The 50,814-nt window shown below is 41.5% G+C and overlaps 5 protein-coding genes across 18 annotated transcripts; 2 read left to right on the top strand and 3 right to left on the bottom strand.

The window, feature by feature from the left end:
- Positions 1–3,220: 3,220 nt before the first annotated feature.
- On the bottom strand, positions 3,221–11,301 carry LOC101173259 (toll-like receptor 2). Its single transcript, XM_004079553.4, has 12 exons — positions 11,010–11,301; positions 9,825–10,087; positions 8,179–8,335; positions 7,955–8,101; positions 7,592–7,798; positions 7,388–7,510; positions 6,036–6,186; positions 4,854–5,018; positions 4,600–4,779; positions 4,397–4,537; positions 3,819–4,327; positions 3,221–3,741 (listed from the first exon to the last, which is right to left on the bottom strand). Exons 1-12 carry the CDS (start codon positions 11,036–11,038, stop codon positions 3,366–3,368), a joined length of 2,448 nt encoding a protein of 815 aa, XP_004079601.3. The 5' UTR covers positions 11,039–11,301; the 3' UTR covers positions 3,221–3,365.
- Positions 11,302–16,800: 5,499 nt separating this feature from the next.
- On the top strand, positions 16,801–29,159 carry LOC101173015 (lisH domain-containing protein C1711.05-like). Of its 14 annotated transcripts, XM_023948915.1 has the most exons (22): positions 16,801–17,111; positions 19,348–19,614; positions 20,376–20,642; positions 21,147–21,185; positions 22,300–22,341; positions 22,979–23,020; positions 23,128–23,163; positions 23,549–23,590; positions 23,672–23,728; positions 24,312–24,353; positions 24,684–24,740; positions 25,342–25,383; positions 25,721–25,762; positions 25,845–25,901; positions 26,442–26,483; positions 26,605–26,643; positions 26,740–26,781; positions 26,896–26,931; positions 27,261–27,352; positions 27,442–27,576; positions 27,952–28,057; positions 28,876–29,159. In XM_023948915.1, the coding sequence occupies exons 1-22, from the start codon at positions 16,805–16,807 to the stop codon at positions 28,959–28,961; spliced, it is 1,917 nt and encodes a 638-aa protein (XP_023804683.1). In that variant the 5' UTR covers positions 16,801–16,804; the 3' UTR covers positions 28,962–29,159. The 14 variants fall into 14 exon arrangements, with proteins under 14 accessions (XP_023804683.1, XP_023804694.1, XP_023804685.1 ...); XM_023948926.1 differs by lacking the exon at positions 20,376–20,642; XM_023948917.1 differs by lacking the exon at positions 22,979–23,020.
- Positions 29,160–31,078: 1,919 nt separating this feature from the next.
- Positions 31,079–35,908, top strand: fgb (fibrinogen beta chain). The gene is made up of 13 exons (XM_004079551.4): positions 31,079–31,213; positions 31,725–31,757; positions 31,841–31,944; positions 33,014–33,116; positions 33,262–33,330; positions 33,421–33,535; positions 33,613–33,719; positions 33,820–33,934; positions 34,023–34,142; positions 34,218–34,340; positions 34,435–34,529; positions 34,724–34,914; positions 35,374–35,908. The coding sequence occupies exons 1-13, from the start codon at positions 31,124–31,126 to the stop codon at positions 35,603–35,605; spliced, it is 1,497 nt and encodes a 498-aa protein (XP_004079599.1). The 5' UTR covers positions 31,079–31,123; the 3' UTR covers positions 35,606–35,908.
- Positions 35,909–35,988: 80 nt separating this feature from the next.
- On the bottom strand, positions 35,989–39,899 carry LOC101172532 (fibrinogen alpha chain). The gene is made up of 4 exons (XM_004079550.4): positions 39,695–39,899; positions 38,214–38,397; positions 38,000–38,145; positions 35,989–37,384 (listed from the first exon to the last, which is right to left on the bottom strand). The coding sequence occupies exons 2-4, from the start codon at positions 38,269–38,271 to the stop codon at positions 37,058–37,060; spliced, it is 531 nt and encodes a 176-aa protein (XP_004079598.1). The 5' UTR covers positions 38,272–38,397; positions 39,695–39,899; the 3' UTR covers positions 35,989–37,057.
- A 539-nt stretch (positions 39,900–40,438) lies between these two features.
- Positions 40,439–46,537, bottom strand: fga (fibrinogen alpha chain). The gene is made up of 9 exons (XM_011487182.2): positions 46,502–46,537; positions 46,245–46,422; positions 45,988–46,092; positions 44,762–44,945; positions 44,534–44,679; positions 44,352–44,450; positions 44,123–44,275; positions 42,007–42,619; positions 40,439–41,401 (listed from the first exon to the last, which is right to left on the bottom strand). The coding sequence occupies exons 1-9, from the start codon at positions 46,510–46,512 to the stop codon at positions 40,692–40,694; spliced, it is 2,199 nt and encodes a 732-aa protein (XP_011485484.2). The 5' UTR covers positions 46,513–46,537; the 3' UTR covers positions 40,439–40,691.
- Positions 46,538–50,814: the final 4,277 nt, after the last annotated feature.

Raw genomic sequence — 50,814 nt, 5'->3', positions numbered from 1 at the left:
TTATCCTTTTTTTTTTCATTAGACCAGTCCTTCTCGGGCGCGATGCGATCCCAGAGGCGCGCAGTAGTAGCGGTGCTTGGAGAGAAAAATCTGCGCCAGCACTCTCAGTTTACTATTATTTATTATTTCACAGGGTTTGTACCATCTGGAAACCTGTGAACTGCCGTGCCTAAAACTGCGCGCTCCCGTCTCTGAGAAAGAGCGCGCAGTTGCGGAGACGGGATGTGTGAGGAAGAAAGCAGAGGGTGGGGGGGGGGGGGTTGTGGGGACCGGCAGCAGGTGAATCGCGCAGGGATTGTAAAAACGTAAAACCTGCTGCCTGTCACTCCTGCAGCGTGTGAGTGTGTGTTTGGCTCCGCGTCTGCATGTGATCAATCTGTCTCACATTTACAGAACATTCAGACCTACGATGACGTTTAAAGTCTCAACGCCTGCATGAAGCAGAAACTCACCACGTATCAACCAGACTAGACCATCAGCAAAACAACTACAAGAAATACTCATCATTTATTAGCAACAGCATAACAATGTCATTAAAAAGAATCCACAGACTTATTGTACTTTAAAAGTGTTGAAATTACATCAAATGCACACATTCACTTGTATATTTAGTTTTAAACATATTGTCGCGGACTGAGTTTAACTTGGCTGTTGGGCCGCGTTAAAAGTTCTGGAGTTCATGGAACGCATCGATCAAGCAGAGATCTGATTGGCCCTCAGATCTGTCGCTCAGCCTGTTGTTAGGGTGTTTGGACCAATGGGGTTCAGCTATGGGCCGAATAAGGGAAATGGGAGGGCTGGAGCGGGAAAAATAAAGTTGGGAGACGCGCTCTCGTCTCGGCGGGAGAGACTTAGGAGTTGCTGAGTTAATTGTACGGCGTTTGTTAGGGGTCTGCAGTAACCAGAATAAAGAACCTTAAAATAGGTTAAGTCTCCGTGTCTCAGTGTGGTAAAGGGACACTACATTAATGTATGGCTCTTTCGAAATTACATTTAAAAATATGTGGCGTTTATGGCTCTCTTGGCCAAAAAGGTTCCCGACCCCTGCACTAGACAGTGCTCTGAACCTTTTTTCTTCAATGATTTGTGATCTTCACTGGTGTCCATGGATGACATGAAATCTTTCCACCTTTATCCACCCCACCCCCCTTTATCCAGGGGGGTGGGGTCATCTAAGCACACGGGTTAAAGATCACATTGACAATTAAAAAAGCAAATCAAATATTAAAGAAACAACAGTACATTGTAGAAAGCAAAACAAAATCCCAGAAACCAAAACGTAAAAAAACAAAACGACTAAAAGATTTCAGAAAACTAAAATAATTTCCAGAAAACAAAATTTAATGTTAGAAAAACCAAACAGTAAAAGGTAGTTACTATAGGATTTTGCTGATTAAATGATGTTATCTAGTATCTCTTCATGTCAAACAACATTGAGGTCAAATGATGGACAGATGCCATCGTCCTATAACCCTTGTGCTATCTTAGATGACCCCCCCTTCCATTGAGGTGTTCTCCCTACCATGACAAAGGTGGATAAAGGTGGAAAGATTTCATGTAATCCATGGACACCAGTGAAGATCACAAATCATTGAAGAAAAAAGGTTCAGAGCTCTGTCTAGTGGGTCTAGATGACCCAACTCCCAACGTTAACGTACCTAGGATAGAACAAGGGATACGCTATGTTTCATGGTCCTTACCTTTTCTGGTTTTCTGGGAAAAACACATTTAGGAACATGGAAATGATGATGACGTTTCTCCATCATTATAACTTACAGTTATTTGACATTAAGCGATACTGGATATTGTCATCCAATCAGCGATGTGCCGTAGTACCTACCTTTTCTGGTTTTTCATGATTTGTTTTGCTTTTTTAATGTAACCTGGCCAGACCTCACCTCTGGCCCGTCCCCCAAATCCATCTGGATGAAGATCATCTGCTGGACTATTTAAACATGTAGTTGTAGAGTTAGAGAAGTTCATTCTCTCTATGAGTTCTGGGACATCGCCTGTCTGTCTGTCCTAGTTCTCCTCACAGAGAAGGAGGGTCTAAGGCAAGGTTGACCCGTTTAGTATAGTCTGTTTAGTTTATCAATCAGCCATTGTCATTTATAACTGATTTTATGTTTTGAACATTTAGAGAAGCCTGTTGAGATGACTGCATTTTAATATTGGGCTAAATAAATAAAACTGAACTGAACTCTGGGAAGTTGATAGTAAACATATCAGACTGAACATTAAAGCTTAATCTCACTATGGAGATAATTGGGACATAGACGGATAATAACCTTTAATTAGCAGAAAACAATCAATGAATTGACATTTTCACAAAGACTTAGTTGATCTTTTAAAAGTTTAAAAAACATAAAGTGTTAATAGAAGCCCACGTAGGATTTGTGGGTTCCTTTGATGAATTTGGTCAGTAGAGGGTGATGATGACACAGTGACCTGGATGAGGAAGATCTGGAGAGAACTGAAAACAGAGAACTGCTGTCAAAAAGCTATTATGAAATGTATTAGTTAGCAGTTAACTAATATTTATTATTTCACACTTTTAATGCTTTACATATATTAACTTATATGTTGTTGATATGTTACCTGCAAACTAATAAATTATATAATACCATCAGTAATCCAAAGTGATATGAGTGTCTGCTTGATTATCTATTTACTGATGTTATTAGTAAATTGTATTTTAAAGTCATGACAAATACCTTGATTTACAGTTTTCATTGCTGAGGCTGATGCAGGAAAAGATGTTCTCCATCAGCATTCATTATTTAACAGGAAGCAGCAATAACAACCTGTTATCATGTTATCATTATACAAAAATGGCCTTTAAATTTAAGATTACATCCTGAAGTGTTTCTTTAATTCAATGTGTTTACTTTACTTAAACTGGAGAAAAAAATGTGTTTTCTGTGTTTTACATACATGACCCCCCCCCCTCATGTCTTAGTGTAATTTACTGTTGTGTGTTTTTACATTGTCCTCAGTTGATCAACAGTGAAAAAGCTACTTTTTAGTTCTATCAGTTTAAGTTTAGGTTGGGTTTGTCTTTTTCAAACCCTCATTTTGTGTAAATGTATTGATTTATTTTATACTTTTTTAAAAAGAGGGTCTTAGTTTTACTAAATGTTGTTTTGTCACTACTAAGTTTGTTTGGTAAAAAATGTATGACAATTTTGATGTATGTGAGAAGCAGATTGTTTTGAAAACGTACATTTCCAAATCATTGGTTTTTGTTTTTATTAAAAAAAAAAGAGTAAAGGTAGACAGTCATAAAAAGCAGGACAGGGCCCCAAGATGGTGCCGTGAGGACCCAAAAAGGTCTTCAAATGCTAGGCCATAGATCAGCCTCTCTGTCAATCGTCTCCTCTCAAAGCGCAGCGAAGACTCCTCCAGAACTCCTCCCTCCTCTCCTCCTCCTCAGGCCACTTCAGATAGGTGTTGGAGCTCATCAGCCTGCGAAGTTTGTAGAAGCGTTTGGGAATGTCGTCCCTGGATAACGGCTCCAGCAAGATCAGGATGGCAGCGTCTCCTTTGGCGTCAAACAGCCAGAAGTGGGAGAAGTCCAGTTCATATCGGCACCAGTCAGACTGGACGAAGTTTTCAGACAGGACAAACACGGTCCGCCGACTGCGCTCAATGGAGTTCATGATGTTGTCCATGATCCACTGTCCAGGAAGGAAATCCCGCTTGTGAAGGCAAAGACTTAGAGGCTGCTGGGACCTGGAATCACTGCAGAGATACAACAAAAAACATAAGATTACATTCTTACAGTTAAATAGTAGCCTTAAAAAACAAAGGATGCGTACTTTGTCTCCTCCAGCTCCGGTACCAGGAAGTTCTCCACCCAGCTGGCATCTCTTTCGCTGTAGGAAACGAAGGCGTCAAAGGAAATCAGAGCTTCAGATTCTTCATCGTTTCTGCGTCTCTGTCGCTGCTGGGAGCTACGCTTGGCCTTGAGCCACGCCCAGATCATCTTCAGGTACCAGAAGACGTGAAGCCGCCACAACAGGACGCACAACAAACTGCCGAGGAGCAACGCCACGCCACAACTCACAGACACAAACAAAAGCTGATGACACTCCAGGATGGAGAGGTGGACTGTGCTCACAGACTCCCCCTGCAGGTAGAGAGGGGAGTCGCAGCGGTAGCTGTCCTCTTTATCGGTCAACGTGGCGTCTCCGCCTCCTTTGAGGAGCGTCTGGAGGAAGCTGACAAAGTCACAGGAGCAGATGAACTTGTTCTGGCCTGCCTGCAGTTTCTCCAGCCGTCTGTATGACTGGAGGTCCGAACGACCAAACAAGTTCAGGGTGTTGGACTGGAAGGAAAACGCTGTGTTTAACCGGGGACCACAGGGGATTTACAGAGGGATAGGACATGATTGTACCTGTATAGCAAGTGTTTGCAGATTGGGAAAGAGGTTTCCATCCGGAAACCTCAGGAACTTGTTCCCAGACAGGTAGAGCTCCCTTAGCAAAGGCAAGGTCACTCTAAAGTCTTTCAAATTGTTGTTGCTCAGATCCAAAACCTGCAAATTAAAAAAAGTTAGATGTTTTTTCTATGATCTGGACTCTGTGGTCCTGTTTTTACCTCCAGGGTTTTGGGAAAGCAGCACGTCACAGTTGTCAGCTTGGCTCTGGAAATGTTTAGGTATCTCAAAGTGAAGGGCCACGAGCAGAGGGAGGGCATAGAGCTGAAGCCACTTCTGCTGATGTCCAGATGAGTCAGTTTGGTGAGTTTGGTTACCTGTCGACTAATTGTGGACAGAGACTGGACAGAAATGGACAAAGCCTCAAACATGAAGCTCAGAACACTGATTACCAGTGAGGGTCCATGGAAAATACCTTCAGAGGGTTTCCGCTGACGTTTAAGACTCTAAGTTCCCTCAGCGTTGGTTTTTGGTCGCACAGGCTTTCAGTGAGAGTCAGGTCACTCAGCAGGTTGTCAGAGAGATCGAGGTACTGCAGGCTCACGAGTAGCTGGGACGTCAGACAGGGCATGACGAACACCTGAGAAAAAAATCTGTTTCTATGGGTTTCCGTTGCTCATGTAATTGAAGCTTTGACCTTCACTTGAGAACCAATATAAAAAAAAAACACCAACAAAACATTCTTTGTGGTTTGATTTAACAACTTGGGATGTAACACCTTGCTTTAACCCTTTAACACCTGAGCTTTATCTTTAGTGTTGAAGTTCTTTGAATTACTGTAACTCATCAATCGTTTCTGCAACTAATGAAATTCCAATGGATTCTGAAGCGCAAAAAAGCAGCTCTGCATTGATACGCAAGACTTAGCTTTGGCTAAGAGTCCGTCAGAATTACGTAAATTGCGGAAAGAATCGAGTCCCGGCCATTAGACAGCTCCAGTATTGAAAGATTAAAGAACATGTCATAACCGTGATACCAGTTATCCAAAAGTACAAGGTCATGACATGAAAGCAAACCAGCTCAGCATGGTACCATAACATGCTTCACCAGGTAGGTAGGGATGGTAAACAGATGAAAACAGAAGATACTCCCACCTTCTGTTTGGGTTGTGTGAAACCGTATCATCCATGCTCTTACAGACATGGTTACAGACCATGTAGAAGTTAAGCAAACCAAACATTGAACCCTAGAAGGCGTACAGGTCCCCAATCATCAGGTTATGGACTGGCACCCATCCATGGTTCAATTGGGATGGGGCCGGACAGAAAGACTCTGCCATCAGTGTGTGAATATGTGTGTTGCTATCATCTACTGAAGGATGCTAGTCGTTAGCATAGAATTTAGACTTTGGTTGGGTTTATGTTGGGTTTATTTGTCTCCTGCACACATAAAGTACATCTTGTATTAAAAACTTTAAAAGTTATTATTTTTTGCTTCACGGTTGATAAATTACTTTCATAGTCTGTAGGCGGTGCTAAGGTTTAAAGGCCTTGGATATGATTTTGTAAGACTTTTGAAATGAAGTTTTAGCCACAAATTGCAGATAAACAACAAACAAACCAAAGTTCTCTTCCCAAAAACTTGTTTTCTTCTTTACCTGGGAATTTATGACAGACACCTTCCTGGGATAAGTCAATAAAAACTTGAGCTGCAGAAATGACGTGAAGTGGAAGACGTCCAGGACCACGGCGTTCCGGATTAAGAACTCATCGATGCTCCTGTGATCCGTCCAGCTGGCTTTTTCCCACCTTCCAGCAACCAGAAGAATATAAGTCATTTTATTTGAAAAACCAAATTGCTAAAAATTCTAAAGAATTTTGAGAAAGAATGCCTTTTATCATCAGCATTGACATGTAGGGTCACAGAATTCCTTTAGTTTCATGTCCAAAACATGTGAAATGCAGGTTTAAAAGCTGGCTATGTATTAGACATAAAATGAGTGTAAATGCATGAATAAGCTGCTGTTGGTGCAAAAGTAATATATTATCTTAAGGTCGATATGAGTGTTAATGCCATCAGCCAATGACAAACGATTCCACGGGCTTATAAATGATACTAAATTAGAATCACATACAAAGTGTGATTCCCGCATTTAAAACCGAGGAGAAGGTTTAATGAAAGCTTTGCGTACTGCCCCCTATTGGTCCAAACAGAGTACTGACACTTTGATTGGCTATTATGGCTAGTTGGCAACTATATAGGTTTGGCTCAATTGTGCAGAGAAATTGTTGGAATTTTCACACCTTTGATTAGTTTAGTTTGGACAGGATAGAACCAAAGACTGAAGTTAACTTAACCATACAAAAAAACAATCACACTGTTTCAACAACTGGTCATTTATGGGCGATATTTTTGAACTGAGCTCTTATTTGGACAGCTCTTGTGTCTGCTCACTGAAACCTGTTTACCTGTTTACTTCTGATTTACTGATGCATGCGGCTTAAGTCATTTCTTAAGCCTTAGTTAGTCACGTGCTCCATTACGAGGGATTGACCCGTGTGGGTGCTGCAGGTTCTTGGATTGTCTGTGGACGGTCATAGAGAGTATTGGCTGCATCTTAAGGGAGGCACAGGTGTGTCTTGCAGTTCCCTTGAGGCTCTGCGACCACCTCAAGGGATGTCAAGAAAGCATTAGTTAAATTAGGTTGAACTTTGACCAATCAGGGACTCTGATTTGGTAGTGGTGTGGTATGGGTGGTGTCCTACTCAAAACACAGAAGTACCAACCATTTGAAAAGTGATCATGAAGGTATGTAGTCCCTCCCTGCTTGTCCAGAGTGAACACGCGTTCAGGAAGCCGCATTCAGACTATCAGAAGAAACACTTTGACGCAGACTAAACAAGGACCCCCTGGATGAGTGGATGTGACGGAGGGATAAACATGGAGCACCATGTCCTTACAGAACACAGGAGCAGCTCATGATGAAGGGCAAAGGTGTTTGTTCCTCACCTGCCTTCGCCTGTTAGAGTGACCTCCTCCAGATTAAGGACCGTGATCGGGACTCCGTTTATGACCTCCAACATGTCAACAACGGACTCATCAGACGTAGAAAAGTTTCGGAAGGTTATCTTTCTGGGGAGTTCCACCACAGACAAAGAAGCATAAGTTCTCTATTTTTGTACGCACTAAAAGAAAAGCAGAACACGAGTCCACCTGATCCGTTTCCGTGCAGAGCCTCTAAAAGCCTGAGCTGACTGGTTCCCGATCAGATGAAAGTCTTCTAGAGTTAGATGAGTTTCAGGGTAGGACACATCAGTGAGGACAGCTGAGGCCAAAGCCGTGTTGGTGAGGAAGGGTCCACGGAGGCTGAGCGTGACCTGACCCAGAGGCCAAATGTACGATAAAGCCCCAGACTCATATCTGCCAGGAAACAAGGTCAGCACATTAAAAAACACATTTTAGAACTAAAAAGATGTTACTCTTTGTTGAACTTAAATAGGAAGCAGTTTGCTTCTGTGTCTCAATGTCTACGTAGCTAAAGACTCCAAAACCACAGCAAAACTAAACACCCAGAACCTGATCAGGTTGTTGGCGCGCACGGTAAGTCGGTCCAGCTGAGTGACCCCTTTCAGGTCTCCTGTCTTCAGTTCTTCCAGAACCGGACCTCCAAACTCCAGGATCCTCAGTCTGACGAGTCCCTCAAACAGAGGAGAACCCAGACGACTGCAGGAGAACAAGGAGAGGATGAAGGATCTCCTCGGGACCTCCGAGCTTCATCGTGGAGCTCTTCATCTCCTCACCTGTACGGGTTGTTGAGCAGGTTGAGCTGCTGCAGAGCTCCCAGCTCGCTGAACCACCGGGGGTCAAGGACGGTCAGCCGGTTGTCGGACAGATCCAGCTCCTCCAGGCTCCACAGGGAGTCAAACGCTGATGGATGGATGGAGGACAGTCTGTTCCCTGGAGGGCGGTCAAATGTCTGTCAAAACACCTTTTTCTACACATTCTCCTTCTACTTTCCCTATTGAAAACTGATAGATTAAACAACTGAAAAGAACACCATTCTTTTCTATGGTAAAGTTCAGTTTTGGTTTTTAAATGTGTGGGTTTTTTAATATTCAAAATAAACTTGTTTCCATTTCATTCCAAACAGCAAATTCACAAGTTTAAATGTCAGTGTTTTTGTGTTCAAACTTTAGAGTCAACACTTGTCGAGTCAAACTGAATGACTTCCTATAATGAGTTGGTCTTAATCCATACAGGTTGATTCAGGCAACTCGATTCAGTGTTGACTTTAGAACTGTCATAGCAGCAGATGCACGACTTCCTTAACGTCCCACTTATTACATTTATTGTAAAAGCGCAGCAGGAGTTCATCAGTAAGCCTGCCTTCATTTCCCATCATCCCTTTGTTTATATTCTCTACCACTAGCTTAGAGCCCCTCACAACCCTCACCCTAACATTAGCGGTGCAACAAACATGGCAGCCACATCACATCCATCCATCCGTCCAGCTTAGATCCAGATTCCTGCTCCGACCAGGAAAACAAAGCAGTTCATGGATCTGTTTGTCGGCAGGTGGATGATCAGAATGGAGCAGAGCAGGAAGCTTATGTCCCCCCTGGATTGTAGTCTTTGTCCAACGGCATTTTTTCATCTGATCGTGTTTCAAGAAATCATCAGAAATGCACTTTTAAGCACTATTTTCATGGGCGTAAGTCTTTAAAGAAGCATTCAACAAATAAAACAGTTGGAGATACTGTCATGGTATGCCTGCTTTATATTTTTCTCAGTCTTTTCTCGTTTCTGTGCAGGATGGCTGTGACTCCGCCCGTTCTCCTGTGGGTCCTGGGAAGTAGTCACAGCTGCCTGCACTTTGCATTATTAGCCACAGTTGATTTAAAGAACTCTTCCTGCGTCTTCTGTGTCGCCTCGTCATGTTTGCTGAGCCTGTGTTTGTTTGTAAATGATGTGTTTGGTAAAGACGGTTCGTCTTTGCTGGTGGTTTTCCCTCCATCTAGGTTCTCACCTGCTTGCCTGATACATACTTTGAAATCCTTTTATTGTCATTGCCTTTTTGGTGCTTATTTTTTTAACCCTTGTGCTATCCTAGGCCCTTTAACATTGGGAGTTGGGTCATCTAGACCCACTAGACAGTGCTCTGAACCTTTTTTCTTCAGTGATTTGTGATCTTCACTGGTGTCCATGGATTACATGAAATCTTTCCACCTTTATCCACCTTTGCCATGGTAGGGAGAACACGTCATTGGAAGGGGAGGGGGGGTCATCTAAGATAACACAAGGGTTATGCTATCTTTTAAATTATTCAATGTTTGCAATACTTGTGTTGGGTGCTTCTGTTCAAATTAAGGTAACTAAAATCTCCCAAAACATTTTTAGATTTTATAGATTATGCTACTGGAGGCCTGGCCCCGCCTCTGAGGGTTACCGTGGAGATCCAGAGCCACCAGGCGAGAGAGGCCTTTCAGGTCATCGCGGGTTATTGTGGTGATGTTGTTGAAGGACAGGTCCAGCCTCAAAGCCTGGTCCGTTACCATGGGGACATGGCTGAACCCACTGTGGGAGCAGTCACAGGAGAGCTGAAGGTCGCAGCGTTGGCATGGCGACCTGTCACCGCCTGTGATTGAGGTCTGACCAAAGGCCCAGGAGAGCAGGAGGAGGGAACAGCAGCAGCTGGCTCCAAACGTCATCCTGGAAGGTGAAACAGAGAAAAGGAAGGTAGAATGTCACAAAAGCTCCGTACACACAGGTCTCAGCAAAACGCCCTAAAGTGACCACTTCTACTTTCGGGCTTCTGCATTCAAAACTATCACGTTCACGAGTTGCTACGAAAGTTTCTACAACTGTTTTGGGGCTCTAAGTACAATACTCGTGGCCATTGATTGTGGTTTACCACTGACTTCATAAAGTGAAGCATGCTAGTGAAGCGTGTAGTGATGTAAACTCACAAACTTCAAATTTAGGGGAATTGCACTTTAAATCAGTTAGGGTGTAGTTTGTGTGGACGTCCTACGGGCACTTACAGATCACATTCAGCATTCAGCAGTAAGGACCCAACTTCCTACCGACTAGAGTGTGGCATTAGGACACCGTATACCAGCATCACCCATGCAAATACTTCACGGTACACTTACCACACACATTTTATGATGTCTCTTGAGGTGGCTGAAGAGCCTCATGAGAACTGCTACACACACCTGCGGTCCCCTTTAAGATGCAGTCGCCCCTTTCTACGACAACCATCGTCCAACCCAAAAACCTGCATCACCCTCATGTGACTAAGACTTCAGTGAAATCAGCTGTGACCGTGGTCCAACAGTCATCAACGTTTATCCATTTCCACCAACTGAGAGTTTCCAAAGTTTTGCCACATTTAATAATGTCAGTAATTTCAGTCCCTCATCAGCTTAAACTGGCCTCTCCTACAGCTTCATCCCGAGACGAAGCTGACCGTAGGAAGACACGATGCCAGTCTAAACAGGAACGCTCTCTTTGTGCTCCTCTAGAGACCTCCAGCACAGATGGAGATAAAGAATAACCTGTTCGCTAAATTACATTAGAAACTTTCAGAAGAAGCTAAATGAATTCCTTTCAGGCTTTGTGTTGTCTTTACCTGCTGCTGGAAGCTCCCTTCAGGCTCATGAACGTGTAAACTCGATGGCATCCGTTGTTTTAGCACTTTCTATGGTGTCTGGAGCTTCCTTTTTTGACATTTGTTTATATGCGCACCAAGCAAACCACTACTGCTGGCATGTCTGCTCTTTAAAATGCAAAACTCCACCGCTGGGATTGCCTCTCAGTGGAATCAACCCTGCAAAACATTTTCAGTTCGGCTCTCTGAAAACTCCCCGCTGTTAGAATTCTTTCTTTTTTCGTGGGTTTGCTGTTTGGACGAAAAAACATTAATCTGAGGATGACAGTAATAACATTTTTATGATTTTACAAAGAGGAAGTGGGAAGTCACCATCTGCAGCCAAGTTAAAAAAGAGGTAGTGAAAAGTGAAAATGAACTCTGAGAGGGAGTCCTTGAGCAAGAATATGTAAAACGTGAGCCCCAAAAAACCTTGCATGTTTTCAGAAAAACACAACAAACTTTTGAATTGTTGTCTTGTTCCAAAGTGGTGCTGAAGTACCTCAAACATGGTTTTCTTTAGGTAGACGTCAGAGATCGTCTTTAGAGACAAAGATGTTCCTGTACGAAATGACAGTTTGAACTTTTGTGGTTTAGAGTCTGAAACTGAGTCAAATGGATAAAAAGGAACTTCCTGGTTTCAGTCTTTTTGCCAATATTCAAATAGGCTAAAACTGCATAACTGATGTGCAAAAATAAAGGGTTTGCTTTCCTCTGTTCCACACACATCCCTGCATCTCTGCTGCTTTACAAAAACATGACTGTCGTGTCTGAGATTTAACATCATTTCTGTCTGTCTTTCTGTTAAAAAACTCATTATTTCTGTATTATAACTTTTTAAAGTGACAATTACAGTTGCATAGAAAACATATGTTTGCTTGTTACTCTAGCATAAATCCTTTTACATTTTGTCTGCTTCTTGAAAGCCACATATCTCCATTAATGAAATGTCAAACTGTCCAAGTAAATAAAGTAAAATAACATAAAACTGAGCTGCAAAGAACACGTTTTATATTGTAACATTTTACAAAATGGCTGCACACAGCCTTGCATCCAACTGATGGTCTGATGACAACAATTTGTCTGCACACACACATATAAGACCTGCAAACAATGAATAATTACAGCAGCTACACATAAATAATATGTAATCAACTAAAAACAAATTTATTTCAAGAAAATTGCTCCAATCAAGTGCTGTCCACATGGCCCAATGCTGTACCATGTCACCACCAAAATGGAGTGATAGCCTTACTTATTACTTCACCAGCACCAAAGCAAGCCCATACCATCATGTTACCCCCACCTTGCTTGACAGATGCCATCAGGCGCTGTTCCAGCGTCTCTTCTGTTGTTCTGCGTTTCATAAATGTTCTTTGATCCAAACACCTCAAACTTTGATTTGTCCGTCCATAACCCTTTTTATCATGTGTCCACTGTCGGTGTTCTTTTGTCCAAATTCATGTGTTTCTTGTGTTAGCTAGTCTCAGATATGGCTTTTTCTTTCCACTCTGCCCTGAAGGCCAGATTTCCACGGTGGCCTCTTCACTGTAGATGTTGACTCTGGCGTTTGCGGGTACTATCTAGTGAAGCTGCCAGTTGAGGACCTTTGAGGCGTCTCTTTCTTAAACTGGAGACTCTAATGTACTTATCTTTTTGCTCAGCTGTGCAGCGGGGCCCCCCACTTCCTTTCCTTCTCTGGTTAGAGCCTGTCTGTGCTGTGTGAAGAGAGCAGTACCCACCGTTGAAGGAAATCTTGCATTTCTTGACACTATCTCCCCTGCAGCATCCTTACAGGTCAACACCCCGGACATGTGACCGAGGCCTTTTGGACCACAGTTTAGGTCTGATCTTTTTGGACCAGGTCTCTTGGGTAGACTTTTCACATAAACAAAATGACTCGATATCTGTAAATCCCTTAAAGAAGCAAACTTTTCCGGTCCAGGACACCTGCTGTAACAAAGGACAGAGTGTAGATGTTAGTTTTACTGTCTAGTTTAGCAAATTCCAAGTACTCATCATAAAGCCTTCACTATTACATTTCCTATCCAAACTATAGTTTGACTTTAGTTCTCTATAATTGGTGTCATTCAGTCAAATATCAGTAACCAAACCCCCTTTGCCCCTAATGTCAGGTCCTCCCTGTAGACCATCTTTGTTCTGCTGGGCTCATGACGGGTTTTTTTATACGACCGACATTGTTCCTGCTCTTTCCTCTTTCTCTCTGTTTCCTAGAACTATTTGTACCTGCTATAATAGATGTCACCTGAAACTTAAGATACAAAAGATGTTTTAAACAGATTAATACCTGAAAATCGGCGCTGGTGAAAGCGGCTCTTTGTGAAAAGGTTAGAGCCTTGGGCTCAGCTGATAGCCAAGGCAGTTGTCTATAGGTTTGTAAGGTAACACGTCCAGCAAGTTTATTTTTGCACTTGAATGAACAAATCAAGCAGCACTTTTTTGCCCCACAGGAAATTCCCACCATCGCAAGAAAGAAACGGAGTCTAGTAGAAGACAGAAACACTTCATTGACAAAAGGGCTTGAATTTTCTATCCAGGACATCGTTTCATTCATTTAAAAACATATATTTATTCATGTTTGTACTTTATACAAATTGGAAAAACATTACAGAAACCATAAAAACATAAAATCACTCAGACAAAAAACATCTGTCTATTCTCGTAATATGTGGTTGTGGGAAGCTACTCTTCCGTACTCTTCATCTTCATCCCAGTTCTGAAGCGTCTCCTCTTGCGGTGTTGAGTTCTGGCTGTAGGTTCTCACTTCCACTTCAATCTGGACTTTTTCCTGTCAATCTCAAATTCTAGCTGTCAATCTACATTCATATATGTTTTAGTTCTTCTGACTCGACAGTGCAAAGACGAGGTGAAGACACTGACAGCGCTGCCGGTGAAGAGCAAGCTGTCGCCATCTGATGAAGAGGACTCCAGACGTTCCTTGGAGCTTTGGAGTCGTGTAAACTTGACGCAGAGGTAAACAGCTGAATTACATCTGTTGACTCTTGGCTGCTTTACTGCAGATTTACTGAGTCTGAACCTGCATTGACACAACGTGAGCTTGGTTGATTTTTTTATTTTGATAAAGTCGCGATGGTTTGTGATTGTGTGCTGTGTTTGAATTGTCCTCTCACTAGAAATAGCCGGTTTAAGGACAGAGCAAAATGAAAAACAAAATCCCAGACAAAAACAGGAAAGAGAATGAATCAATTCACAGAAAGTGACTTTAATGGTTTACGTTTATTATTAAGCTGTTGAAACGTCCAAAACCTGAAACCTGTCTGCCAGACATCAACGTTTATGCTGTGGCCTAAAATATTTCAAAGTTTATAGAGCTGGCCTTCTCTGAGCCTCAGCTTTTATGGTAGGAGACCTCATTCTGTCTTCTATAAACGGATGGAGACCTTACAAAAAAAGTTCTTCTTTAGTCACTACAAATTGTTCTTCCTCATGGACTTTCTGCCGTCTTTTGTGTGTCTTTGTCAGCGCTGGGGTTCTGCTGGATCTCCAGCTGTTGTGTTTCTGTCAGAGGATGAGGTGTGATCCAAGCTGATACTGTTTCAATCTGCAGAACAAACTGAATTTGTCTAAAAACTGATTAAGGATGTTTCAAATCATTCAAACAATCCAACACTTCATGATTGCATCCTTGTAGAGATCCACCGGTTTTATACTTCCTGTTTCTGTCTGGAACAGTGGAGATCTACTGAGATGTTCTTTGGAACTTTGAGATTGTTCATTTTTGCTTCGTAAATCCCCTGACGTTAAATGGTGTAAACCTATATATCATATTTCTGCTTTGCTTTAAGGCAGAGGTGTCAGATCCAGGCCTCCAGGGCCGGTGTCCTGCGTGTTTTCCAACCAAGCTGCCATCGAAGCTCCTTGTCGGATAAACACACCTGAACCAGGTAATCTGCAGCAGAAAAGGCAGGGTTTCTGGATAACCAGCAAGAGGCCGGGAGATTGAAACCCCTGCTTTAAGGCCTCAGAGCCCCCATTCCTCCATGCACATACACACATTCACACACTGATGCTATACAACCACAGCAACGCAAAAGTGGAGTTGGACTCTTTTTATTGAACTTGTTGGAAAATGTGTCAAATTTCCCAATTTTCTTCTTTTACTGGATACTATTTCTTCCCAGAGGGCACAAAGGACTGTCCCAAGTGTGGACTACAATTATTTCATTATAGATTATAGAATTGGTGTATTTTCTGGATAAAATCCATGACCTATGGAAAAAGGATAAAAAGAGTTAACATGCAATATTTTAACCATCAGTTCAACTCAGATGAACGTTTGGCTCAGATCATACAGTACAGCTACGTGGTCGTGTTCAGGAGACCGAGTGGAACCAAGGACAAGAAGACTCCCCTGGTCTTCTGGAGCATCATGAGCCGGATTTTTGGGGGTGGGAGTTCAAACACAGACCTGAGAAGTGGCTGAACGTTAAACAACAGCAGTTATAAATGAAAGAAAATGTCATTCTATGGAAACGTTTCCCAGCTGTCAGTGAAAGATTGCTTAAACAGTGTTAGCATACAGAAAAGAGATTGTAATCAAGTTTATGGCCTTTCGTGACTGTTCCAGCCGGATGACACAGCAAATAAAAAGAACAAAAGTGTGAAGTGAGGCCGGGTTTCAGGGATGTGTAGTGTAACATGATCGCCAGACTGTGTATTGTACTTAGCTGCTGATACTTGAGATAGCTTAGAAATTGAGTTGAAGGTTCAAGAAAAGCTTAAAAATGAACTAATAAAGACAATTTGACCTAGAAAAAACAGTAGAACGGTCATGCTGAAAGTAAAGCACATTTAAGACCACAGATTATCCAACACGCTTTTCTGTAGTACCGCTCTGACTTTACAGTGTTAAGATTCAATAAAACTATATAATAATGAATTCAACTTTACGTTTTCTTTAACAAGAAGACGCTGTTGGAGCTCCTGTTGGTGTTACGTTTTGAAATCTGCGCACATCGACGAATGGCGAACGCAAAAAAAAGCGTATTAATGACGTTTATCATGCATGTATCACGAAAGACCGAGTGGAAAATGTGCAAAATGTACATTGTGGCCGTGTGATACACAAGTGCTACAAACCAGTGCAAAGGCGTTTTTCTCCACTTTAGGATCTGTTGGAACAGCAATGTAGTTTTAATCTCAAAAACACAATTTTCATCGGAGTGGGTCTTTAAAAGGTCAGTTTCAGAAAAAGTTGTCCCCATGTGGGATCTACGGAAACAACCACCATCCGACCCTGGAATAGAGCATCACTGACGCTCAGCTGGATCTTTGGAACAATGCGGTTAAGGTCATTTTCAAGTGATGCAACACAACTCAGCAAAGTTTGCAGAACTCCGAAACCAAGTGGTTCTTTTGTGCTGCATAAAAGCTAAAAACAAAGCAATATGTGCTGAAGGGAACATTGTAATTGAGACATGAGACCTTTGAGCCACAATGTGGTTCTGCGTAAAGAGACTAGAACAAAGGGCGGGAACCAGAATAAAAGCAGACGACGGACGGTGCAGACACATCAGTCCTTCAAGAGAGTGAGTGGATTCTTTCCCAAAGAGCTTTCTAGGTTTTATAAAACATTTGGACTTGTATAGTTTTACTTTGTCTGTCAAATGTATCTTAACAGTTGATGTTTTTAGGTTTTACTGTGTTTAATTTAGGAAATGTTTATTGCCTTTCAGGAACAAACCAGCAGCAGGAACCACTAAAGAAGGTTTTGTTCATGTTTCAGGTTTTTCATCATGAAGCTGCTCGCTGTGATCCTCGGAGTTTGCTCCGTTCTCAGCCTGACCCAAGCCCTCCCAGTCAACGTCACATTCACCGTGGACACCGGAGACTCCGGCATTCAAATCAGAGGCCTCTGCAACTTAACGAACCAATACTGCCCTCACACATTAGGATCGTTCTGCCCTCAATGTGCCGCTGACGGGAACTTCCTTCCAAGGCAGTGTTCTGGCTCCACCGGGTACTGCTGGTGCGTGAACGTCATCACCGGAGAAATGATCCCCAACTCCAGGGTTCCACCAGGACACCCGCCTCCAATCTGTGGTGCGTAGCTCTGTTCCTGAGAATCATTGTTGTTTGGTAACTAACTTGCAGAAAGATGAAAGAACAGTTTCAATGGAAATATTAAAATAGATATTTTTCATGAAATATACATTTTAAATCTAAAGTTCAAGTACATATCAGTAATTTATTCAGTGTACATCATTTCCATCAGTTGTCAATATTATCTAATCAAATGGATCTAGACCCAGCTGTGAAATCAAAGTTAAGACTTTCGAAAAGAAACACGTTGAATATTTTTGTTATAATGTGACAATCTCAGAACTTAACTGATGTTTAGAAAAAAAAGAGAAAGAAAAAAATGAAAAGACGAATCCATAGAGCAAGCGGAGGGTAAACAACATCAAAAACTCTGTAAATACACTGACCAAAACTATAAACGCAACACTTTGGTTATTGCTCCCATTTTTTATGGTATGAACTCAAAGATGTGAAACATTTTCCACATACACAAAATAACCAGTTCTCTGAAATATTGTTCACAAATCTGTCTAAATCTGTGATAGTGAGCACTTCTCCTTTGCCAAGACAATCCATCCCACCTCACAGGTGTGCCATATCAAGATGCTGATTAGACAGCACGATTACTGCACAGGTGTGCCTTAGACTGGCCACAAGAATAGGCCACTCTGAAATCTTCAGTTTTGTTTTATTGAGGGGGTCAGGGGACTCAGACAACCAGTCAGTGTCTGGTGTGACCACCATTTGCCTCATGAAGTGCGACACATCTCCTTGGCATAGAGTTGATCAGGTTGTCTATTGTGGCCTGTGGAATGTTGGTCCACTCTTCTTCAATGGCTGTGCGAAGTTGCTGGATATTGGCAGGAACTGGAACACGCTGCCGTGTACGCCGATCCAGAGCATCCCAAACATGCTCAATGGGTGACATGTCCGGTGAGTATGCTGGCCATGCAAGAACTGGGATGTTTTCAGCTTCCAAGAATTGTGTACAGATCCTTGCAACATGGGGCCGTGCATTATCATGCTGCAACATGAGGTGATGTTGTTGGATGTACGGCACAACAATGGGCCCCAGGATCTCGTCACGGTATCTCTGTGTTTTCAAAATGCCATCAATGAAATGCACCTGTGTTCTTCGCCCATAACATATGCCTGCCCATACCATAACCCCACCACCACCATGGGCTACTCCATCCACAACATTGACATCAGAAAACCGCTCACCCACACGACGCCACACACGCTGTCTGCCATCTGCCCTGAACCGTGTAAACCGGGATTCATCCGTGAAGAGAACACCTCTCCAACGTGCCAGACGCCATTGGCTGGTCTCAGACGATCTTGAGGTGGACATGCTAGATGTGGAGGTCCTGAGCTGGTATGGTTACACATGGTCTGCGGTTGTGAGGCCGGTTGGATGTGCTGCCAAATTCTCGGAAACGCCTTTGGAGACGGCTTATGGTGGAGAAATGGACATTCAATTCCCTAGCAACAGCTCTGGTGGATATTCCTGCTATCAGCATGCACATTGTACGCTCCCTCAGAACTTGCAACATCTGTGGAATTGTGCTGTGTGATACAACTGAATATTTCAGAGTGGCCTTTTCTTGTGGCCAGTCTAAGGCACACCTGTGCAATAATAAAGCTATCTAATCAGCATCTTGATATGGCACACCTGTGAGGTGGGATGGATTGTCTTGAGAAAGGAGAAGTGCTCACTATCACAGATTTGGACAGATTTGTGAACAATATTTCAGAGAACTGGTTATTTTGTGTATGTGGAAAATTCATATCTTTGAGTTCATACCATAAAAAATGGGAGCAATAACAAAAGTGCTGCGTTTATATTTTTGGTCAGTGTATGAAGGAAAAGTCTAAAGTTCAGCAGCTTGTTCACTTTTTTAATGCAGGTCCATCCAAAAATATTCTACCTGGAGAAAAAAAGAACATTTATCTACATTTGTCAATTATACTATTTCGAAATACAATATTGAAAAAAAATAAAACATGATGCTTACCAAAGCTTATTGCTTCAGATGATTGACCAGTCAACATGGAGCTTTTCATGTCTGTTCCAGACTTCTCTGAAGCAAATTCAATCTGTAAATAGATATTAATGTAGATCCTGTAACAATCTGAAGTCCCATATTATCTTCAGCTGTAGAAAGAATGCAGAGGAATTTGATCTCTACCACTTGAGAAGGCATTTATGTAAAACTCCCAAAGCTTCTTTCATGGTTTCATTTTTTGTCTCAAGCCCTCCCAGTCAACCCCACCGACACAGTGTACTACGGAGAATCCATGCCGGTCTACTCCAGCGTTCAAATCAGAGGCCTCTGCAACCTCATAAGTCAAGAATGCATTCTCATAATGGGAGCACAGTGCCCTCAATGTGCCGCTGACGGGAACTTCCTTCCAAGGCAGTGTTCTGGCTCCACCGGGTACTGCTGGTGCGTAAACGTCACCACCGGAGAAATGATCCCCAACTCCAGGGTTCCACCAGGACACACGCCTCCAAAATGTGGTGCGTAGCTCTGTTCCTAAAAATCATTGTTGCTAGGTGACTAACATGCAGAAAGATGAAGGAAACGGTTTCAATGGAAATATTACAAAATATATTTTTTATGAAATATACATTTTAAATCTAAAGCTCAAGTATTTATCAGTAATTTATTCAGTGTACATCATTTCCATCAGTTGTCAAGATTCTCTTATCAAATGGATTTAGTTCCAGCTGTGAAGTCAAAGTTAAGACCTTAGGAAAGAAACAAGTTGAATATTTTTGTTATAATGTGACAATCTCAGAACTTAACTGATGTTTAGAAAAAAAAGATAAAGAAAAAAATGAAAAGATGAATCCATAGAGCAAGCGGAGGGTAAACAACATCAAAAACTCTGTAAATATGAAGGAAAAGTCTAAAGTTCAGCAGCTTGTTCACTTTTTTAATGCAGGTCCATCCAAAAATATTCTAACTGGGAAAAAAAAGAACATTTATCTACATTTTTCAATTATACTATTTCGAAATACAATAATGTAAAAAAACATGATGCTTACCAAAGCTTATTGCTTCAGATGATTGACCAGTCAACATGGAGCTTTTCATGTCTGTTCCAGACTTCTCTGAAGCAAATTCAATCTGTAAATAGATATTAATGTAGATCCTGTAACAATCTGAAGTCCCATATTATCTTCAGCTGTAGAAAGAATGCAAAGGAATTTGATCTCTACCACTTGAGAAGGCATTCATGTAAAATCCCAAAGCTTCTTTCATTTTTTGTCTCAAGCCCTCCCAGTCAACCCCACCGACACCGTGGACAACGGAGGCTCCATGCTGGTCGACTCCGGCGATCACATCAGAGGCCTCTGCGACTTCAAAAGGCAAAACTGCATTCCCGTAATCGGAGCACAGTGCCCTCAATGTGCCGCTGACGGGAACTTCCTTCCAGAGCAGTGTTCTGGCTCCACCGGGTACTGCTGGTGCGTGAACGTCATCACCGGAGCAATGATCCCCAACTCCATGGTTCCACCAGGACACACGCCTCCAAAATGTGGTGCGTAGCTCTGTTCCTGAGAATCACTGTTGATCGGTAACTAACATGCAGGAAGATGAAGAAAACAGTTTCAATGGAAATATTACAAAAGATATTTTTTATGAAATATACATTTTAAATCTAAAGCTCAAGTATTTATCAGTAATTTATTCAGTGTACATCATTTCCATCAACCTGTAGGTTGTATTCTCTAATCAAATGGATTTAGTTCCAGCTGTGAAGTCAAAGTTAAGACTTTAGAAAAGAAACAAGTTGAATATTTTTGTTATAATGTGACAATCTCAGAACTTCACTGATGTTTAGAAAAAAATGAAAATGATCTTTGATAAAACTGACTTTAAAACAAAAGAATGTATAAACTGGAAAAGAAAGCTTAGTGATTTACTTGAACAGGAGGTCAAATAATTGGACTTAATGTTACATTCCAGGTTTACTGTTTTTGAAAAGCATTTGTAAATTCTTGGATGTGTGTTAAGATCAGAGACATTGTTTTCTTGTTTTTAGGCTCATCCAGTGAAGAAAGTTCAGATTCGTCAAGCTCAGGTAACCAACAATAATTTATTTGAGATGAGAGTTCAAGGTTAAGCATCTTTATTCCAAGTATAAATGTCTAATGAAATGTACGGAACTAATATTTAAACTACACAGGGACCTGTAAATAACCTTGTCCACCTGAATCCGTGAACTCCTCTGAGGCTAAGGGGTGGGATTCCTAAGGAACCGGAGCAGAAAAGTTTAGCAGTGCAGAGGCACCAATCATGTCCTTCTGAAACTTGGTTGGGAGAAACAACTCTAAATACTTTAAAGATCTCAAGGACAAGTTTGGCCAAACCTTGGTCCTAAAGAGCCAAAACCCTAACTGTCTTCCTCACAGCTGGCCACTGATTTGCAGACTAAAGCGACTGACTGAACACACCTGGTTAAGGTGGTCACTACCAAACAGTCCAGGGAGAGCTTGCTTTGGAGGACCATATCTTTTTTTTTAGTCAAAGGTTTCGTTACCTTTGTAAAGAGGTAATCCACTGATAATGAAGGGTTTTCCCTTTTTCACTTTACCTTGTCACTTTTTCACATCTGTTTAACCAAAAATATGTGTCCATAACATTGAGGTTAATGAAGTTTGGAAATTTGTCACACATGGTTCCTTTCCCGGTTCTTTCCCCACCTCTTACCCTTTTTATGCAGATCCACCAAAAAATATTCTACCTGGAAAAAAGAAGAAAGTAACCTTTATCTGCATTTGTCAATTATACTATTTAAAAAGACAATATTGTAAAAATACAATATATCAACAAAGCTTATTGCTTGTGTCCTGGGCTGTCCACTGGACTTTGTGGAGGAAGTGGGTGAAAAGAGGATGTTGGCCAAGCTAACATCCGTCATGGTCAACACCTCTCACCCACTACTCAATAAAGGATATCTCATCTCATCTCATAATCAAAGGAACAAATATTGATCAGTAAACATGGAGTTTTTCATTACTTTTCTAGTCATCTCAGAAGCAAATGAATCTGTAAAACAGATATTAATGTAGATCCCATATTATCTTCACCTGTAAAAAGAATGCTAAAGAATTTGATTTTTACCACTTGAAAACCCATTTTTGTAAAACTCTCAAAGCGTCTTCCATTGTTTCGTTTTTTGTTTATTTTTGCAGAAGAGACCAAAGAACAGAAGGACTCTGATTCATCAAGCTCTGGTAAACAACAACAACATGCAATTTGGAAAAATAAATGTGTTTTAATGACATGAAAAATAATTATTTTTGCAGAAGATTCCAAGAAGCATGATGACAATAAAGAACAGAAGGACTCTAATTCCTCAAGCTCTGTTAAACAATAAAACACACATTTTGATAAATAACTCAAACATATATATTTCTGTTTTTGGTTACCTTTTTTTTTAGCCCTTACAAGTTAAAAACATAAGGATAAATCTGATTCTTCAAGCTCTGATTTTTTCCTCCCAACTCAAAGCTCTACATTACACATTTAAATTCATATATCATCTTTACCTGTAAACAAAACATTGGGAAAATTTGGACTTTACTACCTTAGTCCCAGAAAGCACAACATCGTCTGCAAAGAGTACAAACTAGATTCTCAAAACTCAAAAGACAAATACACAAAAAACAGTTTGATTGTACAGAGAATCCTGTGACGAAGAGGAACGCAGACTAAATCTGACTGTCAGGGATCCCAGTCAGAACCAATGCTGCCAATGAGAACCAAACTAATGTTCTGTTTGAAGAACGATCAAAGACGTCCAACAATGAACCAATTATCTGGTACTTTCATAACCTCTTCCATGGTTTCATCCTCTGTTTGTGTGTTTAGAAGAGACCAAAGAAGAGAAGGACTCTGATTCATCAAGCTCTGGTAAACAACAACAATACACACATTTTGATAAATAAAATGGCAACACTTCTGTTTTGTGACACTTTTAAGTTGTTAAAATTTGTAAAAAGCAATGTTTGTTTATGCAGACGAATCCAAGAAGCACAAGGATGAATCTGATTCAGGTAAACATTTAACATACTCAACAAATACAAAAGAAATGTATAAAGTTTACAATGTCACAATGCCAAGTGAAGTAGCTTAGATATTTAAGCAGATCCCAACCAAAATGATTTTACTTGGAAAAAAGTAAAGTAGTTTTTTAAAATACAATATGATATTTACTAAAGATTATTGCTACAGCTAATCTCTGACCCAAATCTGTAAAAATAAATATTCATCTATATGCTGTTATAAGCTATTGGTTAATCTTATAACCTGTATTTTCATTCCATCTAGACAAAACGCTGAAGGACTTAATTTCTACCACCTAAGAAATCATTTATCTAATGTTCCCAAAGCTTTTTCCATGGTTCCAGCCTTTGTTTATTTATTCGTTTGTTTGTGCAGAAGAGACCAAAGAAGAGAAGGACTCTGATTCATCAAACTCTGGTAAACAACAACATGCACCTTTGATTAAAAAATACATAACTTTAAGGTTTGAAAATTTATGGGGAAAAAATGTTTGTGCAGACGAATCGAAGAAGCCTCATGACAAAGAAGAGAAGGACTCTGATTCATCAAGCTCAGGTAAACATCACCACATACATCTGAGAGAAAATCCTGAAGTGAAGTAGCTGGTACATTTTTTGTATCATGCGGATCCAACCCAACATGTTCAACTGGAATTAAACTTTTGCTTTTGTCTACAGTAGCTCACATAGTTATTTGCTACTGACCCAAAACTCATTGCTTTTGGCGAGAATAAAAACAAATATTGAACTGTAAAAAATGAGCTTTTTTATCTTCAGTCCCAGTTGTCTCTAATAAACTGTTGGTTAATCTTGAAATCAATATTTTCTTGACCTGTACATAAAGCCCTGAGGAAACTGAGCTCTGCCATCAGAGTACCAGAAAGCACAACATCATCTGCAAACAGTAGAAACTAGATTCTCAAAACCCTTAAAGGCAAATCCTGCTGTTTGAATGTACAGAGAATCCAATGACAAAGAGTGACCCAGACTGAATCTGACTGTCAGGGATCCCAGTTTGACCTATTACTGCAAATGAGAACCAAACTAATGTTCTGTTTAAAGAAAGATTAAAGACGTCCATATCTGGTACTCTCAAAGCTTCTTCCATGGTTTCATCCTCTGTTTGTTTGTCTCTGTAGAAGAGACCAAAGAAGAGAAGGACTCTGATTCATCAAGCTCTGGTAAACAACAACAATACACACATTTTGATAAATAGAAAGTAGCAAAAATGTTGTTTTGTGACACTTATAAGTTCTTACAGTTTGTTAAAAAGAAATAAGTAGTTTTTATTTATAGGTCCTGTCATTTATGATTCAAGGCAAATCTATAAAAATAAATAGTAGTGTTGATACTTTCTCAATGTATTGGTTCATTCTAAATCCTATATTATCTTATTATCTTCTATTATCTTCACCCATAAAGAAAATGTTTAAGAACTCTGTCTCTACCTGGGAACCATTTATCTAATGTTCCCAGAGCTTTCTCTGTGGTAACATAAAATGTTTGTGCAGATGAATCCAAGAAGCATCATGACAAAGAAGAGAAGGACTCTGATTCATCAAGCTCAGGTAAACATCATCACATACATATGACAGAAAATCCTAAAGTGAAGTAGGTTGTTTAATTTTTTTGTATCATGCGGATCCAACCAAAAATGTTGAACTGGGATAAACTTTTGCTTTTATCTACATTTGTACATGTAATATGTTATTGGCTCCCAAACCACAGTTTGTACAGAGCTCAGTGCTTAAGGTGCAGATAAGAACAAATGTTGACCAGTAAACGGTGTGTTTTTATTTAATATTTAGTCCTAGTTATCTCTAATAATTTGTTGGTTAATCTTGAACCTAATATTTTCTTGACCTGTACAAAAACCACTGAGGAAACTCACCTCTATCACCTGAGTACCAGAAACCACAACATCATCTGCAAACAGTAGAAACTAGATTATCAGAAACCAAAAGACAAATACAAACAAATACAGTTTGATTGTACAGAGAATTCTGTGACAAAGAGTAACGCAGACTAAACCCAGACTTCTGCCAATGAGAGCCAAACTAATGTTCTATTTGTAAAAAGAACAAAGATGGCCAACAATGAGGCATTTATCTAATACACCCACAGCTTTTTCCATGGTTTCATCCTCTGTTTGTTTGTTTGTTTGTGCAGAAGAGACCAAAGAAGAGAAAGACTCTGATTCATCAAGCTCTGGTAAACAACAACAACAATAAACAATTTGATCAATAAAAATAGCAACACTTCTGTTTTGTGACACTTCTAAGCCCTTATGATTTGTAAGGAAAAAAGTGTTTGTGGTTTTTAGTTTCAGTTCCTATCATCTTTGAACCAAGGCAAAACTAAAAAAATACATGGTGGGATGCTTAGTGTAGATACTTTAAAAGTATATTGGGTCATCTTAAATCCTATATTATCTTTACCTGTAAAAAAAAAAAAAAGTTAAAGAACTCAAGCTCTACCACCTGGGAAAACATTTATCTAATGTTTCCAGAGCTTTCTCTGTGGTAACATTCTCTGTTTGTCTGTGTAGATGAGACCAAAGAAGAGAAGGACTCTGATTCATCAAGCTCTGGTAAACAACAACATGCAGCTTTGATTAAAAAATACATAACTTTAAGGGTTTAAAATGTATTAAAATAAAAATGTTTGTGCAGATGAATCCAAGAAGCATCACGACAAAGAAGAGAAGGACTCTGATTCATCAAGCTCAGGTAAACATCATCACATACATATGACAGAAAATCCTAAAGTGAAGTAACTTGTTTCATTTTTTTGTATCATGCTGATACAATTAAAAATATTCAACTGGGATAAAACTTTTGCTTTTATCTACATTTGTAAGCATGATATTTATTTGCTCCCAACCCAAAACTCATTGCTTTAGGTGAGGATAAGAACAAATATTGGCCAGTAAAGAGTTTTTTATCTTCAGTCTCAGTTGCCTCTATTAAGCTGTTGGTTAATTTTAAAACCAATATTGTCTTCAGCTGTACATACAAACCACTGAGTTCAGTTTCCTCCCAGAAAGAGTGCCAGAAAGCACAACATCATCTGCAAATACAGTGTAAATGTACAGCGAATTCTGGGACAAAAGTAACCCAGACTAAATCTGACTGTCAGGGATCCCAGTCTGACCCACTGCTGCCAATGAGAACCAAACTAATGTTCTATTTGCAGAAGCAAAGCGGCATCTAACTAATACTCTCAAAGCTTCTTCCATGGTTTCATCCTTTGTTTGTTTGTCTCTGTAGAAGAGACCAAAGAAGAGAAGGACTGTGATTCATCAAGCTCTGGTAAACAACAACAATACACACATTTTGAAAAATAGAAATAGGATTTTTTTTTTGTTTTGGTGACACTTTTTTGAGTTCTTTAATTTAGTAAAAAATAATTTATGTTTGTTTGTTTATGCAGACGAATCCACGAAGCAGGATGAAGAATCTTCAACTTCAGGTAAACATCATCACATACTCTGTAAATATGAGAAGAGATTGTTTATGTTGTTTTTTTATATGTAGATACAAACAATTTTTTTCTTTGTTTTTGCAGAAGAGACTAAAAAAGATCAAAATTCGGATTCATCAAGCTCTGGTAAACAACATCATCTTAATAACAGAACAAACATATTCTTTATATTGTTTTTGAGACCGCTGTGTAGATCCTCAAAGAGTCCCATCAGTTCAAAATAATGTTTGTTTTTTCCAGACAAGAGTCACGATGATTCTAAATCTTCAAGTTCAGGTAATAAGCATGAATACAAAGACTATTTTAGGCAGAAAACTGAACGTCTATTCATCATTTCAGCTAGTTTTATCTTTAAACCTTTTTTTCTATTGTTTCTACACATTGAGGCCTAACTAAACATTGAGATTATTGTCAATATTTAACAGAAAACATTACAATTAGTATAGATAACTTTCTTGTGTTAAGGGTATTGTGTACCTACAATACACAACTGAGTGTGAGGAAGCTATTTTGAACGGTGGCGCCATCTATAGGCAGTATAACACTGCAGTTTACATTTACATGAAGCTCATATTGAAGAAATACCAAAGATAACTCTTTTGCAGAAGAGGATTCCGGCTGCCCCGATGACTGGACACGCTTCGGCCAGCAGTGCTTCATCTTCATCAACAGCCCAAAGACGTGGGCCGAAGCTGAGGTGAGGTTTACGGGGCGGGTGGAGACTCTGTTTTTATGTCTGTCCATCAAAGAGGACGAGGAGGAACTAACTAAAGTCGCCTCTTCCAGGCATACTGTCAGTTCGACGGATCCAACTTGGCGTCGATCCACAGTTATGAGGAGAACCACTTCCTCCAGTCTCTGACCAGAGCAGACACCCATAACTTCCCCCAGGCCTGGATCGGAGGAACCGACACCATGCATGTATGTAGATGTAGAGTCTTCTTTGATCGATTCTGTCCGGGATTCTAAAGTTTGAACCGTTCTGAGACAGGTTTCCACGACCACAGGATGAGTCTTTAGAGATGATTGTTTGGGAAACCAGACAATTTCTCATTCAGGGTTGAAAGACCCTGACAGCGATGATCCAATAGGATCTCTTATCCATGGTCTTAGTTAAATCCAGGAGGTCTCGTTTTTAGATGGACGTAACATCGATGTGACAACCGTTAAGATTGTGTTAATCACTGTAATGTACAGAAAGAAGTTCCTCTCTGTTTGTGTGAAGGTGTGTTTGTGGGAATTTGTCATTGTGTGAATGTGCATCTTATGTTATTGTGTGTTTGTGTGAACTCACAGTTTGGTTTGTGGACGTGGTCCGACGGTTCAAGGTTCCTCTACGAAAACTGGAGCTATAAGGGCAAAGATGGAGACGCTGACCGCTGCCTGAAGATCAACTACCATTGTAAACACACACACACACACACACACAAACATTCGGCTGTTGATTTATGGATAAAATATAAACAATCAATCTTGAAACTGGAGACAAAAGCAGATTCAATTCAAAAGAATATTTTTGTACCAGGACTGGTAAAATTCAAGCTTTTTAGAGACACTGTAACCCTTGTGCTATCCTAGGCACTTTACCATTGGGAGTGGGGTCATCTAGACCCACTAGACAGTGCTCTGAACCTTTTTTTTTCAATGACTTGTGATCTTCACTGGTGTCCATGGATTACATGAAATTTTTCCACCTTTATCCACCTTTGTCATGGTAGGGAGAACACGTCAATGGAAGGGGGGGGGGTCATTTAAGATAGCACAAGGGTTAAACCAGATACAATTAAAAAAATAAAATAAAACAGGTATTCCCTTTCTTCAGGGATGCAGGGAGAATAAGCGACCACTTGGTGGCAGCAAAGGACAGAACATCACAGCAGCTGAGAGTAGAGCGTCTTCTATCTTTGGGATTTTCACTGGTTGATTGGAAGAAGCAGCCGTCTGCCGTAAACTAACAGTTGGTTTGGGGAAAAGTTGGGTATTTATTAAAGTAACACCAACAAAACATTTCCATTTGTTGCTCGGTTTGCTTTAAAACTAAATTAGTAACACTTTGAGACAGGTTTGGGACACGCCCCCAGCACCTCTTTCATCAAGACAATCTGTTGCAGAAAAGCCTCAGAGCCAGACTCTGACACTGCAGTGAACTCTATAGTATGTTTTCATATCTGTACTGTCATTACTTCAATGTTTTTTCTGACTTTGTCTTCCGCTCTGCAGACGAGTTGAAGTGGACGGCTGCTCGCTGCTCCGAGTCCCTCCCTTTTGTTTGTTCCAAGAACGCCGAAAAGGAGAACGAGGCATAACTCCACCGAAAAAGTATCCTCGCCACCAACAACCCTGTGAACCTTTGGCTGTTCCAATACTTTTACTTCATTACTATGGAATCCCAAAGAAAGGGGAGCGTGTCCTTTCCAGCAGAATGGAGTTTTTCTGAGGATTGTACCACATAGACGTGTAGAAATGGTCATTGAAACCTAATAAAAAACCTGCATGAAAACCTGGCTGTGGCATTAGTGATGAATCCATAAATGTTGTGTGAAACTGAAAATGGAGCTTTTAAAATGTGGATGTCAGTTTTACCACAATAAAAGCTCATTATGTTTAGACGGTTTTTGGATAAAAACTATAGATTTGACACCATTATTTTGAAAAGAATTCAGGGCAAAGTTTAGCTTGAGAGGAGATTGCCAGGGACGAAAATGGATCTTTTCTTCCATGAGTAGATCAATTTGAAAAGAAATTCAAATTACCAAAACATTTGAAATCCATAATTTAGCATCCCATAAAAGCAAACTGTTTTTCTTGTGACCCTCAAAACTGTGTGACAATTCTCTATATGTGGAACTAAACTATTGGTGAGAGTGTGGTGATATGATACACATCACGATGCCATATACAAGACACAAACAGAGACAAGCTCACATTTTTTTAAAGAATATGGAAGCTTTTTCATAAAAAATAGTTGTATAAAATACATTTTATTTATTTATCAGAACATTAATGTGCCTCAGTGATCATTTTCTGATCAAAGCTTTCCAAGTGGTCCTTTCAGTAAAATTCATGTCGCTTTTAAGGACATAGTTTCTGCAGAGCGGTAGGAGTTCATCAGAAATTCACCTCTGAGTTGTTGGTGGGACTGTTGGCGGGGAGTTAGCCCACCCCTATTCCCCATGATCCACCTATCTGTTTACACAACCTCCTGCCCAACCGAACATAATCAGTGCTAAACTAAAACAGCTAGCAACGTCGTAGCTATTCAGTGGTACGGTTCAGATCCAGATTCCAGCTCAGACCAGGAAAACAAAGACGTTCATGGATCCATTTGTCTGACAGTGGATGATCAGAATGGAGTGAAATTTTTTGGTCTGCTCCTGATTCACAATGATTTAAATAAAGAAATCCTCAGAAATCTTTCTCATTTATGTCCTCCATCATCAGAAAAATGTTTAAAACACCAAAAACAGGATTTTCTTCAGTGGGTCTTTGAGCTCTGCAGCTGTGTCTCACATCCCAGTGCTTTTAATTTGGTAAATTCTGAAATATCTTAACGTTAACTGGCTTCCACAAGAACACTTATTCAGTGTGAAAAAAGGTTTTAATGTGTTTTAGTCAATGAGGTTATTAAATCTGGTTTACTTCCAACACTGATAACATTTGCTTTATGAATTTAGCAAACAGCTGTTAAAATCCCAATAAACAATCTCCAACACAGCAGTCTGCCTGGATCTAAACGACTCCCACAGAGTTCTCCACTGGAGATGAGGAAGATACTGATGAAGAACAGGATGGTGGTGTTATCTTATAGAACAGCTGGACATGAAACTGCCATAGTTTGAGACAGTTTGAACATTTCCCTGCATGTTTATCCTCATTTGACCTTTTAGGACAAATGTTCTCTCTTTTCCTGACGGGGCTTCTTTGAGCAAACATTTCATGTTTGGGACTGAGGTCAGATGAGTCAGAAATGTTCCTGTTTGAGTTGTATTCTCCTTTATGTCAGCTGGATGAAGACGCTTTGGGGAAAAAAGACAAAAAAGACCACCTCACTAACTCCGTATCACGTCTTTGTACTTTCCCACACGTTTGTGAACAAAAAGATGCTTCTAAACCTGCGTTCCTCTTTTATCTACAAGCAACTCAATTCTTTAAAAACAGCAAAGTGATCCAGTAAACATAGCTTTTTCTGCACCTAATCCTCCCTGCCTGTAGTTTCTGGAGCCTAAACATCCCTCCTCAGTCGCTCCCATTCTCAGTGAACGCTGCCTGCTCTGCACTTTGACCCTTTGCTCCCTGACGGACCGGACCGAGCTGACTCAGGCTGAGCAAACTGTCCCAGTGGACAGCGACCCGCTCTGATCAATCTGACTGGGGGTGGGGGGGCAGGGACTCAGACCCAGAGGATAAAAGCTCATCTCGTCCGTTTTTGGCCACAGAGGAGAAGGCAGGGTCAGGAAGGAAGCAGACGATGAAGATGATGAAGACGGCGCTGCTGCTGCTGGCGTTTCTGTGCGTGGCCTGGGCTCAGGATGTGCTGGAGTACGACGACTATGATTCAGTACGTCGTCTTTCTTACTGTTCCTTTTTACGTTGATGCTAAATATTTAGGAAATTATTAGATAAAATATTTAAAATTGGCAGGAAAAACATTTTGGGAGACTAAAAATTAGAATTCTTAAAAAATGCTTTAATGTCTTTTAAACGTTTCGAAAACGATTTTGACTGAATTAAACTTAAAGACAAATCAAAGAATCAATTGTCACATTTTTTGTCAATTTATTTGGAAGAAATGTATTCAGTTTATATTTGTACATGCTGATTTATTTAATATAGATTTTATTTTTGTTTTTCTTGCATTGAAATGGTGATGCTTCAATTTCGTTGTACAATGGACAATGACAATAAAAGCAAATCTAAATCTATTAATGGTCCCTTTAAATAAATGTTTGAACCTATAACTCGTTTGTTTGCTATTTCCCTTTAGAACTCAAACTGCGGTCACATAAGAGTTAAAAAATAAAGATTTGCAGCCAAATCTGCCCTCATGCCTCTTTTTTTCTCCTCCACAGGACAACAAACCTTCAAAACCAAAGAATCAGACGGTAATTTTGAGGAGAGTTGATCAAAAGGCTAATCTATGGACGTCTTCAGTGTCAGCTCATACGTTAATATTTTCTCTGTGTAGGTGGATGGAGCGGCCGTGGACGCCCGCGGTCATCGGCCACTCGACAGAGGCAGGGAAACGTACAGCAGCCGTTATGTTCCTCCCCCCATCACCGGAGGCGGCAGGTGGTTTTTTCTTAACTCCACAGTTCTACGAAAACTTAATCGAAAAGCTTCCCCTGGCATTTAAGGTGGTGCTTTGTTTGAATTTGCTTGAAAACAAATCAATGAGGATGAAGGTTGATTTGTGTTACAGGAAAATGTGCATGAATCAAGTCTCTGGCGGTTTGTCGTGTTTGGGATGAATTGGGACCATAGATGTATAAACTCCAGATTCTAGATACTGATTGTGGTTAGGGATCAGACCATTCCAAAGCAATCGCTCCGGGACGGAGTTGAGGCGGGGAGTCCTAGAATGCAAAGAGAGACAACATTTCATGAATTTAAAGGTGAAGATATGATGGTGATTGGCTAAGAGCAAAGGTGGGCCATTTAGCTGTTGGTTCAAACTGAAGGCCTAATTGATAACGGTATGTAGAGTGACGCAACAACCCAGCGTACCTGCAGGGAGGCAGATCTGCATTTTTGAAATAGCGCCAACGTTTCAGACATCAAAGAGGTTGAGCCGGAGCCGGCGGTCATTTCGATGGAGGTTCTTTATTCGTTTTTTCAGTTTAATCTTTTTTTTGTTTTGTTTTTTACCTTTTAGAACCACCTTTTGGTGCCTTTCTCAAGCAAATCGTTACGATATTTTGTGAAGGTCTCACTCAAATGTAAATATTTTGGAAGTTTTTTGACACTCTTGTCTAGGGTCCATTGGTGGAGTTGTGTTTTTCTGTGTGTCAGATGAGGCTCATATGGCTTAAAACTCTACCTTACATTGTAGGAATACTCTATTTGGCCGAAAAGTAATCAATAATAATATTATTAAGACGTAATCAGTTGTGAAAGTTGGGTTTGGGACGTGTCGTCAATATGTGTCTGAAAGTTTAAAGCTGTATAGACATTTGTTGAGGAAATTTAGGGACACAGGTGTGTTTGAATGAAACCCTTTTCTGCCTCATCAGATCGGTGACCTCAGCTAGTTTGGTTGGAAGTCCAATGTACAGCTTCTAAAACTCCAAGTCTGCACCACTACAGGTAGAAATGACACAACAAAATCTTTTTGGTTTTAAGCAAATGTCTTCTTGTTCAGGTACCGTGGACGGCCTACCCCGGCCCCTGTAGGAGGCCAAAAAAAGCAGGAAAAGGTTCCTCAACCTGATTCTGGAGGATGTACTCATGCCTCTGAAGAGATGGTAGGAAAACATTTAAACCAGTTCCTGAAGCCAGTTTGGTAACACAATCATTCAAGTGTGAGACTTTCTGTTGGAAGTGATTAGGTCTACCAACAAACATTTCATAAGAGCTGCAAAAAGAAAAAGCTCTCTTCTTCTCTACCAGGGTGTTTTATGTCCAACTGGCTGTGAGCTGAAGACCACACTGATAAAGCAAGAAAAAAATGTCAAGTTGGTAAGTTCCATAACAACACAAGGATTTGTGTCAACTTTATTCCAAAACATAAACTTCAGTGCCAAATCTGATTTAAATTATTGCTCCTAGGTCATTAATGAGCTCAAGCCCGAAGTTGATGAATTGTCCCAATCCTCAAACAAGATCTTTGATTATGTCAATGGAATGTCCGACTCTCTGAGAGAACGACAAAGACTCGTAGTCGGTGAGAAAAAATATGGAAATATCTGCTGTTCCAGACAACTCGTCACTAACCAGTCTGTCCATCACTAATGCTTCCAGACAACAACATGGTGGTGGGTCAGTTTACCGATCAAGTGGAGGAGAACCATGCCTACATCAAGGAAGTCGTGGACACAGTTTTCCCATCCAACATCAGGGTGCTTGAGGTGAACAGAAACTAGATTTCATCGTCTGAGCCGGGTTTCAGTCCAGCAGTGGCAGACAAGCGGAAACCAACCAAAAATCTCTGATGTGTCATGACTGCAGGGGGTTCTGAACAGGATCAGACAAAAGATCCAGAAGCTCGAGACAGCCATTCAAGCCCAGAGGGACAAGTGCAGGACTCCGTGTACTACCAAGTGCCCCATACCGGTGGTATCTGGTGAGTACAGACAACAAAACACATTCATGGATTGGAATAACGTGCCAAGGAGCAGACATAAACCTTCTTTGGGATCTTTGGGATCCAGGTAAGGAGTGTGAGGACATCTACCGCCGTGGTGGAACAGAATCCCAAATGTATATGATCCAGCCTGACCCTCTCTACCCACCATACAAGGCCTTCTGTGATCAAACAACCAAGAATGGAGGTGAAACACACCGCCCGCCACAACCAGGTTCAGTTTTCAAGTAAATAGTATATTCAAGTGCCTTCATTTTTCTAGGATGGCTTTTAATCCAGAACAGGCTTGATGGCAGCGTGGATTTCGGTCGACGCTGGGACGAATACCGCCGTGGTTTTGGCAACATTGCTTTCCCGGCAACCAAGCGTCACTGTGAGATTCCTGGTAGGACTTCATTTAGCTTTAAAGTCTTAACAAAACTTCCGTTTGCTGATGTCCAAAGCTGACTGTCATACCGTCTGCTCTCATCATGTGACAGGTGAGTACTGGCTGGGCAACGAGCGCATCAGTCAGATAACCAAGATTGGCCCAACTGAGGTTCTTATTGAAATGGAGGACTGGACAGGAACCAAGGTAAGCCCTTAAAAAGTTGGAATTCATTTTTTAATGATCTCAGATTTATTTTGTCAAATAAAGGAATCGATAGAACTTCCTTTTTTTTAAGTTTCTTTTTCTGGAATGTTTTTAATGCAGTAAAACTCTGAGATGTTGTTTTACAAGAACTAATGTGTTTTTAACAGTTAACTGGGATTCATGTCTACCTTTAGGTCCATGCCAGTTACCGCCGCTTCACTGTCCAGTCAGAGACGTCCAACTACGTACTGGCCGTTGAAGGTTACTCTGGTAATGCCGGCAACTGTTTCCTGGAAGGATCCCTGGAGCTCTTTGGGGAAAATCGAACCATGACTATTCACAATGGCATGATGTTCAGTACCTACGACAGAGACAATGACAACTGGTACGTACCTTTATGACAACTTAGAAAGTTACTGTGCAATTCATGACCCACCTCACTGGTTGAGTACAATCAATGACTTTAATCAAATCAAACTTTATATAAAAAAGGGCTTTCATACTTTGAGACAAGGATTTAAAAGGGAGCCTGTCAGGGACATTTATTTAAAAAAATGAACAAAATGGAATAAAAACACTTCATCAGTTCATCAGTAACCTTTGCAGAGACCTTACAAAGACAATCATTAAAGCTGGGTGTTGTTAAGCAAGGTGAGATAGGGGTTAAGAAAAACTGGTACGAAACGCAAGAATAAAATCATACAATAAAAAATCAGGTAAAACATATGCAGGAATATAAAGTTAATTTTAGCAAACTCAGGGAGAAAAAGTGAATGTTTTGCAAAACAAGTTCTTTTACCTCAATACTCAAACTTTGTCATTGATGTTTTTTAAATATCTACAGGAACCCTGGTAATCCTTCCAAGCAGTGCTCCAGAGAAGATGGTGGTGGATGGTGGTACAACCGCTGTCACTCAGCCAATCCCAACGGGCGATACTATATGGGCGGAGCTTACACAAAGCAGATGGCAAAGCACGGCACAGACGACGGCGTGGTGTGGATGAACTGGAAGGGCAGCTGGTACTCGCTCAAGGCCATCAGCATGAAGATCAGACCCTTCTTTGAATCAAGATAACAGTCCAGTGTTGACACAGACAGGAAACGCTCAAATCTAAAATTACTTCTGAGCAACGAAATAAAGACACAAAAACAATTTTAGAAGTCTTCAAAAACACATGTGAGTTAGGGTTTGAAAAAATTCTTATCGACCAAAGAATCATGTTTGCAGATGACACTAACTTTATAAAATGTTTTATAGAAAAAGTGACCAGCTGTTTGTATGAGTGGACTTGGCGTGTCTTGTTTGTGTGACGACTGTGAATCCGGACAAGTTAACTACGCTGTCTGACGCTACACAATAAACATATTGTGGAACATACTCTCTTATTTATCTTTTCCAAGTGATTATGCACCATAAACTGCACTGCATCAACAGCAAGAAACAAAATAAGAGGAATATTAATAAAGTGCATTTTATTTATATTGAAAGATCTCAAGAAAGAGAATGATTTTTTTCCCCCCCATAAAATCTGTAATGACCTCAAAAGACTGGATTTTATCTCTGTGGGAATCTATTCATAGTTTGCATTCATAGTACAAGATAGAATAATGTATAAAAACATGTTTTAAAAACTACAAAGGACTACAAAAGTTAGTTTTTGTCAATGAAACTGTTACATATTTCTGCAGCAGTTGTTCCTAAATGCATATAATAAAACAAAATAGAATTTAATATTACAGATTATGTCACAGTAGATCTGAAACACGTCAAGAGTCCAGATTGTTTTGTCATGTATGCAGCTTTCATACAAAATTGAGTTTGAGTTCAACCCAAGACCAGATCAGACAGACAACAGATCTACACATTCAGTTCACGGTTTGGTGGGTGTAGACGGGCTACAAAAGGAAGGGAAAGGTAATGGTTACAAAAAAGTAGTATGTTCAACACTGTGTACAATTTTAACACAAGAGCACAATACACTCAATTACACAGTCCATGAGGTACAATATGTGGGTAGGTCGAGAGGTGCACCTAGGTGCATTAATTTGGGGGGTGCACTGACAAGATGGTACCGGACATCATTGGCCGGAAGCAGAAATGATACAATTTACCCTAACCCCCCACCCCAAAAGTGTTCAGAACTGTAAAACAACAAAAACAAAAAAACATTAACATGAGGAAAAAAACATAACTGCTGGGGTCACAGGTAAAAATAAAGTTTATTTCAAGTTACATGGGGGGACGTCTTCCAGTTCTGGCTGTTGGTGTCTGCATGACCGGTCCTCTTGGAGGGGGAGGTTGAACAGCAGGAATGCCGAGGTGAAGAAGGGATGAGCAGCAAGTGTCATCCTCCACTCAACAGCTGCTCTTCATTTTAAGGAGAAGCAGGAATGTTCTGGACGAGCCGACGGGTCAGGGGAGTCAGGTTAGATACAAACAGAGGGGCCTGGAAGCCTCTTAGGTTTTGTTCTCTCAGGACCAGCTGACAAGGTTTCTGCTCTGGTGGTTTCAGACCTGCTCTGATCTTCATTCCACCTCATTGCATCCGTCAGGTTCTTCCAGCTGCTCCTCCAGTGAGAACTGGTTCAGATCGATGTCCTCAAACTGGGTCAGTAGTTCTTTCTGCACCATCGGGATGGACTTGTAGTCCTGAGACGGTTTCCGGCTGCTCTCCAGAGTCTGCAGTTTGATCCGCCTCACAGCTCTGGGGGGAGGAGAAGCCGTGCTCCTCTGATGGAGAGCCTCCAGCATGGAGTCGCTTTGAAGCTCCTGGTAGCTGTGATGATCGACGCTGAACGGAGTTCTGGACTGACAGGAACCACTGCACGTCCGCAGCATCATGTCAACGTCCACCTGTGGGACGCAGAGAAGATGTCAGCGTCACAACATGCAGCGGTGATCCGCCATGACACATGGAGCGGGGTCGCACGTCCACCGTGAAGACCAACCTTTGAACTTCATAACCAAATGAAAATTCACCTAAACTAATGTTCTGGTTTCCACCATTGAGGTTGACCCAATTTCATGGTTCTATTGGGATATCTATGCTACAAAGCAAACCTTCTTCCATAGTTTGTTGTTTTATAGTATGTTTCATCAAAATATGAATAAGTTCTGACCACAGCTTTTGGTATATTTAATTCGACTCTTGAACCAGAAGATCTGACTTCAGTTTTTCTGCCAAAAACCCAAACAAACATGGTTAAAAACTCAATGTGGACTTAAGGATTGCTAACGTCAGGATGCATTTTGTTAGACATTATTTAGGGTTTACTGATTAAGGTTTTAATAGTTTGACATAGTGCAGAGGTAGAGTGGTCGACCTCAGATCAGAAAATTGCTGATCTGGTTTCCATCTATTTTTTACTAAACAGAACTTATCAAAACATGATTTAGGTCATGTGAAATGTATTTAGAATTACAAAATATTTCTTAATGGTTTCATATTTCCTATAAATTGTGGCTCACCTCAGTTCGATACAGTTCCTCCACCTGTTTCTTTACGTTGCTTCTCAACTCCTTTATTTTTAGATCCAGAACCTTTGATTTTTCCCGAACTGCTGTTAGCGTCTTCGCCAAGATGTCGGCACGAGCCGTGAACTTCTGCTCAGACACTGGACACAAAACACTGCATGACTTCAACAAGTCTGGTCACTTTTCAACCCAAAAGGATCCAACGAACCGAATCGGTGGACGAGGGCTCTGCGGTGGGCGTTGTAGACGTCCGTCACCTTCATCATTGACTTCTCTGCGGCTTCCTCTAACGCTTTTGCTTTTTCACACACGGATTGGAGTTTTCTGTCCACGTCCGTCTCCAGTCGAGAAATCAAACCCTGCAGTCTGCAGCCGGACGGACATTTAGAAACCTGTGGAGAGACAAGAGGGCCAGACATTTCACCAACCAACCAAAAACGCCGTGACCTTCATCGTAGAAACGCTTTCTTTCAAACTGTATAAAAAGGTGAAGTAAGCAGCATTTTGCCAGAGGAACTTCCATTTTTGCATAATGATCGATAATATTTTGTTACGTCTGAACTTTTTGGAATCTGTGGTCGTAATTGATTTAGCAAAAAAGCTAGCAAGTATTTTTTCAAAGTTCAATGCAAACATTTTCCACAGATACTATCGTTATTTGAGATTGTAGGATTTCGTACTTTAGTCATTTATCTCACAAATAAATACAAACCAGATTTAGCCGAATTTTAGCAGAAGATAAATAAAAAAAAACAATAAACATAATTTGCAACACCACTTGTGTTATATCCTATAAACATCCCTCCAGGATGTTGTTTTAGCTGCCGCTGCAGCATTTTCCAAGGCTTGTTGTTATGAGGTCAACTTTTTAGGCTCTTTTTTTGTTATTCATCCAGAGTGACCAGTTCTGTTGAATGATTCATGCAAACCTTCAAAAATATTTCTGTTGGTTTATCTCCATAGCAACCATTTCATTTTCTGGTCTCCTTGGTGTGACAAACAGGTCTACATCATTTTTCAGATGAATCGACAAAAGTTAATTTTTAGATTTGCTTGGCAACTGCGTTTTTTTGTTAACCACGCCCACATACTTAATTCATTAATATTGTATGACATGTCGTTTTGTTCAGCTTGAGCTACCGATTCAGTTCAAATTTTTAATGTTGACAATAATCTGGTTAAAAAAAAATTGCGACCAATAAAGAAAACATATTTTGAGCTCGCCACCCAAAGGCTTCTCAAAGTCTACAACTTCTAAGTCTCACCATTTTTTTCACGAGTAGCTTCCCAATGATGCTCGAAGACTTAGGAGGTGATTGAAATCCCTGGAAGATGTTTCAATTTGTAGGTGGGCCTGAAGCTGAAATGTTTTGAAAACTCAAGATGGCGACCTCTTTCCGATGGCAAAGGTCAATGAAACTTTGGTTCTGGTTGTAGATTTCAGCTGACAGCATGTGTGTGGAATTTTGTGAGGATCACTCAAAAAAAAGTTTTCTTTTCCAATGTTGTTGGAAAATCTTTTGTCTTTCCAAAAAATATATATCCATATTTTTAATTCCAAATAGAGAATATTTTCTTGTTTTCTACAGAATAAACGAACACAAATGAAGTCATTTGTTGTAGTTAATAAACATAATGACTCACAAGCACAAATAAAGGGACATCCCAGTGTTCTGGGTCTCTGCTTACCCACTCGTCATCCGAACACAGGACGGCCTTCGCTGAACACTGAGGTGACCCGTGACCGGGGGGGTTCCAGAGGATGTGGGGGCGGTCCTGCCTCTGCTGTTTGAGCCTCAAACACACTGCAGGAAAGCAGAAGCAGGTCAGGCGACCTTCAACTAAGCCCCAGTTCAAACCACAGCGAGGGTCGGAGGTCACCAACGGGAACCGGTCCACCCCTCAGAGATCCACTTTCAGATGTTTCTCTTTATTGATTTATTGAACGTCCCATCAGGTGGATTTTGGAAGCAGCTTTTGGTTTGTTTTTGAAGAATTTTGTTTAATTTATTAGATTTATTTAAGTCTTTCCTATAAGGAGTAAAGAGAACTTATGAAGAACCTTCACAATTCTATATTGGTTTTAAGAACTAAACTGAAGAAACAAAAATGTACAAACAGGAAAGTACCATGATACTAATGGACGAGATAAGAAATAAGACCAAAATTTAACCTGCAGATAAACTCCGTTATTATGTAAAGTGGCTGTAAAGTCACTTGTCCACCTAGGCTTATTTTAAATGTATTTATGTTACAATATATTGACATTATTCACCTTTACATGAATCTTTTACCTAGTTGAATAACACAGGTAACTAAAATTTAGAGATAAATGTAAAAATATTCCATTAACTACAAGAACTGAACATTTCTTGAGGCTTTATTTCTTGTGAAATTCATGGTGTGTGGAAAAAAACAGCCAGAGCAACTAGAATGATTTCTCAAACCTTTATTGATGGAACAAAGGTGATTTATTGATCCACAGAGTTCAGTAATCCAGAAAACATCAGGTCAGGAACTTTGGATGGATAGAGCTAACAACAGTGTCCTTGTCAACCTAGTCAACAGTGGGAGGACGGTTCCTAGTACGCTTTGGTGAATAAAAAACACCTCGACTCGTTTGTTTACCAAAATACAAAAAGAAACTTAAGGTTTTCTGCTTTTAAGACTCTGCGCTGTTCTTTAGTTAAAAAGCGGCGGATCGGATGAGCATGCGAACGGTTTTCAGGCTGTAGTTGACGGGTTTGAACGATGACCACACCACTCCGTTCTCGGTCTTATACGGCGTGTTTGTCGCTGGGTCATATTCGCCTTTATAGTACACCCCATTTAAATTAGCCGCCTGGCAGCTGTTGTACCACCACCCGCCCCCATACGCCTCGGCACAGTTCTCCCCCCAGTTGTCGTTGTCTTTGTCAAATGCACTGAACTTCATGCCGTCGTGAGTCACTTCAGAGGCTTTCTCTGACGTTGGTGCGGCCAGAGAGTCTCCAGCGTCTCCTGTGTAGCCAGAGACATGCAATGGAAAGCCCTCCTGTTCTGAGCCTACCCTCATCGTGTACTCGGCACTAGCTTTTCCCCCCTCCCAGTCCTCCAGCTCCACTTTTAGGATGGTCTCACCCTGACTTGTCAGCAGGTGGAGGTTCTCGTTGCCCAGCCAGAACTCGCCCTTGCCCTGAGCATCGACTGAGCCAAACCCGCCGCGATAGTCGGCCCAGGAGCGGTTGAAGCTAAGAGCTCCGCTCTCCCTCTGCTGAACTAACAACCAGCCCCCCATCACCCCCTCCTGCTGGCAGTAAACCTCCACCACCTGTGTGGAGTCAGCGCCGCCGGGTTTGATTTTAAACAGGCCATTTGTTTCCCCTTTCAGGTGCTTCTGGTTGGCTTCAACACAATCTGTAAACAAGGAGGGGCACACAGCAAACCGCCAGTTAGCGTGGAGCAGCTTTCCCCATTTTAAGACCCATTTACAATCAGGCTACAGGCATGTTTTAAGACCAGGTTCTAGGGCCCTACTGGTGCTCACAAACTGAACCATCGTAACAATAAGAAGACATTGGAACGTAAGTAAAGGCTTGATTAGGTCAGCTAGATGGTTAAGTTGTGTTGTTGTAAAGAACGCTGACGCAGTGTGAACTCAAAGAAACACTTGTGTTCTTTTATTTAATTTGTTTAGCGAGGAGCACAACAGATGACACAGTAGCAACTTCAGCTGTTAGCAAACAAAGGTAGGCACAGTTAGCGTGTAGCTACAACCCTGATAAAAAAGCTAAAAAAGTAAAAGAAGCAACCAAAGGTTTAAATGCTTTCAAGTCATCATTTTCTTTATTTCCACCTTTTGTTTTGCTCTCAATTATGCTAAAGGCTACAAAAAAGTTGGGACGATGGCATTAACGTCTGGTGTTTATGCTAATGCTAGCTAACAGGCTGAAATTTGCTATCTAGCTGACTCCTTCTTTCTTGGCTTTGCAGATTTTACTCCAAGTCAGTAGTTTTGGTACCTTTTCCTACATAATCGGCCTGCCGGTTGACGACCGTGCTCCCTAGACTCCGGGCATGGAAATCCGGAAGATCATCCTCTGCGTTGTCGGTCATGAAGGCTCCGAGGTCGCTCCCAAGGTCGCCCTCAAACGGATTTCCTAAAAGCCCTCCTTTGGCTCCACTGCTGAAACCACTTTTGGTTGACATGGAGGACGATGTGTGGCTCAAACTGGGGAACAAGGAAGTCAGCCCACCCTTGGTGAGATCAGCTCCCCCTTGGCACTCTGGTCCCCCTTCAGTTACCGTCTCGTACCTTTCTACTGGCCCAGCCTTTGTCTGAACCACAACCTTTTTCATATGGGTGGTGCAACTGACACTTTTGGTGGTCACACTGCCTGTACTCGCCTGACTGAAACCGCCAAACCCTCCTAACCCTCCACCGAAAAAGTCTGTGTCGCCACGTCCTCCAAGCTCAGTGATGGACTTTGATGGATTGGAGGAACCAGAGCTGGAGGAGGATGATGAGGATGATGATGATGATGTTGACGGGAAAGGAGTACCTGGCTCTTTGGAGACGGTTGCGGGAGACGAGCTGGAGCCTTCCTCCTCCAGGACAAGCTTAAGCGTTTTAATCTGAAAGGAATGAAAGCGGTAAAAACTTCAGAATAGGAGTCAACATTAAACTTCAACTTTAAAAGACTTCGGAAAGTCACAAAGTAAAAACAGTTGGACCCCATCCTCAATTTTTATTTTCCTGAGAATCTCCACAGAACTGCTCAGAAATGTACCAGTACATGCTTGTGATAAAAGACGGGCCAACAGTTTTCCATTAGTTCCAATTTGGGAAAGATCCCGAAAAGATTTTTTTTAATTACTTTTCTTATCAAACTCAACTCATCTGCGACAAGAAAAGACACACAATCTTTGCGTAAACTACAGTAACTCTTTGACCATTCACGCGAATAACGTAATTTCAATTGTTGAACATTTTCTAGTATTGATACTTTATATGGTAATTTGTTAAGGCAAGGTGATGGAGATCTTAAATTTAGCGGTTCCCAACGCGCAGGCCACGGGCCGGTTGGTGGGACAGTTGGTAAACACATCATGATCTTCATTTTTTCCCAATTTTTGTTCCAAATTGATTCTAAAGGAAGTTTTATTTTGAAAATCGACCAGATTCCCTCTCCACCACACCCGACTCATTCTTGGCACATGTCAAGTCCCTCAGTCATGTGTTGAAAATCCATCTGCTACTACAAAATAAAAAAACCTCACTCTACCAAATGTAAACTGTAACTCTATTGATTTATCCAATAAATGTAAGTCCAACAGATTCTGACTCAAAGAAAATACGCTTTCCGTCGATATTTAATTCTTTGGAATTACGCGGTGCGTGATTGAAGAGCTAGAAGCTAGGGTAATTCAAGATATTCAACTCTCAAAGTTTAAACTTTCATACATAAAAAAAGTCCAGGATTATAAAAGGAAAAAAGAATGAACTCTGGAGAGGAGACATGTCACAGATGAGACTGATTGACAAGGTCAGCAGCCAACCAGGACGAAGAACACAATACCCTGTAAAAAAGACGCAAAGTTGCACCAAAGAAATTGCGAAACAGAACGACAGCGAAAGGTGAACCACGGTAACATCTGACCAGAGTGTTGTAGACTAAGAGCTCTCTGTACATGTAAACATTCTGAACAGATCTTTAGGCAGAGAAAACACTTTGCACCGATATGCAACACTTTAAGCTACTAGCATGCTATCGTAAAGTGTTGCATGTTGACGTAAAGCTGCTTTCCTCAGCGTCAGAATTCCTCGGTTTACGTTAATTGCGTAAATGGTTGAAGTCCCAGTGGTTCAAAGAACATCAACAATCAGGGTTAGGGTTAGGGTTAGGGTTAGACCTTCAGTTCTGGTGTTGGGGGTTAAGATAGGGTGTGACGATTCATTTTGGGATTATATCATAATGTGTGGTCGCAGATACGATTCATATCGGTTCATTGTGAACAACCCACTGACCTAAAATTGATCCTAGACATCTTTAGCCAAAAATTCATCCTGTGACTATTTGTTGTTGCGTTGAAGAAAAATGGCACATAGGTGTTTTTGGGTGGTCAATAGTGGCTTACGTCACTGAACAGGTCCTGTTTCTGTTGACCCTGCACGGCCTTGGATTTGTAGATGCTGTCCACCTGCAGGTCCTTAAGCGGCCGGCTCTTCATCACGTAGAGCGTCCCGGCTGCTTCGATGTTCTGTGGCGTCTGCGAGTCCAGCTGGGCTACCTGATGGACAGAGAGACAGAGAGACCTTCAAAAGCAGGTCTTCTCACTGATGTGGTGGAACTGCGGCGGTCCCCACCTGCTTTTCCAGGGTGACGTAGCTCTGCTGGTCCACCTGGTACTCATGGTAGGTTGCACAGGATCCCTTACAGGAGCGAAGCTTCATGTCGATGTCGACCTGCCAGAGAGCAACAGCAACAGACGTCACCACCAACAGATGAACCGGTTTAGGTTCAGGTAGATGTTGCGCTCTCTCCATACCTCCAGCCTTTGCATTTCCGTGACCTGTTCCCTGATTCGCCCCTTCAAGGCGGCCATGACTTTCATCTGTCTGTCAATCCTGATTTTGATCTCTGTGATTCTCTGACGCAGACTCTGGGCCAGTTCGAAGTACTTGTTGTCGTGACCTGTTTGGAGACGATAGCACAACCGATGGGACTTCCTGTCCACCAAATCCAGGAGGAGAAGAGACGGTTTTCTGACTCTGACCTGCATCGACGGTGAGTTTCTCCCGCAGGTAGTCGTGGGTCTGCTTGGACACCTGGTCGGCAGAGCGATACTTTCCCTTGTGCTGATTCAGCTGGTCACGGATGTACTCGATCCTTTTCAGCAGGTCATGGTCATATTTATCCATCAGACCTTGAATCCTGCAGCCGGAAGGACATTTGTGGCCCTACGGTGGACAAAAGGGGTCAAATTAACACACTACAAGAAAATGACAGAAAAATGAATTTAAATCAACTTTTGTAGGGTTTAAGTAACCCCCCCCCCCCCCCCCAAAAAAAAAAATATAAACAAAATAAAAAATGTGACATTTAAATCTCTGCAAATGATGCATTAAAATATACAATTTAAAGCTGCAGGACAAAGACTGTCTGCTTATTTTTTTCTCTACGAATGAAAGATAAAAAAAAACAGGAAATGACATTATTAGAGGAAGCGCGTTCATTGGTTGTCTCTGATGGTTTAGTGTGGAAAGGAGCAGAATGACCTTGAAGACTTGACCACGAATCCTAAAGGACGATGAACTGAGCGTTTAGCAAAACCTAAAGCAAACATGAATCCCTTACAGAAGTCAGGAGGTTTTACCTTTTATACCCCAAAAACATTTTAATGAGTTTAAGTCCAACATAAGTATAGAGATGCTAAAGATTATTGTCATCCGTGTTCCTCCAAAATATAACATGGTTACAGTGTTTAAAGAAAGGTAAATGTTGGGGCTTTTGTTTGACATTTGGACACCCATATTCATACTTTTATTGGGTGCAATTATCAGTTATCAATGGCCCTTGACCATTAATCATCTGTATCTTTGAAGGAAGCATGTCAGGCGATCGCTAAACGAAGACATTTTCGTCAGTAAATTGTTTGTTTTAGCAGAATTTCCTTGTGCATCCAAAGTTTTCACAGCTGTTTTTCTGTTTTTATTGAAGTGGTTCCCTTCTTTGCTTTGTGTTTTCGGTTGAAGGGGGGGTCAAACCTGGTGACATGTGTTATGACGAGGCTGTGTGTCGATTCTTGAGAAAACGTTTATCCGTTACGGCTAAGTTCATCGAACGCTCCGTACTGCAAAGACCGTTTCGAAGGGAATCGTGAAAAGGAAAAGAGTCTCTGAGGAGGTTTTTAGGAAAACCACAACATTCCTCCCCCGGACCATTACTTCAGCTACTCTGACCGTGTGTTGAATGAATAGGCGGTAAAACGAGGAAGAGTACCCAGTCATCGTCGAGACAGAACGGCCACTCCTTCTGCGTGGCACATTTCTCGTCTCTGGTTCCATGTTCCACCGGTCGAGCTCCTCTGGGGTCGATGACGGTGTCCTGAAACAACAGAGACTGGGCTGTGAGGACCAGAGGCTGGTCACTGCGTCAGAAAGAGACCAAAGCTCACGGAAATATAGTTCAAACTAAAGGTTCTCTGGGATCCTCAAAAAAGAAGCAACACTTAAAACCTCCAGAGAGGCGTGTCTCACCTGTGTGAAAGCCACACAAAGCAGGCAGGTGAGAACCACGAGCTGCTTCATCCTTCTCTCTTCTGTGTCTGACTGCATCTGCGCAGCTGCAGTCACATCTTTTGAAGGCCTCCACCAAAGCTGTGACTCACCAGAGAGCCGCCGGCCGTCAGGTCGCATCAGAGTTGAGCAACGGCTCCTGCTGATCGATACGTCGCTGTTTGTTGTCCTGCTGTGGCAAAGTACACAATCTGTGAACCCAAACACGCACAGCTTACCAGCAGCCCATCCTCCACGTCCTCCAAAGGCAAACTTTCCCTGATGGTAAACAGGACCGACTCATCCTGTGACTGATCCTGTACGATGAATGAGACTTGCAGAGTCAAGCTTTGGTCACATGAGCGTTTGAGCCAGTAAAAGCCATGTTTCAAGTCTTTTAAAGAGACCTCAGGTCACCTCGGTTCCCCTGAAAAGCTTTGTCACAAAAGCTTTGTCACAAATACTCAGTTAATAAGTTTAAAAACATTTTTTTTCCCCCTTTTTATGTTTGACACAGATTATTTGTCCTCCTAGAGAGGAGCCGCTGCATGTTAAGGGCAGAGCAGTTCCCTTGAGTCTCATATACACTTCAAAGGACGTCATTGTCACGGCGCAGTAAGGCTAATGAAAGTGGGTGTCGTACACCACACTCTAGTCGTTAATGACATCACGCGAATGCCGAGTGTGATGAATAGGTGGTCATCGGACGCCCGTAAGATGTCCACACTAACTACACTCTGATTGTCTAAGGATGCGTGGACACCAGGCATGTGATGCACATTGAAGAACGCTCTGAACACAGGTTCTAGAACGAGCTGGACTGGCGCTGCCCAATACTAGCACATGTCTGCCACCTACAGTTGGAGTGGTGTGACATGTCAAAGCTTTATTCCAATATATGAAAGACATTGAATGATCCTAATTTGTAGATTTTGACTTTGTGAAATCAGTGACGTCATATCTGTTGTTTAAAACAACCAAAATAGTGAGCACGGTGTCTGAATGGTTTTTAACATCCAGGCCACTAGTTAGTTCTGGACTACATCGTTAGAGTTTGTCGTCTTGTATAAACTATTTCTCTGCAGAAACACTGCAGACCTTCATGGCTTTGCAGAAGAAACACGCAAACTCTGGTTTATCCCTTGTGGTATCCTAGGCACTTTAACATTGGGAGTTGGGTCATCTAGACCCACTAGACAGTGCTCTGAACCTTTTTTCTTCAATGATTTGTGATCTTCACTGGTGTCCATGGATTACATTAAATCTTTCCACCTTTATCCACCTTTGTCATGGTAGGGAGAACACGTTAAAAGTCATCTTGACCCCATAGGATAGCACAAGGGTTACAAATGAATCTAAAGTCATTTTTTTTCTCTGTTTGTCTTTTGTTGTGGTTTAAATGATTGTGTCATTCTTGTGTTGGCGTTTCTCACCATTGTTGACAGTTGACATGTTGTGTGATAAAATGCCTCTAAACTGTGACATTTGCCCTGCGTGTGCCTGATCCCACCACCAGGTGGAGGCAGACGATGGCTTTCCACCCCCGAGGTGGGCAGTTCTACACTCGGGGGTCCAGTCCCTGACCTCAGTGCAGGCTGTGAGCACTGCCTACAGTCTTTGGACCGAACACACCTGATCCAGGTCCTCTGGATCGAGGTGGAGACGCAGGACGGGGGGGCTCTAAGGGGCGGAGTTAAATGATGTTGATTTCCTGAACATCGTCTGGAGCACAAAGAATTGCTCCGCCCTCTCCAGCCGCTGACATCCACTCATCCTCCGGCTGCGCAGGACAAAAACTCCGACTGTCATTACGCAGACGGGCCAACACCCCCCTCCCCCCGTCCTTTGATGATTCTCCTTTGAAGTGGGACATTTTTGAAGTGCCTTTTGAAGTGCCTTTTGCTGATATTGTGAGCCTGAATGAAGCAACTCAGTCATTTTCCATTTAAAGACCCCGTTACTGACCCTAATTCATGCAGGACGCAGCGTGACTGGAACTGACAGAACTTTGAAGATGCCACCGTCTTCCTGCAGAATTTGCTTTGGTCAGCTGCATGTGGAACTGGGGGGGGGGGGGTCTTTCAGAATGATCTCATTACGGTGCTGCTCTGAGACGTGACACACCTGACGTTTGGCACAAAAACTGTGATCTGATCAGCAGAAAATCACTGCAGATCACAGACGACCAAAGTACGTGTGTGCGGGCCCCCGGGAAGCTGTCACCATGGCAACCAGAGAAAGTTTAGGTCAATGGAGACTTTTCCTTCACTCACTAAACAAACCCAGTCACATGACCACATGAGAGGAAGAGATGACTGTACAGTAAAGTAAGATTCAATTAAATTTAATGTTTACAGCCCAACATTACCACACAGTCGGGCTTCACACCGATAATCAGTACAAAACCTAAAATCAGTTGTAAAATACTACAGCTGGCTACTAAACTAAACAGAATAAAGTAAACTAAACTAAATGAAACTAAACTAAACTAAACTAAACTGGCATCTCTGCCTTTAGATCCTCCTTCTCTGTAAGGAAAAACAGAGGCATGGAGACTAAATGATAACTAAAGGATCAAGAATAGAGGAGAGTAGAAGTAGATGAGAACAGAGGACAGAACCCCAGTGCACCATAGTTTCCCCAGCTTCAAACTATTGGCCTACTAACAACTTTATTGTTATTGTGATTAAATGTAATTCACCCCGACACCTGACAATCTCTGGTCTGACCTGAACAACACCTGAAGCTCACAGTCCATATTGTTTCTCCACACATTCATGGATTATGTCCTGATTTCAGTGATGGTTTTATTTCTTAGAAACAATAATTCTTTTGATTTGAATGGTTCAGCGTTTTTTTCCTGATGGTTTCTATCAGCCGTATTATTTCTCTGACCTTCTCGTCGGGTCTGTTGGGCGTCCACATCGTTTCGCCTTCTTTTGCCGATGCGGCACAAATATATATTTTCCATCCAAACAAAAGCGTATCCGTCTCTGCCGCCGCCAGAGCAGGCAGACGACATTCAGGCCTGATGTTCCCGCGAGCTTTCACACAAAAGAAGTCTTCTACAGCGGCGGAACCAGTCTAAATGCTAATGGAGTCGGTTTTCAGCGGCTTGTATCAGGTTCTCTTTACTTAACGTACAGAGCACTGAACCTGGATTTCACTTTCATTTCCCCAAAATGGAAAGTTACAACAATGTCGGACAAGCAGAGCCGCTCAGCTTCTGAGATCGTTGGTGAAAAAGTGGCAGGACGCGGGTCCACGGACTCAAACCTCCGGATCCTCTTTATCCACAGCATCTGCACTTCAGTCAAAGAATGTTACCTTTAATAAATCATCTGCATGGCAGGCAGAATACCAAACTGCTGAATCCCATTTAGGCCGATGGAGCCGACCTCCAGAGGCTCAATTAGAGAAGAGGTGCTTCTTCTGCGGCTGACGTTTGTCCGCCCCCCTTTGAAGAAAACTCGCTCATTTAAAAGACCAAATGACCACAGGCCTCCCCCACAATACACCACAACGACACCCACATGGCGGCCGCCACCCACCTCTGAACTTCACGTGGATCATTTAAACTCCCTGCAAAGCAAAAGGCTAAAGCTGAGGAACTTCTGAAGACAAAAGTTCTTCTTCAGAAGAAGAAAACTAAGATTACGTTACCGTGGCAACGTCTCTAAACCAAACACAGAGCCGGTAAATGGTTAGGACTTCAACTCTGTGTTTCAGTGGAGCAATCTCTTATTCCAAAATCAATATTTAATTAACCTGGAGTTGATCTGATCAGTCATTTCATGAGGAACCAGAAGCTCGTAGTCATAGCAACCAGCAAAAATAAATGTTCAAAGGTGGGGATTTTTTCTGTGTTCACCTCCTGATATCCGTCTCTTCAAATGTTGGTCTGATCATCGTCCGACCTTTTCAGCTGCACAAACTTCAACTTCTTCACAGGAAGTTGTGTCTTTCAGATTCACTAAAGGGAAAACAGACGAAACCTTTTAGTACCTGAATTCTTTTTATTTTTTTTAAGTACCTGAATTCTTGATTCCAGATCTTCTAAGCATCTCTTTACTTTTCTTCCATTTCCTTGTGTGTCTGTTGACAAACAACTGAGTTCAGGACTTGAAGGTTTGAGTTTTTTTTCAGCAAAGAAAGTTTTTTTGTTGTTGTTCAAAGTTGTAAAAAACACTTGTGTGTGTGAAATTTGTTCCCGGCATGTTACCCCTCCCCTGGGGGGGCGGTGAGCTGCAGACACGGGAACCATTTGGTGGTTTAACCCCCCGATCCAACCCCTTTGTGCTGAGTGTCAAGCCGGGAGGGGAGGCATTAATAGGAGAGCTTTTGGGATGACTAGCCTGTGGATTTGAACCCACGACTTACCGGTCTCTGTGCAGATGCTCCCCACTAGGCAAGCAGTATTGACAATCAAGTTATTTTGACACGGCACAGAAAGTTGTTCATATTCTGCTTTCAAAAAAAATGATGACATCACAAAATGATGACATCACAAAATGAATGGGGCCAAAATTCCTTACTCATTTAAAAACCCAAT

This window comes from Oryzias latipes, chromosome 18, assembly GCF_002234675.1.
Source record: "Oryzias latipes chromosome 18, ASM223467v1".
NCBI classification, from domain to species: domain Eukaryota; kingdom Metazoa; phylum Chordata; class Actinopteri; order Beloniformes; family Adrianichthyidae; genus Oryzias; species Oryzias latipes.
Note: the sequence above shows the minus strand (reverse complement) of the source record. Positions and strands in the feature narration are given on the sequence as shown.

Excerpts from the sequence above, each read along its gene's own strand:
- fga (XM_011487182.2), bottom strand. Across the intron at positions 44,946-45,987 it reads TCTGTCTCGACGATGACTGG|GGCCACAAATGTCCTTCCGG; the intron begins GTACTCTTCCTC and ends TGTCCACCGTAG. Across the intron at positions 44,276-44,351 it reads ACGTCACCCTGGAAAAGCAG|GTAGCCCAGCTGGACTCGCA; the intron begins GTGGGGACCGCC and ends TCTGTCCATCAG.
- LOC101173259 (XM_004079553.4), bottom strand. The coding sequence starts at position 11,038 with ATGAGCCTGAAGGGAGCTTCCAGCAGCAG. Across the intron at positions 5,019-6,035 it reads TGTCTGTCATAAATTCCCAG|GTGTTCGTCATGCCCTGTCT; the intron begins GTAAAGAAGAAA and ends TTTTTTTCTCAG. Across the intron at positions 4,538-4,599 it reads GCTTTCCCAAAACCCTGGAG|GTTTTGGATCTGAGCAACAA; the intron begins GTAAAAACAGGA and ends TTTAATTTGCAG.
- LOC101173015 (XM_023948915.1), top strand. The coding sequence starts at position 16,805 with ATGAAGCTGCTCGCTGTGATCCTCGGAGTTTGCTCCGTTCTCAGCCTG. Across the intron at positions 23,591-23,671 it reads CTCTGATTCATCAAACTCTG|ACGAATCGAAGAAGCCTCAT; the intron begins GTAAACAACAAC and ends ATGTTTGTGCAG. Across the intron at positions 27,577-27,951 it reads GAGGAACCGACACCATGCAT|TTTGGTTTGTGGACGTGGTC; the intron begins GTATGTAGATGT and ends GTGAACTCACAG.
- fgb (XM_004079551.4), top strand. The coding sequence starts at position 31,124 with ATGAAGATGATGAAGACGGCGCTGCTGCTGCTGGCGTTTCTGTGCGTG. Across the intron at positions 31,214-31,724 it reads AGTACGACGACTATGATTCA|GACAACAAACCTTCAAAACC; the intron begins GTACGTCGTCTT and ends TCTCCTCCACAG. Across the intron at positions 34,915-35,373 it reads GACAGAGACAATGACAACTG|GAACCCTGGTAATCCTTCCA; the intron begins GTACGTACCTTT and ends AAATATCTACAG.
- LOC101172532 (XM_004079550.4), bottom strand. The coding sequence starts at position 38,271 with ATGATGAAGGTGACGGACGTCTACAACGCCCACCGCAGAGCCCTCGTC. Across the intron at positions 38,146-38,213 it reads AGCCCTCGTCCACCGATTCG|TGTCTGAGCAGAAGTTCACG; the intron begins GTTCGTTGGATC and ends TTTTGTGTCCAG. Across the intron at positions 37,385-37,999 it reads AGGAACTGTATCGAACTGAG|GTGGACGTTGACATGATGCT; the intron begins GTGAGCCACAAT and ends TGCGTCCCACAG.